At 36.0% G+C, this 72,089-nt stretch overlaps 1 protein-coding gene across 2 annotated transcripts; it reads left to right on the forward strand.

The window, feature by feature from the left end:
- Nucleotides 1–2,403: 2,403 nt before the first annotated feature.
- LOC142340937 (armadillo repeat-containing protein 8-like) lies at nt 2,404–57,850 on the forward strand. Of its 2 annotated transcripts, XM_075391715.1 has the most exons (14): nt 2,404–2,526; nt 3,100–3,171; nt 3,241–3,523; nt 3,642–3,905; nt 3,980–4,058; nt 6,488–6,831; nt 7,344–7,442; nt 17,163–17,345; nt 17,565–17,773; nt 28,004–28,178; nt 28,437–28,523; nt 28,595–28,693; nt 53,014–53,201; nt 57,631–57,850. In XM_075391715.1, the coding sequence occupies exons 1-14, from the start codon at nt 2,417–2,419 to the stop codon at nt 57,659–57,661; spliced, it is 2,223 nt and encodes a 740-aa protein (XP_075247830.1). In that variant the 5' UTR covers nt 2,404–2,416; the 3' UTR covers nt 57,662–57,850. The 2 variants fall into 2 exon arrangements, with proteins under 2 accessions (XP_075247830.1, XP_075247831.1); XM_075391716.1 differs by lacking the exon at nt 28,595–28,693.
- Nucleotides 57,851–72,089: the final 14,239 nt, after the last annotated feature.

Consider the following 72,089-nt stretch of genomic DNA (forward strand, 5'->3'; position numbering starts at 1 on the left):
TTTCTAGTGTCCTCCGAAAGTGTACAATAGAAATCAATAGCCAACTTTTGTTACCTTAACGCAAAATAATGCGGCCGTTCATCAATTTCGGTCTCGGCGCCGTTTACTGTTTCTTTTCTTTGCCACTTTTGAAGTTGTGACAAGAGCTCAAAGTGTGTAACATAACTTTGGAATCATTTGAGTCAGTAAACGGTTCCGGTAACAGCGTTTTTGAGGAGTGCCGCGCCATCCTTATTTTATTTAAAAGCTGTTGTTATTCAAAATTTTTCACTAATTCTGTTCGAAACTCTTTATTCCAACTAGTTAACAGTTATTTATTATTATTGACACTCTAATTCCTTCTTCAATATATGCAAAAAAACTCGAGGTTAATGCTTGAGTTTAAGTCAAATTAAAATACTGATGTTTCGGAACGCTAATTTATTTTAAAAAAACATGTACGCTCTGATTTATGCTATTAGAATTTTTAGGGAGTTATCACTTGAAAGTTCGAAGACGGCAGTTGTTCTTGTCGAATCCCGACAACAGTCCACACTTCAATATTTCGATACCTTTTCATTCGGAAACATAGACGTTTCATCTGTGACACAAGAGGGATACTCAAGGTTAGGGCAAATTTCGAAAAACCCTAGAAATACAAAAACAAGGACAAAATCGAAAAATCCGGAAAAGCATTGTCTTTAAAGAATTGATAACAGATGTAAATATGATTTGTATATAGGCTAAATATTGTATATAGGAAAAAAAATTCAATTTAGTTTCTTAGAATAGCTCCTAGAGTTGTTTTAATGCTGGTTTCAGACAAATGTAAATACATATTCATTTCATCCTTTAACATTTTTTGAAACAGTTTTAACCTGACAATGAACGTAAAGTTCGAAAAGGTTTGTTGTAAATAGTTTTAAGTAATTTTAATTTGACAAATTGGTTTCCTTTATATTAAACAACTTTATTAATATTTTGTTGTTGTTGTTGTTGTTGTTGGGGATTTTCTTTACAGAAGTGATTTCTCTCAGTTATAGAGAATTAGTCCACGTCTCTCTGCAGTGTTGACAGTCACAACAGATCTTCCACGTGCAGACGTTTTCTGGATTGTACCGCATCATGATGTCATTCCACATTTGCTTTAGAATTCTGTGTTTTAGGCCGCGTTGATTTCCGAAGTCAATGCTGTGATATAATACTCATCAAATTGTACTGATTCAATGATAGACCTTAACAAAATCCTGTTTGCTAAAGTATAGCAGCCGCCCGTGCCCAATATTTTTTATCTTTAATAATTGAGCGTGGTGTTTGTTCAAATTAGAAGGATTGAAGTTTAATTAATATGTAGATAAAAGCAGAAGAGAATGGTTTCAAATAAATGAAGATCTAATAGAGTGATAAACTCTGAAGGTAGGTTTGGTGTCCAATGAATGAGTTTTATCCTCAGTTTTGTCCGTACCCAATATCGGTTCTATCACCGTCGTAAATTAACCAAGAACATACTGATATGTCACAATTGTTAATATTGCTTGAAGCCCGAGCTTTGTCTATTTCACTTTCAAGATTGTGTCAGTCATGAATCAGGTAATAAATTAAAATTTAAACTAAATCTTTGACCTTGAAACCCAAGGTTTTTAGTACACCTTTTTTTAAATACGTGGCACTCACAAAAGCTTCTTTTGTTTTCTGACTGTTTTCCTATTTTTGACTATCTGTCCCTTTTGGCAAAAGTTGGGCATCCAATATTTTTTCCAAGAACATGCTTTATGGCTTCAGTGAATTTTTTCCGAGAAATTTGCAGAGTTGATTGCTCATTTTTTATCATTTTTTAGCTTGATTTCAAGGAGTGTGAAAAATGACCGCATAAGTGATTTAGTTCGAAATGTATTGATATCGAACATGAAATCTTGAAAAATTTGTAGGACGCATAAAAAAGTATGAAATAATGATTTGCTTGATCAGCTTTCCAAAATAGTGATTATACCTAAACCTAACTTTACTGTTTATTTTTATTAACAGCGAAATTGAGGTGTGTGAAAAGAGTCTAAGTGATATTGCTCTAATTCGATAGGGCCAACTATGTAGTGGGAGCGAAATTAGACTTAGCAGAGTCGCGAGTAAGGTCAACCGCATCGAGGTTTTAGAGCTCGACTATGTTTTCCTTCTGATTTTCTGATTTAAAATCGGTAAATGAATTCGAGTGGTCCCTTTTTATAAGGAATCCGGGTAAACTGATGACGCCTGCAGTCATTGGCCTTAAGTCTCAGAGCCAATCTCTTAGGCGTTACGATGTATTGCGGCCCCCTCCCCCAACCCAATGCTTGGCTTAAAATTCCTACGCTTAAAATTAGCTACTACATAAGTCAACTCGCCAGTTTGGAAACAATTCTTAGCACGGTATTGTCAGTGCGTTATCTTTTAAGATTATGTAATGATCATGAGCCTGGAGCTGCAACGCTTAGCTTGCAGTAATAAGGAACTTGTTGATAGATTCAAAGCTTCATCATGCGGGGGACACCAGGGAGCACTCATCAGTTTACGGTAACTTTTGCATGAAACTTGGCGAGCACTCTTTCAATTGTTCATTTTCGATCGCGTGTTATCTTAGGTTAGTAATTATACAATAAGGTTCTGTATTCGAGAGTGCTAGGGACAAATGAGTCAAGAGATTTCAAAAGTTTTCAGAAAACGAAATTGAAATTACAATGGAATTTTAGGCTACGATACGGCTAGCTTACTCTGATTGATAGCTTAAAAGAATTTTAGAGTCTTTGCCATTATAGCCCCCCCCCCAGCTTAGTGGTCAGATAACCTATAGCCCCCCCCCCCACCATGGTAATTATACCATAGGGGGGGGGGGGGGGGGGGGCTATAATGGGAAAGAAAGACCCGAATTTTTAGTTTTCGGCTCTCTGTAGCTCACAGAAAGGCAAATATGAATCCGACCACCCGTCCGAACAATTCTCTAAAGAATTTAAAATGTTCTAAATTTAATTGAGCTGGAATTCCGTGTTCATTCGGATCCTTTCTGTTTTTGCATTCTAGCCTATTTTAGTGATTTGGGTTTATGATGTTTTGGGTGATTTTGGGTTACTTATAACAGCTTCTTTTCAGGGAAATAAGAAACCTGACAATTGGAAGTCAGAAACAGAAAAGAGCAATGCTAATTTTGGAGTTGTCGAAACTGTGAGGAAAATTTAAAAAATATATATCTTTTTTTATGATCCTTCACATAACCATATTTTCATATTTTAGGCTTGTTGAAAACATCATTGACGATGGGAAAAGTTTCAACGAGAATGAGCTCCTCCTTACTGAAGCTGTACCTGTAATTAACAGCTTGTTAAAAATTGATACCATATCGCCAAGCATTTACATCGCATTAATGAAAAACGATCAGAACCAACTTGATAAACTGATGCATTATTTAATAAGTTGCCTGGATTCGAAAAATGTGATTTTGGTGAATGCGGTCAGTAAGTGTATCATGTTGTTACTGCAATCACAGCTCATTACTCCGATGGCAATTTTCGACCAGGTAAGTGAGAAAATTTACCGAACCAACTTCTCTCATTAACGAAAATTTTTCTCCAAACAACATAGCTAATTACCGTAATACCTAAATAAAAGCTTGCATACGTTGTCGTTTGCTTTAGATCGATGACCCAATGGATACATCTGATTCTAATTCAAGCTTTCCAGAAACAGAAAATACTTGTATGTCAAAGTTTGTGAATCTGATTATATATCCCTTGTCAAATGAAATAGTGGTTACTGTTCTGAGAATTTGGTCGCTACTGTGCGACGATTACCCAACTAATATACGAATATGGGAACGATCCAAAAGACAGATTTTCATATGCAATTTTTGCGGAGTTACAGGATCAATTCCTCAACTTCTCTCCTCTGCGACATTAAGTGTACGCTAGATTTCGTTCACGAATTTTAGTAAAGATGTGAATTTTGCTGACTAGCAATGCTGCGTTCGTTTCAGGTCTCTGAATCAGCAGTAACTTTTCTTCAGAAGCTTATCGAAGAGAATTTTGAGACAGCTCTACACTTCACAAGAGAAAGTAAGGCTTCAGAGGGTGGTCGTTAATTTCTCTGAAACTAAGAACTTCCAACCAATTATTGGGTCCTGTTGGTCTTTATGCAACTTTTTACTTTGATTGGTTTGCCGTCTGATCGTGTGACTTTTTGCACTCAAATGGATAGATTTTCAAAGCTCGAGGTCATTCAGTCTCTGCAGCTTGCGCAGAATTGTCTTCTGAGGAGGCAGCAATTATGAAATTTTAGGAAGTCAACCCTTCCCAATGAGTCTAGTCTCCCTAAGCTTAAGCTAGCTGATAAAGTGAATACCTCAGTTGTTTGAGAGCTACTTTAGTCAGAGTTGGTCATAAGTAGTCAGATTTAACTCAAAATTGGGATCTGTTCTGTTTTGCCCCCCCCCCCCCCCCACATTGGTGATCTTATATTTTTAAAGCCCCGCCCCCTCACCTTAGTGAGCTTATATTTTTTACGCCCACCCCCCAGGAGCACGTTGTATTTTTTTACATAGTAACTTGCAAATAACAACATATAATTTGTAACTCGGGAGCGTAAAAAACACTGGGGGGAACAGAATAGATCTCAAAGTTGCTTTTGCATGATTTAGTGAAATTTGATAAATTGGATCAGGATTCTGTCAAATCAGTCTCAAAAAGTACTTTAGCCGGGTCTTTTTCAATAATTTCATTAGGATGAATTTGAAACGGAAAATGCCACACGTGGTACAGTTCGTAGTTGTTTATCTGCTGAACAGAATTTGATGAGCTAGCGAAGAGTAAGTGGTTAATTTTTTTCCGGTGTTAGCGAAAGCGAGAAATTGAGGTCCAACAAAATTTCTCAGAGCGAGCTTAAGCTTCAATGAGTTTTTTTCTCGATTTACTCGGCTTGCACTCCACTTAATGAAACATTTAACATCAAATAAGTAAATTTTTTGTTGACCTGATACTTTTCTTAAAAGTTTAAGCAAAGAATTGTAGAAAAGTATCATATTTTGTTAATTTCAATATTTCGGGTAATTTAAGAATACATATCATGAATAGCACTCGTAAGAAGAGAAAGATATTTTGATTGTTCTTGTTGTATTTTATATGAAACAAATGTGGAAATTTTGCCGTTCTTAGTTGAAGTGAGTTTTTCTTTTACTATTTATACTTTTCTCTTTTTAATTGCTCGTGAAAGAAGTTCATAACAATTATTGTAAACGTGTTGGTCTTTTTTTATGCATATTTTTTGCTTGACCATTTTGTGTTTTTCTTCCAGAACATTCTTTGACTTCTCAAGGGTCTTTTTCACGCTTTCGTTCTTCATTTTTGAGTGATCTCTTTTCTCACTCCGATGTAAAGCTTATTGCTAATATAATTTGGTTGCAGCATAGCAAATATAAAACGCTGATGGACCAGTGGGGAGTGCAGTTGGTTAGGGATTGGGAGGTCAATGGTTTGAATCCCGACAGGGTCAAATAATTTTTCTACCCGCCTGTCGTTCGTGAACAACTCTTCCGATATTATTGGGTTTATGTTCTGCCTTTTAACGCACGAGGCTCGCCCCTCATAGCTGAAGTCCGACTCTCGAACGAAGTTTGAAGCAATTATTGCAAACGTTTGTGTTTTGCAAAATATTCGTTTGACTGTTTTGTACTAGAACATTCTTTCGATTTCACTTGAGTGATATTTTTCACTTTTTGATTTTGATGTGACCACAACTTTGACGTAACATGTGGTCTTTTTATGCAATTTTTCGCTTGACTGATTTTTTGTCCCACCCATTTTACTTTTCGACCTCAAAAATGGAATAAACAGCTAAAGCCCTGAGAGCATTAAGGGCTCTTAGAGCCTTTCATTTTACTAGACTACGCCGAAACTGTTTTGGAAAAATAGATTCATGGTGTGTTTTTTGATCCCCCGGCTCCTGCCCCCCCCCCCACACACACACACACGCAAATTTCACCCTCTCCCCGACATCAGCCCCATTCACGCCCCCTCCCTCGATCCCCGCCCCTGCACATCGTTCCACCGGAAACCCAGCGGTCAACTCCCCCACCCCCGCAGCTGGCGCTTCACGACCCTTCAAGCTATCCTCCCTAAACCGAAGCTAGCTACTGAAGAAGCTAACCTCTCGCCAGTCGGCTATGTTCCAGAAACTAGTTCTGTTGCTAAAAAAAAGCGATAGTAAGATATAACAAATGGTTAATGCTTTAGTTTGTCAAGCGTGAAGTCGTGGTTCGGAACCCCTCGTTGTTAGGAAATTTTTGCATCCATAGGAAATTTTCTAGGCTACAGATCGGCTGAATAAAATTGCCACGCCTATCGTTCAAGAGCAAATCGGTTTGTTTTTTTTCTGTAGAAGCACTAATGCAAAAATGTATTCAGAAGGAGACCAAACAGATGATATTTGCAGTATCATAGTAACAGCAAGATGAGTTTTTATTAAACTCATCAGTTGAAAATTGTTTCAGTCCCATTTGATCAGTGCCAGGTCTCGGGTGTAAGCTGTGTTTCTATAATATGTGATAAGCTGCGATGGGACAGGCCAAGAAATTCACAACTCTCTATCTGTCGACTTCTGATTCTGTTTCTTCGCGTTGGGGCTCTCAGCGAATCATGGCCCAAATTCAGCTTCAAGGTTTTGCCAACGTTGGTTAGATTGTCAAAATCCGATTGCAGTTTGAATCAGAGAACACAGGCTGCAGAGTTGATCTATTTGCTGACGGAGACTAGTGTTCAATTGCAGAAATGCGCCGTGAATACCGACCGCTTGATGACACTATTAGTCGACTATCTTACCATCACTGAAGAAACAGTTAGTTGATCTGTTTTTTATCTACTCTGAAACCCACAAGTAATTATGCTCGACCATGTTTAGTGCCGTCGATAACAAATGACTGACTCGATTGATGTTTTTTATTTTTGGCTGTTCTGAATGGACTAGTTGCGTACCTCTCCTGATTTTTGATTCTGGTTCTTGTAAAATAAGCTGCAAATTTGAACCTACATTAGTTGTATTTTGACATGAGTATATTGAAAAATTGTTTTAATCTATTCATATTGAACAATGTAGTGCAGCTATTATAATCGTCATAAATAGAATATTGTCACAACCTTGTATCAGTTTGCTGCGTCGTACTTGCTAAATGGCGCAGAAAGTATTAAGTTCATGAAAATACGGCCAACTTCATATTTTATGTTTTGGAGTATGTACTAAGGATGTTTTGCGGTCCACTGTGTTTTGTGCCAGTATTTTGATGCTGTGAAAAATTTAACTTCTCAGGGCTTTTATGGACCAGGCAGCAAGTAATAAATAAGTTTGTTTAGAAAGGGATGGAAGATGTCAGTGCTCACCAAGCTATGAAGTCTGCTGCATTCAAGGCATTGTCTGGTCTTTGTGCTAACGACACTGAGGCTGCACTCCGCGTAAGAAACATCGAAAATATTTTGTTGCATTGAACGACCTGCAACTTCAAGATTGTTCAGGGATAGATTAAATAGCGTTAAAACTTGAGCAGATTGTGTTAATCATTTCTAATAGAGTTCGAATTGAGTTTTTAGCGGCTTTTCGAATGACTGTTTTACGCTTGCTTCCTTAGCCTGTTATAAATGGCTATCGATATAAATTTTGAGCAGCTCGTTAATGTGTATAGGATTACAGGCACCGGGGAGGGGGAGATACGTAAGTGCTATGCAATCTTAAGTTTCAACGATATTTCTCCATAACGTTAAATTTATAAAAAATTGTAAATTGTGGTTTTAGTAAATATGCGTCTGCCCCTCCCCTGTGCCTCTGAGCCCATATACACATAACTCAGCTCAATTGCGCCTGCTAGCTGCGAGAGTTTACTACTAAAGAAAGTTAAGTCAAAGGTTTGATATTACGGATCTGTTGTACGTGTGAATCTTTGAGGGGACTGCTGTCGCACAATTTTAGAGATAACTATTTTGTCCACAACGAAGATATCTTCACTAATGTACTGATATACACTGAATTTTCTTTCCGCACGCTTCAGTTCCTCTATTAGTCTTGCTACTGGTAACTGGCATCATTCGACTAGGACCGTAGGACCTTTTGAACACCTAGCAAGTGGGTTTTGTTTATTTTTGTGGCTTGGTTAACTACAGTAATACTGCTCATAACCTACTTGAAAACAATTTACTATTATCATAAAATTCTGAGGAAATTATCCTTGATATAATCTACTAAATGACGAACTTTAGTCCGCGTTAGTCTGACAACTGGAATATTTGTTGATCTGTAGCTACGATAGCGTTGTTAGCTGAGCGAGCTATAGTTTGCCTTCTCTTTTTTTTTACAAAATCATTTGTATTTTTTTTTACCAGGTATTAGTTTTTCTGATGATTTTCTAAACTTCGTCATTCTTAATTTGGAGTAGCTGAACTACATTTTGTCGCGCAACTCGACGACAGTTGAGTAGTGCATCAATATTGCGCACACTTTGGTTTCAGTTCTTAGTTTCAATCAGCTTAGTCTTTAATAAACTCGAGAAAGGAGGATCTGGTAATGTTAGTCTTTAATAAACCAGAACGAGGATGATTGGTAATAAATCGGTAATTATTTTATGATAGAGTGTAAAAGCTGCATCTTCAAACACTGAACACCTAGCAATTGATATATGTGATTGAAACAAGTCTTCAGTTAGAATTTGCGCAATAAAAAATAGCGGCTTGATAGTTTGGATTAAGTTTTGGATAAAAGTGAGAAGACCATTTTTGAAGTTATTATTTTTTAGTATCAACTTTATCCAAAAGTTTACAGAATTTTATTAAAGCAGTGAATGATTTTTCGTATCTAGACACTTGGGGTATATTCGAACATTTTCAGCAAAGCTGCACTAGAAAAAAAAACAGCGTACGATTTTCAGAGAATTATTATCAATAGTTGAACTAGACAAAATATTCCTAAGGCATTGAAAGCATCCATTTCTTGCAAAGTAACTTTTTAAAAAATGAAAGTTAGGTTTCATTATAGCACTCACTACAAATGTTGGTGTGAGCCATACGTTGTAAATAGAAGCAGCGTTGACAAATATTCAACAAAACAAAGGCTATAAGGAGACCAGGAGGCTCGGTAATGTGCGTTCGCACATAAAGTTCCGACCCCGCTCATCCGCATTTTTGTCATAAATGTCTACCAAATGAGGAACAGATAGAAAACCCCCCGAAATTCAAGTATTTTTCAAAAAAAAAGTGTGAAAATGATCGCCTCCAACGCAAATAACTCAGTGGAGTAAAAATGCCACATTAGATTGATGAGATCAACCATTAATATGAAACTAAGTCAAGACGAACAACAAAATTAAACATAAATGACAACAAACTTTAATTATATCCAAAACTTTTTAAAAATCCATTTTAAAAAAAATTGTACTTCACCAGAAAAGATATGGGAGCACTCCATGTAAGGCTCGGTAACAATTAGACAAAAAAGAACAAGAAACAGCAAAATTAAAAAATTGGCCTAAATTTTTGAACAATTAATTTCAAAGAAGTGAAAAGCATTAGATAGCAATTGAAAACATCATGTTTATGATCACAAATAACATATAGGAAGGCATTAAGACCTTAATTATGCAATTTTTTATGCGGTTACAAAAAGAACAAGAACAAATATGGTAAACAAACAAAAATTCAATTGAGTTTTGCTAGAAACGCTGTTGACGCTGCATTTTCCCCCTCAAATTATGTTCAATTGAGCCTTCCTCGAACGCCAATAATGGGCCAATAATTAAAAAATACTTTGTTTCGAAAACAATTATTTTTAGAAGTCTTGAAAGCCATTAGTTACGAAATGAAATGAAAAAAAAATTACGTTCATTTTTCTGTCCAGAGGAAGCGCTTGATACCTATAATTATTCAGAATATTCAGAATATGTCTTTACGTCTACAAAGAGAACGTCAAATATTGGCTCAAAAGAGAACGTCAAAATCAGAAAGTTAGTATACTTTTTTGTGAAGCCATTAAACTCACAACGAATTCCTTAAAAGCATTAGATTTTGTACACTTGCTCCTTCCTTCAAACAGAATAAGGCTTATGACCTGTAATTAACGAGACTAGGAATTAAATAGACAAAAAGAAAAATGGGAAGTTAAGTGTGTTTTGTATTTTTGAAAACGATTGTTTTTAAAGTCATGAAAGCCATCAGCTATCAACTCCAATGAGAATATAGGCCTAGTTATTCCTCCATAAACAACCAATAAGACCTGTCATTATCCGGGAAATTCGATACGACTAAAAAGAGTAAAAACGACTGTTATAAACAAATGTAAAAAAACTCAATTAAAAGGGGGTGTCGAAGCCGTTAAAACCTTAATGTACGCCTCCAAAGACTTTTATATGTTAAATTTTGCCGTATTTTGGAACACCAATAATATGTGAACTGTCATAAGTGTGATAATGTGAGAAAAAGAGAAAAGACCGTGAAAAATGGACCGATACCTAAAAAAAATTGAAATCTGGTAGTATCAAAACCAGAAAACCATAAGGTAGCACGTAAAACTGCAAGAAGATTAAATTTCATTTCAGTAGAAAGCAGAGGAAAAAGAAGAATTCTTTTTCTGCTGACTCTAAGCTTCAAGTTGAGCAAATTAAGAGAAAAATAGTTGCAAAGTTAAATGATAGGCCATTGTTTGTTTAAGTCAAATCTACCATAATCCTTTGAGTAAAGAAACTAGATACATTAATTTGGAACTGCTTAGGAAGCCAATCAGACCTATCGTCAGTGAGCTTTGATTTGAATTGTTCTGTTCTTTAATTAAAATAAAAATGATCCAGACCGACTGATTACAATCCGAATTATTTTTGGTTTCTAACAATCAAGATTGGACCGAAACCAACCTTACTATTGCTGTTCTTCCATTCAGAAAGCTCAATTGTTTCAAATGTTGTAGATCTGGATTATTTGTTTGTTAAAAGATCTATAAATGCTGCCTTTTCGATAATCATAGAGTAAAATTAGCAGAAAAATGGCAAAATTGTAATTCCAGTTTTTTCTTACTGGAAGTGGAGGTAGAACAAGCTCACTTTGTAGTTTACAAAGATTATGTTAGTTGTTTTTGGGTGTGACATCCTAAATATTTTCATATTTAATTCCTAAGTATTTTCATATTTAATTAGATGTCAATCTATCATTTAACCTCTAAAGTAATAGACTCGAATTGACTTAATAGCCTTGATTTTCTCGTTCATATTATGCCCTTTACTATGCGAGTGCTTTCGAACAATGTTATTGAATTAGTCTAAATAAACCAATGTAAACTAAATGAACAAATTGCATTGATGCTATTAATCTTAACATTATTTATAATGACCTTACATTCTTAATGAAATGAACCTCTAATCATTGAAAATAGAAAATAGAATTCATAACCCAGAAGATGTGATTCAAAGGAAAGTTACTTTAATTCATATTCAAAAATAGCAGTTTTCAAACTTAGGCTGTCAGTTCCCACCGTTCGAAGACCTTAGACCGCTCTTCAGGAAAATTGAAAACCAAAACATAAATTTGATAGAAGTTTATTCCGAATTAGATTTAAACTAACATAACAGATATACAGAAACTAAGTATATTACATTGGGTGTTAGTTGTTTTCGGCAAATTCAATCAAAGTCGACTAAAGAAGCTTATTTCGGGCATTTTTTGATGAAAGAGGCTGAATAATTTGCCAAAATTTTGGACAGAAAATTCAATCAAAATAGTCAACAATACTTTTTTGCCTTTAACAATAAAATCAGCAGTATTTTTGTTAATTATTTTTACATATTTTATTAAAATTGACAAAATTTTGGGGAAAGATCAAAATTGACGAAATTTTAGGCGAAGATTCCGGAAATTGCGAATGCGGTCAAATGCGGTCTAATATGGCAATGCGGTCTAATGCGGTCTAATATTCATAAAAATCTAAACCACGATAACTCGCTGTAGAAATTGAAATTCGAAAAAATATTTTTAATTCCATATTCTACGCTGGACGGGCCTTTTAGTGGTACCACTCATAACTCTCTACGATGAATATATCGATCGGCCAAAATTGACTGGACAAAAAACCCATTTGAGTATATAGTTCCTCCCCCTAGAGGCGCCGGAACGAAAAGCTCACGTTAAAAGGTATGAAAAAGATAAAAACTGTTGCAATTGTTGGTTGAGACTCTTCAATGTTGATGTAAATTGATGCAAGCAACAAATCGACAAAACCACTACCACATGTATGATTATTAAATTATGCGCAGTTAAAATGGGGAAAAGTAGTTTCAGTTTTAAAATTGACTATTGGCATTAGCTCCGTTTTCATCGTAACTCACAAATATCAACACGGTTTTGATAAACTAAATATGCAAAAATTTCTCATTAAATCTCGGCATATGAAAATAAGCTGTTATTTTAAGTTTTTTATTTTAACCTCTACTTCAGCTCTCGATTATTCATGTTAGTTGTGAAATACATTATTTTTGAACTACCCGAACCGGATGAAAGAACGACACGTATAGGATCACAGTGCTGCCTCTAAAAAGACAGTCAAACTTTTATCTTTTTGAAGATCAGTTTTGCGAAATAAAATTACAGACCAGTCAAAGCAGTGTTATCAGTCTACCTTGTTATCAATCTACATCGTAAAAGTTTTTTGTTTGTTCTTCTTTCGCGAAACTGCGTAACATATCTCTGATGAAATTGACTTGAATAGTATCGATTACGGAAACAATGTCAACATTTTCTTTCGAGAATATGCAGTTTTATGGTATCTTCTTGTCGTCATTAAATCATCATCAACTGACAGACGCTGCAGTTTTGTTGTGACATCTCTTAATGCAAACAAATGGAATATTAGAGTTCGTACGTTTTGTGCTGTTTATACGCAGAGCTACAAGCCGTATTGTTTTCTATTTCATAGCCGCACAGCCCTAGCTGGGGCTATTATTGGCCTTCTGGTTTTTACAATTCAAAGAATTTGAATTATATTGGGACGCTGTCTTTTTTCAAGATCTGTTCACACCTTATAATGATTTTTGAAGTCGAATTGGAGTAGTGATTTTGGTCACGCCGAAACAGGACATGGAGCGGAAGAGAGAGGGGTTTTGTGACGTGAATTTTTTTGCTCTATTTTTAAAGTAGTGTAAAAAAACGGTGTTTGAACAAAAGTTCGCTTTCTCGCTTGTGGTTTTTTCAAATGCGGCAATTTTACTCTGATTTTTACTGTTTTTTCAATTTTTTGAATCGAATTTTTTTTCTAAATGGTTTTCTCAATGCATTCATAGTTCATTCTAGGCCTAGTTTTTTATTTGAACCAAATTTTCACTTCCCGCTGATGGTTTTTTGTTCACAACCTGCATTTTGACATTGATTTTCTGTTTTTTTTTGTCTTTCTTGATCTGATTTTTTATAATTGGTTTTCCCAATTCACTCATAGTCCGTTCTAGGTCTAGTTTCTTAATTAGTCAATGAAAATTCTTTGAATTGTACGTCAGGACTTGTCCTGCTTGGTTTTTTTAATTCGTCGTCTCCATCGATGATTCTTACGACCTGACTTCTTGGAATTTTGTTACGACCATATGACGTCAGAACCACTTAAACTCTGCTTTTTGTTTATTCGTTCATGCAATTTCAACTGAAGAACGTGCGTGACGTCATTTTTCGCTCTTAATGGAGCGAGTTTTTTGTTCATTCGCGTGATGAAATTTTGGTCTTACTTCACTTACCTCACTCTCAAAAATATTTTCATTTTGAAACCGACTTTTAGTTGCTTTAATTCGAAGAGATGAGGTCAAGTGGGTGTGTGTCACTCTAAATGGAGGTTATTTGAGAGCAGTTAATAGAGGCAGCATAAACTTATGCAGATTTTTAATAAAAAAATGACATCAGCCTTTAATGAGAAGACTTATTTTTTGGTCTGTCTTTTTTCTGTTTTTTTTTAGACTTCAGATCTACGAAGCTATTGCGGCTATTTTCTAGCAATTTGCCAGCTATGTTTTTGTGAAACTACTGACAAAACTGCTCATTCACAAAGAAGGTCTATTGATACCACAAAACAAGAGATTGAAATTAGTAAAAAAAATCCTTAGTCGCTTTCCACATATTTTCCTCTTATCAGTAATATTTTTCAATTTTTTTATTGATAAATTTAAGTTTTGTCTATATGGTTGTTGTTTCATCAAACCAAAGTAGGTATTCCTAACGGAGAACTTACAAAGGCCGGAAGAGTTATTAATTAAAAAAATTGAATAATTATTTGATGGATTGAAAATCAGAGAAGTGAAAATTTTGGGCCTGATTTTTTACTCGAGAAAACGAAGAATTAGAGTATTGTCTTCAGTAATGATTCGGTTTTTCAATAATTTTTCAACGAATTAATTAATCTCACTCAATTTTTTGTTGAAATTGAAACCGCTTTTAAATAATCGAGAGGCTATTATTTATGAGCTTTCCGCGTTACAATACATATGATTTTGGTTGTGTTGGTGCTGTACTGTCTTTGTTAGCGAATCGATGAAGAGCAATGGTGATCTTTTTTTAAAAGATGAGAAGAAGTGAGCTGATTGAATCTATTGTGATGCTCTTGGTGTTTTAGAATAAAAAAATCGTCGGAGGTCTTCTGTAAAAGATCTGACCAAACATTTTCATAATTTTTAATGTCAAATTTGATCGAATTTTAGTGAGGCCAAAATACCAAAGGAAGAGGTGTACCGAAGAAGCGAGTGTTGGTTTTTAACAATTCAAAGAATTTGAATTGTATTGGGGCGCTGTCTTTTTTTCAGATCTGTTCGCACATTTTCATGATGTGTGAAGTCAAATTGTAGTAGTGATTTTGGTCACGCCGAAACAGGAAGTGGAGCGGAAGAGCGAGTGGTTTTGCGGCGTAAACTTTTTTTGCTCTAATTTTAGAGTAGAGTGAGGAAACGGTGTTTGAACAAAAGTTCGCTCTCTCGCTTGTGGTTTTTTTTTCAAACGCGGCAATTTCACTTTAATTTTTACCGCTTTTTCGAATTTTCGGATCGGATTTTCTTCTAAATGGTTTTCCCAATCCATTCATAGTTCATTCTAGGCCTAGTTTTCGGTTTGAAACAAAATTCCATTTCTGGCTAGTGGTTTTTCATTCACATGCGGCAATTTCACTTTGATTTTGACTGTTTTTTTTTCATTTTTTGGATCGGATCTTTTTCTAAATGGTTTTTCCAAATCCAGTCATAGCTCATTCTAGGCCTGGTTTTGTTTTTGAACCAAATTTGCATTTGTCGCTAGTGGGTTTTTGTTCACATCCGACATTTTGACCTGGATTTTCTATTTTATATTTTTTATCTGATTTTTTAGACATGGTTTTCCCAATTCACTCATAGTCTGTTGTAGGTCTCGTTTTTCAAATGGTCAATAAAAATTCTTTGAGTTGTACGTCAGGACTTGTCCTGCTTGGTTTTTTTTAATTCGTCGTCTCCATCGATGATTCTTACGACCTGACTTCTTGGAATTGACTTTTTCAATGACTTCAGTGACTTCTACTGCTTTGAAGTTTAAATTTGTGTACGTGACGTCATTTATGCTTTTAGGTCTATTGCGTGACTTACCTCACTCAAAAAAATGGCTGCTGATCTAACTTATGAAACTGCAATTTTTATGAATATCTAGTAGTTAAATCAATAGTGTGTATCTAAGTAGTGCCAAACTTATATGCCTTAATTCTTGAGTATTGGTCTTGAGTTTTTAATTGCTCTTGAACGAATTTCATCGCAATTAGGTTAATCGAGTGTGTCTTTTCTAGGCAAAATTTTCGCTAGAACTTTCTTTGACTTCTCAATTGACTTTTTTACGCTTTCGTTCATCATTTTTGTGTGATCTCTATTGCTCTCACTCCGAGGTAAAGCTTGTTGCTAATATATAATCGGTTGTATAGCTAAAATAAGTGACTCATAGCGCAGTGGTTAGTGCGGGTGGCTATGGATCTGGAGGTCAATAGTTCGAATCCCGGGGCAAGGTTTTTTTGCACCCATAAAAAATTTGTTTAGGCTACAGACCTTGAATTAAATTGCCTCGCCTGTCGTTCAAGAGCATTTCTTCCGACATTTGTCGGTTTATGTTTGATTTCGAATATCAATTCTGAAAAAGCTCTTTTAGGGCTTTTTTATTATAGACCGTATTTGTCATAGAATTGACAGTCCGAATCTAACCCAAAAAGTCTAGTGGTCTATTAAAGGCCTGGTGGTCGATCTTCTGTCTATCTTATTTCTTTAGCTGGTTCAATTCATGGAAGGCCACAAGCGTCTATCGCGGCTATTTTCCGGCAAGCTGCGGGCTATGTTAAATTTTTTTCAGACCGCAAACTTCAAAAGACCGCTTTTGTTCACTCCTCGATGGGGCTTTCACTTTTTTGCTCCTTTTATCTGCGTGGCGTCATATTTTAAACTAATATGGAGTGAATTTGTTCATAAGTTGCGTACTGACCTTTTAAAACTTTTTTAATATAAAAAGGCACGATGAAGCCTCCATTCCGCTACTGTAGGGACGCTCTGGATCGCTCCAGTGGTCACCAATGTTTACAGAGTCTGGTTGAACTGTTATGCCGTTTCAGGTGGGAACAATGTTTGATTAAATCGAAATGTTCTTGCTCAGCGCGAGGCTTTAATCGTATCAGCCAATCTTTTGTTGTCTTTTTGAGTTTTTAAGATTAAGTTTGGAGAATAGCATTTAAGTTAAATAAATAGAATAAAAATCAATTTACATAAATCAGACAAATCAACTTCCTAATACGGATTATTTAATCGAAAGCGGTAATGAAAAGGTCTGACCAGCCCAAAATCTGATAGCAACCAAACTTTCTGTAGTCTCACCCTTGAACTCCAAAAATTGTATGTAGTCCCTAGAATCTAAGTATCGAAGTCAAAAGAACTAAAATTATATAAGCTGTAGAATTAAATATCAAATTACTTAAATTAGAAAAATCAACTTCCTAATACAATGCTAATTGAAGCAGACCCCCAGTGCTTAGGCTAAGCAATAGTTGGACAATGGTTAACTCTAAAGCTCCGCGGTGAAGTTGGAACCCGAGCATAACTAGATTTCAATCAACCACAGTGAGCCATAACCCCTCCCTCCCACACATCTTGCTTGGGAATTAATTAATTTCTCAACTTGTAGATGGTGACTGACTTCTCAATCCTGAAGCATCTTGTGCCCTGCATATCCGAGACCACTCTTGAGTTGAAGTACTCGGCTCTCCTGTTGCTTCTCAGCCTCACGAGATCAATTCCGGTCTTGTTCAACCATCTGTCTTCAAATTCCTCTTCAAGTCAGCAGTCGGTAGCAAGTTCCGTGATTCAGGTAAGCATTCATGCCTTGACGGAAATCTGAGCTATTACCTCGTTAAACAAAATGGCAATGTTTAGAACCGAAATAATTTGAAAATTATATAATACTTGTAACAATAATAGAACAAACGTAAAAGATCCACTAGTATTCAAATTAAACTATTTAGAAGTTATTTCTGAAGATCTTTGCAGAACTTTACGGCTAATTTTAAAAATTCGTTTTCATATTTAGATCCTGAGAGGAGTGTGCACTCAAGATTCAGCAGATATTACCGCTGATTCTACAGTGGACCTAAGGATTAAATTGGTCTCCAGTAGTGTAATGTGCAATTTGTCAATACCACACGCCAATTCCACTCGATTGTATAGAAGTCATTTAGTCGAAGAAGGAATTCTTGATATCTGCAGATCGTTGCTCTTTTCAGACAATGCTAATCTCAGGCTAGTTACTATGATAAATAATTGGATAAGAGATTCTTTCTAAGAACTTGGTACTTGGAATTTTTCATTAATTATACGCTATTGTGGGTAGAATAGAGAAAATTTCGTTAGGATTCAAGCATATGAAATACGTTTAACTCATCTTTGTTCTACGCAACAGTACTTGACCAGAAGAATGCAGTATTTTTTCCGTATGTTTTGGCATTGTCCGATTGAGGGCGTAATTGTTCCTTGGTTTCAATTCTATGATGGAAATAGCTTTCCGAGTTCATCTACCAACTCACATTAAGGAACTTGAGTTTCATGGATCTTGGATTTTAATTGATTACAGCAAATTGAATTTTTCTATACTTGAATTGCTTCAATAAAAGGGCACTTTGTTGATAAAAATATGGATGCTATTTGGAGGGCTGCTCTGCGAGTGCTCTTTTTGGGTTGTTTGGTCAGCTTTCTGCGAACAAGGTTGTTCTATCTACTTTCAAGTAGTAGTTTTGAAAAGGAACTATAAACCTTCAGTAATTTACAGGATCGCATTTTTGCAGGCAGCATAAATTTATCACCCGAATTTACTAAGCTAATAATGTTTTTAATTGCTCCTGAACGAAGGTCGTATCAATTAATGTAAACGTTGGTCTTTTTATGCAAAATTTTTGCTTGACCGTTTTTGCGCTTCTCTTCTAGAACATTTTTTGACTTCTCAAGTGACTTTTTCACGCTTTCGGTCTTCATTTTTGAGTGATCTCTATTGCTCTCACTCTTGTTGCTAATATAAACTTGGTTGCAGAATAGCAAAATTAAGAGCAAAAGAGCACAATTGGTAGTGCATATTGTTTTAAAGCGGGAGGTCAATGGTTCGAATCCCGTAGGGGTCTAATGTTTTTCCACCCGCCTGTCGTTCAAGAGCAATTCTTCCGACATGAGTCTTTTTATGTTTAATTACTCTGGAACGAAGTCTGAAGCAATTATTGTAAAAGTATGTGTCTTTTTTAGGCAACATTTTTGATTGACCGTTTTCTTCTAGAACATTTTTTATTTCACTTCTCGAGTATCTTTTTCATGCTTAGTTTCTCACCTAAACACCCGGACCTAAATTGCTCTTATTCAGAAATTAAGTCATGCAAAATTAAATGCGATTGTGAGATAATCTAAGACCGGGCGCTGATTGCGGAGTCGGTAATGCTTCAGTCCCTCTGAGGTAAATTGCCCCGCCTGTCGTTCGAGAGTAATTTATCCAAAGTTAGTCGGCCTATTTTTAAGGCTCTCGAATGAAGTTTGAAGCAATTATTGTAACTAGATTAGTCTTTCTTATGCAAACGTTTTGCCTGACCGTTTTGACTTTTGGTGTGACTTTTGCACCCTTGACTTCTTCGCGTTGTGTGATTAATTGCTCAAACGAAGGTTTTAGCAATTATGTTAGTCCTGTCAGTCTTTTTTATGCGATTTTTTGAGCGGTTCTTAGAGGTTGAAGACGCCCCCACCCGTTAACCCCCCCCCCCACTATTGCCCTTACCCCCCCACCACGCCCCCCCCCACCGCACTCTTGCCCACCCAGAAGCACCTCCCTCCCTATCAGCCCCTTTGCAGCCCCCCCCCCCCCCCCCCGTGGCTACTGACGAACAACCAACGATCGCTAAAAATGCAATTTTGTAGTAATTTTCACAATTACTTTCGAGCTTTTTCAAAAATTTTGACATTTTCCAGTTTTTCAGCCCTAGTTGTCAAGGAACCTCCTCTAGGATTTTATATTAAGTTTTTGCAGAGTTTCTAATGTTAGTGGAATGAATTCAACGTTTTAACATGACGAATTTAAGCCTTTTTTGACAAAACGTGCAAATTTTTTGTTTTTTTTTTACAATAAAGGTTTTTTTGACATTTATTTTTAATTTTTCACGTCTTTCTAGACGCAGGGGCCGGAAGACGTCCCTAAAGGGTTGACAATAATTACTGGAAAAGTTTTGCTTGCCGTGAAATAGCTTTCATTTTTTTAATATGACAAATTTTCGCAATTTTTTTTTTTTATAAAACTTGCATTTTTTAAAGTTTTTTTTGATTTTTTTTTCGGTTTTTAGGTTTTTTTTGCCATTTATTATTCAAGTTTTTCAGCCTAACAGAAAATCTCTTTTAGGGTTTGAAATTGAGTAACTGGAGAATGTTTTTGGCCATGGATTAGTTTTCGACTTTTATCACAAATTTAAGCAGTTTTTTGTGCAACTTGCAAATTTAAAGTTATTTGAAATTTGTCACTTTTTAGGTTTCTCCAGCCTTAATGGCATTCTAACCTCCTCTAGGGTTCGATTAAAGGTTACTGATTTTCTTCTAGATGTAATGGAATGTTTTTCAACATAATATCCGCAAATTTTTAAAAAAAATTTGCTATTTTTTCTAGTTGTTTTGAATCTCATGACCTTATCATTTTTTCCGCACCAAGCTCCTAGGGACCTCCTCCAAGGTTTGATGATAAGCTTTCTGATAGTTTCTGGAGTTAAATGAATGGTTGTCAGTATTTTAATCACTCCAGCTTTAACAATTTTTGATAAAATTAAGTTTCAAATTTTCAGAAAATTATTCATGTTCCAAGTTTTATGGATCTTTATGAGACAGTGGAACTATTTAAAGCTTGAAATAGGGATACTGGATAGTCTCTTGAGACAATAAAATGGTTTTGAAGATTTTAATATCTTGAACTTTAGCAAGATTTTGTTGATGTTTGCGATTGTTTTCGAATATTTTTGTCTTTTTCTGAGTTTAACAATCATTACTGGCCAACGAAGCTTTTTAAGTCTTGCAGATGGGTTTTTTGACATAACTCCAGAGACAAAAAAATAGTTTTGAACATTTTCACGACGAAATCTGGAAGCTTTTCTTTTAAATTTTGCAAATTTTAAAAATATCAGTTGTTTATTTGATTCAGTTACTAACAAGGCTAGAAAACTCAAATTTGCAGAGTCGAATCTAGCCAAAGCTAGCCTCTCTAAACCGTGGCTATCTACTGACGAAGCCAATCGCTCGCCTCTCGTTTGAGAGCAATTCGCCCTACGTTAGTCGGTTATGTTCTAATTTTCTCTCTTATTTACAAGTTTCAGCAGTTGAACTCAAAGTGGCGGTAGTTTGCTACCAAAAGTCAAATGAAAAGTGCGACAAAATTGGTGTAATTTTTTCACCTAAAATGGTTTTTATAGCTGTATATAATGAGATAGATGCCTAATGAGATAGATGCCACCTCAGTGAATATAGGTACAGCCCCTCCTCCCCCGGCTGAAGCTGACTGTAATAGATTACAGCTCTCAATAGTCGTTTGAGGGCGGGCAGTTCTTCCGACAATAAACATAACATGAAGATTATCGTACTCAAAGACATGTGGATTGATTTACACTAAATTGATCTTAAATTGATCTTTGTTAGGAATTCAGCCTGTTATGTAGCTCTCCGAACTGATCCGGCTGCATTTAAGATTGAAAATGGTGATCATTTCCGGATAAAATAATCCAAGGAAATTAGTCGAAAGAAATCAGACAAACGATCGCGATTATGCTGTTCAGATGGATCCAATAAAAAACGCAGCTTTAACTTTAAAGTTGAAAAACCAATATCACCGTAGTTCAGTGGATGGTGTGAATATTTGATGGTCTATTTGATTGTGTGAATATTTAATGCTATGACTCCACCATTGCAGTTTTAATACTAAACCGCCGCAGGATGCGCCACCAGCCGGTTTCCAGCGCCTAATGTAGTCATAGATTTCAAAAGTAATGCAATTCTGTTTTTTTTTTTGTTGAATTAAATGAGTTATATAGTAACAATTCGTGCTGTTATGGTGCCAAAAATCGTAAGGGACTTTTACATAGAGTCAATTATAAACGTTCATATTGTATTGTCTCCTTTTAGGGCTATTTTATCTGTGACCGTACTGTTTTAAAAGTAGGATTATTTCAATGGGACTGTTTTGCTCGGACTGGCTAAAACGACTAGGGATTGCTACAACTTATTGGAATTAAAATGAGTTAATTGCGTTCAAAAATTAGTTCATCGATAATATAATAAATTTAAATGCCGAATTTCGGAAAGGAGTTAGGTTGTACAATAAATCGAATAAACTTTTAAATGAATTTGGTGGAAAAAAAGTACAATTTTCTCCCCTTTCGAAGGAAGATATGTTGAAACGTGACTTCGATGACAAAACGGATGAGCAGGTGAAGCGAAGCGGGCATTAGATACATAAGAGTCTCGAAGCTGGCTTCTTCAGTTGACTTTCAATTCTTCAGTGTGCAGAATTTGATAGGAAGGACAATAAAAGGTCAAAAGGCCACGTTTCGAGCCCATAATACTGGGAGAAAACGAACGGCATTACTGTTTTTAATGTTATTAGCTCCAATCAAGAAATAAAAATGTTGCATAAAAGGAACTTTGCAGCTTTCTGAAAGATTTTAAGCAGACTTGATGGAATATTTTTGCTTACGTAGTTGCCGGTTATTTTTTCGGTTCCAACTCCATTTTTGAAGGCGGGTTTTCGGGAAACACTATTTGTGTGTTGATCGATTTGTTTTGGGTGGAGAAATAAAGTGGTGTCAACGAACAGCTCTCGGAAATAGAATTAATATGGGAAATACATTTAAAAAAAACTCGCGTAATTTGAAGAAAAATAGGTTTTTTGAAGTTTCATTTGGTTGAATAAACTGACCTATACACGCCAATTATTGTTTGATGACGAAGGCATTACTTTATATGTGGGTCATGTGTGATTACACATGAATTTGTGTGCGGGTGGGTGCACGTGTGTGTTTAGATGTCGCAACGTGTTGTATGTGTTCGTGTTTAATTGCTCTCAAACAAAGTTTTTAGCAATTATATTAGTACTGTTGGTCTTTTTTTATGCGATTTTTCGCTTGACCGATTTTTCGTCTGACCCATTTGAGTTTTCGTCGTTAAAAGAGGGGTAAACAGGTAGCGCCCAGGGGGCATGAAATTTCATTAGAGGCCCTTAGCCGCGTATAAGGCCGTAGTTTAAGGTAAAAAGGTCATTTTTAGGAGTTTTTGAGCCCGAAATGTTGCAATTTTTCATGTTTCTTTGTCATATTTTGAATTTTTTGTTGAACCAGTCTAAAATTGAGGCTGGTTAAAGTTGGTAAAGGTCTTTTTCAAGACATAAGTACTTTTAATGTCCATTTTAAGAGCTATGTTTTGGTAATCCATAAAACACGCAAATTTATAATTTTTAATATTTTTGCCTTTTGAGTTTTTTCAGCGATATGTGTCAAGGAGCCTCCTCTAGGGTTTGATAATAGGTTACTGAATAGTTTCTAGTGCTAATTGAACGGTTTTCCACATTTTAAGATCACGAATTTTAGCATTTTTTTGAGAAGCTTGCAATTTTCATTTTTGTAACATTGTCATTATTCAAGCTTTTCTAGCCCTAGTGGAGGGAAATCCTCCTTGAGGGTTTGGTAAGAAGTTACCAGAAATTTTTGTTTGCCATGGGTTTTAGCAATTTTTTTGATAAAACTTTCCAAGTTTTTTTTTCAAGATTTTAAATTTTGTCATTTCCTTGGTTTCTCCAGCCTCAAAAGCCAAGGATTCTGCATAGTTTCCAGATGTAATGGAATGTTTTTCAAATTCTAATATCACAAATTTAAGCAATCTTTTAAAAATATTTGCAATTTTTTCAAGTTTTGAATATTTTTGAATGTTTCAAGTTTTGAGGTACCAGGGGCCCATGGACCTCCTCCAAGGTTTGACAATAAGCTGCTGCATAAATTCTAGGGTTAATGGAATTGTTATCAATAATTTAATGACTCGAGATTTAGCAACTTTTTGATAAAATTTCAGTATTCGGCAAATTATTATGTTCCAAGTTTATGGATCTTTGAGCCAGTGAAACTATTTAATGCTTGAATTAGGGATACTGGATAGTCTCTTGAGACAATGAAATGCTTCTGAAGATTTTTTTATCGCAAATATAGCAGGATTTTGTTAAAGTTTGCTATTGTTTTTGAAATTTTTGAATGTTTGTCTTTTTCTGAGTTATTCAAGTTTTTCCAGCCCCAAGGGACCGAAAACCTCCTTGAGGGTTTGTTAAGAAGTTACCGAAACTATTTTTTTGATATGGGTTTGTTTTCAACTTTTTAATATTCCAAGTTTCAGCAATTTTTTTGATAAACCTTTCAGTTTTTTTTTGTTTTTTTTTTAATTTATTTTTTGTTTTTTTATTTAATTGCTTTGTTTTCTCCAGCCTCAAAAGTCAAAAATCTTAAAAATTATAGTCATTTTCAGGTTTTTTGAGCCTCAAGGGTCAGAAAACCTGCGTTTGTGTTCGATATTAAGGTACTGGTATTTAATTTTTGGTCATGGATTAATTTTCAACATTTTCATATCACAAGTTTTTAGCAATTTTTTTAAACTGGCATTTTCTAAATTTTTTGAAGTTTTTTGTCATTTCTTAGGTTTCTCTAGCCTAGTGGGCCACGGAACTTCCTCTAGGGTTTGATTATAAGTTACGGCATAGTTAATAGATGCAATGGAATGTTTTTAAAGATTTTAATATCACGAATTTAACCAGTTTTTAAAATAGTTGCATTTTTTTATGTTTAGATTTTTCCGGAACCAGGGGCCCTGGACCTCCTCCAAGCTTTTATAACCTGCTGCATAGTTTCTAGAGCTAATGGAATGTTGATCAGTAATATTAATGAGTCCAGTTTTTGTAATTTTTGTAAGTTTATGTTCCAAATGTATGGATCTCTGAGCCAGTGATTCTATTTCAAGCTTGAAACAGGGATACTGGCTAGTCTATTGAGACAATGAAATGGTTATTAAGGTATTAATATCTTGAATTTTAGCAAAATCTGTTAAAATTTGCAATTCATTCCAATTTTTTTCAGTAATTTTTGTCCTTTTCTGAGTTTAACTACCATTACCGGCCAAAGGAACTTTCTAAGTCTTGCAGATGGGGTACCTGACAGAACTCCAGAGCAAAAAAATGGTATTAAACATTTTTTACGGAATCTGGAAACTTTCTTTTTAATATTTGCTTTTATCAGTTTTTCTCTATGATTTAATTTATAACAAGGCTAGAAAACTAAAAGTTGCGGAGTCGAATCTCATGGAAATTATTCCTAGCTCTCTCTCTCTCTCTCTCTCTCTCTCTCTCTCTCTCTCCCTCTATCGGTTGGGTTTGCTTTTTTTTTCTTGTTCACGTTTTATCTCTCTCTTTCCTTAAATCTTCAGTCGATGCCGCACATCAGCTGCTGTTATGTGGCGTGATGTCAACATCTATTGCCCTCATTAAAGTTGAATTTTAATAGAAATGTTTTATCAGAATTGACTTAGCTTTGGTTTTTAGGAAATCATTATTAATTGCTCACAGACGAAGGTTTTAGCAATTATATTAATCATGTTGGTCTTTTTTATGAGATTTTTTTTACTGATTTTTGGTCTGATCCATTAAACTTTGTCTCTAATTTAGTCTCTATACTTTAGTCTCTAAATATGCAATTCACCGAAACTAATTTTGTGAAAACCTAATTGTGTGAAAGGCGGTTCTTAATTTGACCCCGTGGTCACCCCTTCCGTCGTCACCCCTTCCTTTAGAAGCTTGAGAATAAGACTGCTTGCCGAATATGAGATCAATTTAATGATCAATTTAATATGCGTTCAAATTTTTCCCGAAAATTTATTTTTGTATTCAAAAATGAATCAATCGAATTTTGCTTATTTGTTTTGGATTAGTGATTGGATAATTGTTACTGCTATGTGACGTAAAATTGCTTCTTCTTATTTTCTATTTGATAATAGTTCTTTCGAAGCATGATAGTTCCTACCGCGTTTCTGTCGGCTATGTTTCTTTATCTTCGAGCAAACTATTTAACTTTTGATTCATGGTTTTTTTTACTTTGCGTCAAACATATTTGAATTGTCCTTGCTGTATCATTTTTGCTGATTCTGATCAAATTTTCTGGTACAGCTGCCCTGCAGTGCAGTTTTTATTAAAAGCAGTCAATATCAAAAGCGAGTTAAAAAACGGAAACGGGATAAAAGTAGAGCCTTCTTTGGATTTTTTTTAATAAAAGCCGGTTAGGGCCTATTTTTTTAGTTAGCGTATATAACTGTAATGGGTATTGCTACTAGTATTTTTTATCTTTTTGAGGACGAGGAGACGGCCTAACTAGCGAATCCAATCAAAATCTTTTGCCTTTTTTATGTGTTGTTTTGAAGAATATTGAGTTTCTGTGTATGCTTGTATCATTTCGATCATGGTCATGGATAGCAATTGCGGCTATTTCTCAGCTATATGTTTGATATATTTAATTGCTCTCAAACGTATTTTATATCATAATTACCTTTGTATATGTTTTTGTGCTGCTGGTATTCTTAGCTCATTTTTTTTGTTCTAACGACCTTTCGTCTCATAGTTTTATTTCGTCTCACAGATTGACTTTTCGTCCTAAAAAACGGCATAAAGCGGTAGCGCCCAATGGGCTTTAAGTTCTCTTAGAGCCTTTAAGGTCACTAGTCTCCAAGTATGCGATTCACAGAAACTGTTTTGGAGACTTATACTTGTTGTGTGAAGGGCGGTTCTTAGAAATTGAATCGTGGCTGGCTACTGACGGTGCCAACTGCTCGACCGTCGTTTCGAGAGCAATTCGCATGACGATAGCCGGTTATGTTTGTGTGTGTGTGTGCATGCGTGTGCGTGAGATGTGCGCGTCTATGGCTGTGCGTGCTTGTGTGTGCCAGTGTTTTAGTCTGGCTGCTAATTTGTTTTTGAAGGGGAATTGAAGAGAGTGGTCATTTTGCTCATATCGCTGTTTTCGTGAGACGGAAAAATCGAGGCATAAAAGAACTCTTTTTTTGGCTGTTTAATTTATTTTTTGAAATATAAAAATTTCATCAGTTTACCCCTTTCGTCAATTTGTAAGTTTTCTTCAAAATTTTAGAAGTTTGAGCGTAATATGGCTTGCCGAATATGAGAATAATTTAATATTCAATTTAATAGGCAATCTATAGTTGCCCGAGAGAATTTTTATTGATGTATTGTAAAAAGAATCAATCGAATTTTGCTTTAACTTGAACTAAGTTTTGGATAATTGTTACGGCTATATGAGGTAAGATAGCTCTATACTATTTTCTATTAGATAATAGTTATTTGGAAGAATAAGAGAGTCCCTACGGCGTATCTGTCTGCTATGTTTCTTCTGTGTTCAAGCAAACTATTCAACTTTTGATTCATGGTTTTCTTACTTTCTGCGTCAAATACATTTAAATTGTCCTGGCTGTTTCATTTTTGCTCATTCTGATCAAGCTTTATGGAAGAGTTGCTCTGCAGTGCATTCTTAATTAAAAGCAGTCATTATCAAGAGCGAGTTTAAAGACGGAAACTGGATAAAAGTAAAGCCTTTTTTTGATTTTTTTAGCGAAGCCTATTACGGACTATTTTTTTAGTTAGCGTATATAACGCTAATAGGTTTTGCTACTAGTATCTTTGTCTTATTGAGGTCAAAGAGACGGCCTAACTAGCGAATCCAATCAAAATCACTTGTCTTTCAATTTGTTGTTTTTAAGAACAATGAATTTCTTTGTATGCTTGTATCATTTCGATCATGGTCATGGATGGCAATCATGGCTATTTCTCAGCTATCTGTTTGATATATTTAATTGCTCTCAAACGTATTTTGTATCAGAATTGCCTTTGTATATTTGTTTTTGTGCTGCTGGTATTCTTAGCTCAATTTTTTGTTCTACCGATAGCTTTATTTCGTCTCGCACATTGACTTTTCGTCCTCAAAAACGGGATAAACAATTAATGTCCGGAGGACATTAAGTGACTAGGCAGCTCTCTTAATCTTACTAGTCTCTAAGTTTTCAATTCGAAATTGCTGAGGAGACATAATTTCGTGCTGTGAACGCTGGTTTTTAATGGCTCTCAAACGAAATTTTTCATTTGAACAATTCTTCGCCTGACCCTTTCAACTTTTTGTCCTCAAAAACGGTATAGAGAGGTAAATACCGAGGGCATTAATAGGCTGAGCAGCTCCATTGGCGCCTTATGCGTTACTAGTCCTAAGTATGCGATTCACCAAAACTGATTTGAGGTAATAATGCTAGCTAGCATCCTAAGCCACGAAAACGAAGGCACGCATATGAGCGAACCTGACACTTTGGAAAAGCGTATCATTGGATTTGAATTTCGAACGAATTGTTTTCCACAGATATCACTAGAAAATTTTGCCTGTTATTTAGAATTAACGGTGTGTGGACTCTGATGAATCTGTCTTGCGATAGTACAGCAGAACTAAAACAGCAAATCTGGCATAAGATTTCATTCAAATGTCTCAATAACCTGATGATAGACAGCTGTAGTCAAGTGGCACAGCTGACGAGCAGACTTTTGTTCAACTTGTGCAATGTTCAGAAGGTAATAGATATTTTTTGTGCGTTTCTTCTTTTCGAAAACTGCGTTGATTGTAGTACAAAATAACAGTGGAATTAACAATATTTTCTGCCTAATAGTTGAACGCTCAGGGAACTTTAACGGCTGTCTCGAGGACCGTGTCCGCGAGTAGTGCCATTGCACCAAAGCTAAGTTGGAGTAGCAAATTGTTGTGCGCTTCTGAAATGATCTCTGCAAACGCAGTATTCTTTCCATACTCAAGTTAAGCATTTTTTTTTTCAGGAAGAAGGCGATGTAGCAGTTGACAGAAGTCCGGAAAGTTTGCGATGTATTACAAGTTACATGAGTATTGTAGCCTGTCAGGAATATGTAAGTCGTAATGGTTTTTCACTACACCTAGATTTTGAAGATAAAGTTCTAACTGTGGGTTTTTTTTTCAGCTGATGCTTACATTGATGAAACTTTCGGAGCTCAACGTTTCCTTGATTGATTTAATATTGACTGATGACGAGTTTCTTACTGTGTTACGCAACGTTTTGGTTAGTTACTAAACAGTTATTAGATTATTGTCACGCACCTATTTCGTCCCTCATAGTTTCGTGATGATATTCCTTAAATATCCAAAAATAAGTGCTATAATTTAGTTCATATTCAGTTAGTTTCAAGGCCATATATAGCCAGTATTTCCATCTAAGCCTGTAACCCCTAATTTGTTTATGTTTATGAGAAACAACCGCAGATTGACAGTTTTACTAGCAAACACTTCAAGTGCCTAAAAGCTTCAATATTTACTTTTTTGAGTTTCTTGAAGATAAATTCACATAATCAGTAAATAACTTCATGAGAGATTATGTACTTGGTGAAGTAATTATTCTGATAAAGTAGGTGCTAATACGGAACTTGTATATGTATTTAACAAACATCAAGAGACGTACAAAAGCCGGAAATTGACCAACTTGTAGATCAGCAAATATTTACGAAGGACCAATACAACTCAAGGCACAGCCCTGCGGAACTTACGATCACCAGAACACCGGAGAACCAGCCTGACAATCAGTTGCCTATCATCTTAATAAAACTTGATAAAACTTGAGAAACTTCTTGTTAAAATTATTAAACAATTCTTGCTAAATTAATTAAAGATTGAACTGGAAATTCTCTTGAAACCCTCTATGTTTGATAAACTAAGTTACAGATGAAATAGCGACTAACTTAATACTAAAATGCAAGGCAAACTAGTGGATATATCACGCATCTGAACCGCTCAATAAAAGGCTATTACTAGCTGATTTTATTCAAAATATATCTGCTAAAAATCGCACTGTGAAACACCAAAATAAGTCCTTGTAAAATGCCAATTATTCAAGTTAATTACTTCTAATATAAACCTCAATAACACCACGAGGAACACTATTAAAAATCAGTGCGTAACATGGTGACAGGAGTTATTAACTGTTTTTCAGTTTAACGGACCAATAATTCGATTAATTCCTTGATATTTTCGATATTTCCTTTCTTTATTCTGTTGTTTTCTTTCTTCTCTTCTTCTCCATTACCTTAAGAGCCTCCAATCATCCAGAACCACATCCAGCACTTCTTTTCCGAGCAAGATGATAACACAAAAAGCAGTAACAAAGGAAAGAATGGGTGGAAACTGTGTTTGTGTCTCTGTGGACTAAGTGTAACAGTAATACAAAAGTGTTTGAGTGGACAATAACTGGAACACACTCAACCACAGCCGCCACAACGGACAAAAACAACACAGGGTATTTGCAAACGAGGATATTGTGAGTAAATGAATTTGTAAAATTAATTTTGGTGCTTTATTTATGTCAATTTATAAAGAACAAATTCTCCCCGCTATTAATAATTGTCGCTCTTCCCCCAATTTTGTTGAACATATTGAAGGAAACCACATTAATTATACTCAAAACAACAGTAAAACGCAAGCTCAGATAGTAACCGCTTTTTCCTCTTCATTTTATAAATCCATTGTAATTTATGTGCTAGATAAAGATGATAAACGTGTTGCAATTCATTGGACAGCAAAAAGTCTAAATCAAAAAGTTCGCAAATTTGGCCTTATTCGTAACAAACTTCAATCTGACAGAGATATTAACCTTGATAACATCATCACTGATTATCAGATAACATCAGAATAATAAATTACTGAAACCATCACTTAATTATTAACTAAAAAGAGGGCAAAACAAAGTTTAAACAAAAAAAAATAAAAAACAATTATATTTTATTTCCCCACCCAGCTCCGGAGGTTAATGAATCAAACAGTGACTTCGGTCAATTATGCTGTTGCCTATTTGAGTGCAGCTTCCACAAGGCCTGTGCGGTCGTGGTCCCCACGAATTTTCCTAAACTAAGGGGCACTCTTTAGAGGTGAGACTTCGGCGGCCCATACGGCTTCAACGATATAAGTCTGACGATTCGACCGGAGCTTTAGGAATAGGCTTATAAGCAGCCCTTCTTTATTACTTTCTGAACGAATGGTTTCAGTAGTTTCTTTTCTGATATTCTTGTGCTATTCATTTAACTGTTTTCATCTCTTAAAACCCCTTAATCTCTCCATTAAGTTAAGTTAAGTGTGCTATTTAATACTTTAGAACGAAAGTAAGACTGATTGAACGAAAAGTATATAATCTAATCGGGTAAAAAGCACAATGGCACACGCGCAGATCAACATCACGCCTTTTTCCGGATCCGAAACGGACAATTTTAACGAGTTTGAACAACTAATAACAGGTGCAATCGGAGTTGCAGCAATCGCAAACGCGCAACAAGCGAACTTTCTGCAATTACATTTAAAAGGAGACGCTTTACGATACTTCTTAACCCTACCAGAGGCTACCAGACTAGTCTTCGAAGACAGTATAACAGCCCTAAGAAATAGATTCACGCAGGATGACTTGAGAGAGATCAGAATTATAAAGTTAGAGAATCAAAAGTTTAATCCAAAAACAGACACTGTTAAAAATTTCTTAGTAAAGTTAAGAACTGAAGCCAATAAAGCATATCCAGCACCTGAAATAGTAGTAGCGCCAGCAGGAGCAGGTGACCCAGAAGCTCGTAGATTCGAAAGAGAGACAGCAGCAAGATATTCTGCCCTACAGATGTCAGAAAATCGAAAAAATGAGCAAATAAAGCGCTTCTTTATTAAGTCAATGCCAAACTGGCTTAAGCCTAAGCTCTTAGAAAGGCCAGAAACAGATACCATTGATCAATTATGCACCTTAGCTAGCCAACAAATTGCAATAAGGGAGATGTGTAACAGAGAAGAGTACTTTGACGACGGTTTTAATGAAATAACGGAAACAAATACTGATAAAATGTTAAAAGCAATAGCTACTATTTCAAATAATCAGAAAGAACTTGAGCAGAAACTTGAGCAGAGAACAGCACCTAAAAATGAGCCATCAGAACAAGGCCCAGTAAACACATTCACACCACATTACCCTCAACAATTCTACAAACAAAGTTATAGACAAAATTTCCGCCCTCAATACCAAAATTATCGACCAAATTACCCTCAATATCAGTCTAATTATCGTCCAGTTCAGCAAAACTATCGGCCCCAGCAACAGTACGCCCCTCGTGCTAATAATTACCGAGAGTTTAGACCACAATTTAATGCCCCTAGACCGTTTCATTATAACGAACAGCCACAAACTCGTAATTATTGGACCGAACCTTCAGATAGTCCCCCATTTGTTCATCCAGCTTATGTTAATAGACCAGTTTATCGGTTCCCAACAAAAAAGACCCCCCAAAACCTTCTTAGACAGGGTATAGTTTATGATAGTCCAGCTCCAGGACAAAACCGATATAGCACTCAACAATCAAATCAGTTTAATCGTGCAAGTAACCCTCAAAATAGAAATATGAGAGGTATGAATTTTCCATTTAATCAACAAAAAAACTAATCAAGCCACCCAACTTTAAAAAACCAAATAAAAATTATAAAAACTCAGTTAACCATTATAACGAAAGCACGTCTAGTCCTAGTTTAGATAAAGTAATAGAGCCTGTTTATAACAAAAGTAACAAAAAGCGTAGAAAACGCAAAAGTAATATTAATAAAAGTAAAGTTAATAATTCTGTGCAACTCCCAACACAAGTACCTCAATCCGCACCAAAGCCAACACCACATGTTCAGCAATTATTCAGCATTGTCCCACTTTTAGGCAGAACATTTTCCTATGTTAAAGTTAAATTTAATGGAGAATTAGAAAGACGCGCACTAGTTGATACAGGAGCATTTGCAAATGTGATAAGTCGTGAGTTTTACAAGGAACTAATTAATACAAATATCAATTCAATAACAGAAATAGAAAAGCCAGATCTAGACAAAGTTAAAATGGCAAACGGCAACATAGTTAAAATTGATAAAGCAATTAAAATTGCATTTAAATTGGGCACACAAACATTTACAGAAGATTTCCTTGTTTTAATTGTCACAACTCCTGTAATATTAGGCAACCCATTCTTCGTTAAACACAAAGTTAGCATCTGCCCAGGACAAAGTTACATTAAATTCCCTGATCAAACACTACAAATAAATGAAATAAAGCCAGAAAAGCAACCCAGAAGAGTTGTAAAACGTAAAAAATTCGGAGTTTATACACAGAAAAAGCAAGTCTTACAGCCAAACCAACAAGCAGTATTAGAATACAAGCTTTATGATAAACTAGAATCATTCACTGACCTCTGTGGGGTAATAATTCCAAATGAAATCTTTGAAAAAGACAGCGAAGTAATATTAACGTCTTCATTAAGTAAAGTTGCTGAAAATAATATCCTTTACCTCTATGTCCTGAACATTACTGATCACCCAATTACCATAAATAAAGGCGAAGAAATAGCCAAATTTTCATTCTTAACATCAGATCAAGCTGAAAAGTTGTTAGAAGTAGATCCTCAATTAATTAATGTGGCAAAAATGAGCGAAAATTATTTAACAGAAATAAATCAACTAATTCAAGTTACAGACACACCAAAAAGAAAGGCTCAACCAGCGAAACCAGCACCAGAATATGAAAAACTATGGTTCCGAACGCCTGAAACGTGCCCAGATCCGACAAGCTTGTCGCCCTTGCAGAGAGATATCTTTGAGCAACTGCTAAAACTGCAAGAAATGGAGAAATTAGATCCAAAGGGTAATAACCAGGATAAAATAACATTTTTGAGCAAGTTTCCGTGGGAAAAATCAGCCCTCAATGATGAGCAAAAAGCAGTAGTAGGTGAACTACTAGTTGAATTCAGTGATATCTTTGCGAAACACAGATTTGACGTCGGATATAATACAGATTTAAAAATAAAGTTAACTCCAGAAAGAAGCATACCAATTTACGAACAAGGCCCTCCAACGCCCGTCCACTTGAGAAATGAGCTACAAGTAGAGCTCGCACTAATGCATTATTACGGACTGATAACAACTTTGTCTCAATCAAGATATAGTAGTCCACTTTTCGCACAACGAAAGAATTCAGGAAGACTTAGACTATTAATTGACTTGAGAAAAGTAAACCACTTGCTGAAAAATGACTACGTGAATACCAACTTCCCGATTTCCAACATGAGTGACGCAATAAATTACTTTGCCGGGAAAACATTGTTCACAAAACTTGACTGTTCTCAAGCATATCACTGTGTGCAAATGGCAGATGATGTATCAGTGCAACTGCTAGCATTTAACTTTGCTTCGAGAACTTATGCTTATAAATGTCTTGCACAAGGATTGAATAAGTCAGTAACAGGATTCAGTTCCTTTATTAGACATTACTTGGATCCATGTTTAGCATCAGGAAACTGTACCCAGTTTATGGATGATATTGGAAATGCAGTAACAAATTTTGAACAATTGGTACCCTCTTTACGAGAAATTTTTACGTGTATACGTCAATCCGGACTGAAACTGTCGCCCGAAAAGTGTGAAATAGCAACAGATACGATGAAATTCCTTGGAAATAACATCAGTGCAGAAGGAATATCACCAGAAAAATCAAAAATAACTAAATTTCTTGATAAATTCAAAATGCCAAAAACAACAAAGCAAGTAAAACGACTAATTGGCTTCACGCAATTCTTCCGTAATTACATACCTAATCTAGGTGAAAAACTAATGTCATTTTACAAGCTCCTGAAGAAGGATGCAGTAATAGAAACCACAGAAGAACATGTAAAGGCATTAGAAGTAATAAAGAAAGATTTAATGGAAGCAACGAATGTAACTTTGCGATTGCCAAAACCAGGTCTACAGTATGTAATTCTTTGTGATGCTAGTTACCACGGTGCAGGTTTTGTACTAATGGTGGAAGACTACGTAAACGAAACAGGAAAGAAAGAAAAGAAAACATACGCTCCCGTATCGTTTGGATCGCATTTGTTTAATGCTACGCAATTAAAGTTCTCAATTTATTACAAAGAGTTCCTAGCCTTGTATTATGCACTGGACTACTTTTCACACTACATTTGGGGATCAAGCAAACAAGTAATTATACTCACCGACAACAAAAGCCTCACACAATTCTTTCAGTCAAAAGTAATACCGCCATCTCTTTGGAATTGTTTAGACAGAATACTCGCCTTTAATATAGTAATTGCTCACATTCCTGGACGCGCTAATTACGCAGCGGATTTTCTCTCGCGAATGGAGAATGACAAAACAGCAACAATGTCTTTAAAGTTAACAGATAGAATTCCAGTCAGAGAAATAGAAATAGATACTGAAGCACAAAATCCTGATATTGAACTGAACGTATTATTTGACACTGAAAACTTTATTAATGAAATTAATAACGATGAACTTGATGTACTTATAAAGCTTGGATATTATGAAGATTACAAAAAACGTCAAAGTAACTCACCAATCACAGAAATACAAGGGCTATTTAAACTAAAAAGAAAAACAGAAATAAATTCAATTGAGTACCCAAATCCATTAGATGAGTTTCCAGACCTTACAGACAACTTAATTAGCCTTAACTTAGCAGATGAGCAGCAAAAAGATGCAGACATTAGAACAGTAATAAGCTGGATTCAACAACATAATCAACGACCAGATTTAAAGTATGCTTCAACCAATTTAAAAAAGTATCACAAACATTTAAACAGATTATTTCTTGAAGGGAATGTCTTATACCGGAATTTTTATGATGATACTGGAAAAGTACTTCATAAACTATTCTGCGTACCTAAGCATTTGTGGAAAGAGACTATATACAGGCTCCATAATTCACAAACAGCAGGACATTTAGGCATTAAAGCAACAATTCAGGAATTCAGAAAGCGATTCTATTACCCAGGCTTCACCGAACATTTCATTAGTTTCATCAAAAATTGCCTCACTTGTCTTCAACTTAACAGAGTACCAAAAAGCCACATCACACCCAAGTTACAACCAGTCAGTTCTCTACAATCATACCCAGGAGATATGCTACAAATAGATTTAGTAGGCCCCCTAAAGTCATCACAATATAAGTATGTCTTGAGTGGAATAGATGTATTTGCAAAGTACCTATTTGCAGTTCCGTTAACCAATGGATATGCTGATACAGTAGCCCGAGAACTAGTAAAGGTGTTCTTCCAACACAGCTACATTCCTCAAACAATACTTAGTGACTTAGGAACTAACTTTACTTCTGAATTAATGTCAGAATTAGCAAGCTTACTAGAAGTAAAGTTAAAACATGCCTCACTAAAGCACCCTCAGACTATTGGAGCAGTAGAACGATCTCACGGACCACTGAAACGAATTCTGAAACTTAATACAGAAGAACAATGGAAAGACTGGCATAAATATGTTCCTCTTGCAACCTTTATTCATAATACTTCATATCATTCAGCGACAAATTGTTGTCCTTCAACTTTATTCCATGGCAGAGAACCCATAAAACCCCTTGACATACGGTTCTCCAGAAAAGTAATGGATGCAGTAGCAGTAAATTCTGATTTCGTAAATGAACTGCAAGACGCCATGATGCAAAAGTATGGAGAAAACAAAGAAAAATTAACGACTGCTTACTTGAAGTACAAGAAGTATTATGATCAAAAAGCTTCAGCGAAACCAATTCTGGAGAAATCATTCTGTTTACTTTTAAACCCTAAGCTACTAGAACAATCAACAGTAATAGCTTCCCAAGTACAGAAATGGCTCCCGCTATATAAAGTGGAAAAAGCCCTTACCGATTCTAATTATATCATTGGAAAAGTAAATACGAACTACACCCAATGTGTTCATCGGATCAGACTGAAACCAATCCAACCAAGTGAAACTCCTGAAGATCTCGAAGTTATTAACCCTGTAAACTTTCAATCTGACCCGTCGAGAAGACAACACATGGAACCTGACCTATTTGATAAACATATCCCAGAATTAATCAATGAGCAAGAAACAGAGATACAACAATCCAAGAAAGTGAAACAAGATCCAGTCAGAGTGACCATAAATGTTTCCCTAGGTGGACCATTAGCAGGACCAGCAGTAGCAGCACCTCCAGCAGCCCCACCGGCCCCACCAAGGGTAGTAGCACCAGCAGTTAGACCACGAACTGCCACAGTCCATCTTCCAGTATTTGATTCCTCAAGTTCAGACGAAGCAATCCCAAATTTATTTGATGAAAATAGCAGTTCAGATGAAAATTTAGCTGACCTAAACCTGGACGCAGAACAAATTGCCCGAATACCAGTTAATCCGTTAATTGCTGACGAAATTAGACCTCAAGAACCAGAAGTTCGCGTTCCTCTTGTATCATCCTCATCAGACGATGAAATGTTTTTACCAGCTCAACAGCCACAGCCGTCAATAGTACCACTTGATATTGAATCGCCTCCAGAAACACACGAAGAACAATATGCTCTAACTGATAGAAAAATAAGAGCGCGACCTTATAATCCTAAACGAAAACCAGAGAAAAGTGCATTCAAACCACTAGACTACCAACGGCGAAAAAATGTACGCGGATTTAAATTTGATAGAGAAATAATGTTGCATAAAGAAGATAGAACAAACCCTTACCTAACCAACCGAGTTAGAAGATCAGGCAGTCCTAGACCAAAAAATGCACGTGCCAGACTGGAACAAGAAGAAAAACGCGAAGCAATAAAAGCATCAGCACAAGCAGCACAACAGTCAACTACCCCAAGTAGAGAGACAAAATTAGATCAAGTAAGAGCTAGCATAGCAAAATATTCAGGGAAAAAGCCCAGCAGTTCAGCAAACAGACCAGTAACCAGATCTCAAACAAAAAACTCTTCACCAGGCTCCTCAAATCAAAACTTAAATCACTTTGGTCAAGAAATAAAGTGCAATTAGACTTAGATATCCACCTGATATTAGCTCAGTTTTAATCTACTTCGACCCTATTTCTGAACGTTATATCTTCAGTTTAGTTTCCAAATTCAGATACTACCACAAACCCACTTACGAATCAGTATTAGCAAGTCTCTATGAACTGAGAGAAATAGTAATAGATGCAGGAATTACACACTTAAGTCTTCCAAAACTCGCCAGTGGCTATGATAAATTAGATTTTAACATCATTTTTGAGCTTATATGTCAAGTCTTCGACCCTCTACCCATAACCATCTATATCCATTAGTATGTACAGACCCAGTACAGTCCAGCAGTACCCTTCATCTGCCCCAAAAGCCCAACAAGCCTGAGCAACTTAGCCCTAAAGCCCAAAAATCGCCAAAAAACCGAAAATTTTTGACCTCAAAATCCAGTTATTTTGATATATCTCCAAAACTACTTGTCCGAACCTGGATTAACCTATTGTTCTGAAAAGCCCTTATCCAGCAGAAGCGATTCCAGCCATTATTGACCCCATTCGACCCGTTCTAAGAACCAAAAACTTAGCCTAAATTTGACCCTTCCGAAAATCCTAGGTTCACTTCAGAAAAATAGTCATAAAATTGTGAAAAATGCCCCGATCACCCCAAACTTTTGCGCTGCAGCATTTTTCAAGCCGAGGAACCGACATGCAAATTTTGAAGCGATTTGGAGAATTTTAAAAATCGAGTGACGCTGGAGCCCTCAATTTTTGACACTTTTCGAATCCGCTCGAATTCAATGATAACTCCCACAAAAAACCCCCAATTGATCCCTTTTATAGCCCTAGACCATCCTACTGCTCACGCTTGACATCCCAGTACCCAAAAATCCCGTCAAAAATCATTAAAAGTTGAGTTATGACAAAAATACCGAACCCTACCAAAGTGTGCTAAAATTGATTAAAATGTAGTGTAAATTATACCCCAAAAATATGCCAAAAACTGTCCCAAATGCCTCCAGCAGCTACTCCCAGCTGCCACCCACATGGTACAACCTCAAAAAACCGTTAAAACCCATTATTTCCAAGTATATGTTGAAAAATGATGAAAAAACGAAAATTGCGCTTCTGCTTCAATTCACCGCTTCAAAAATTTTGTCATTTTATTCTCCACCTGACCCGATAAAAGCCACCTATACCCACTACAACACTAGTGTAAACCCCCACTAGCCTTGTAGCACCCTAAAAACCAGTCCCAGCTCACCCTAGTATCAACCATGAAGACTTAAACCCAAATAAGCTCTGAAATTGCCACAAATTTGTCAGGAAAAATCCAGTTATTTCCCACTAGAGTCAAAAAATATTAACTTCTGATAAAAATTGACCATACCATCAGCACTCCCACATCTATATCTCTCAGAATATGCACTCCCAGCCCCCTAGTGCCAATACAAGCTGAGAAAAGACTGCCAAAGTACCGAAAATCACAAAAAATCGAGTGTAATTTCCAGAAAAAGTGATCAAAAATGCATCTTAATACCCGAATATGCCCAATTTTATTGTTAATTCAGTTAGCCCTACTCATGAGCAGTCCAACCATAGCAATATCAATCATTCTGAACAAGTTTTTCATAGCCTCATAGCCAATAACCTATCCCCTATCTGAGCTTTTTCAAAAAACCCAGGTTCACTGCAGCAAAAACGTTATAACTCGTGAAAAAATAGTTGAAACTGCCCAAACTTTTGCGCTGCAGGGTTTTTTGAGCCGATAAAGCGATTCACCAATTTTGAGCTCAATCGAAGCATTTTAAAAATTGAGTGACGCTGGGCCCCTCAATTTTGGAGACTTTTTGAAAATTCACGCACATGTTCATAAAATCCAAAATATTGATCGAAAACCTGATATTATTAGCTTAAAACATCCGCATGCTCAAGCTCGACACGCTCATATCAAAAATATTGAAAATTGTTAAGTAAAATGTTGAAATAATAGTAAAAAACTGAAGCCTACCAAACTCTTCTCAAATTTGCCAAAATAGAGCCAAAATTAGACTATAAAAATAGTATCAAATAGCCGAATTATGAGCGCATATCCAATATTCAGTCTCCCTAGTAGTTGTCGAAGCCTAATAAATCCATACAATCGCATAGAAATTCATAAATGTTGAAAAAAGTGAAAAAATCGAAAATTGCACATATTTCACAAAATTTGTTCCGAAATTCTAAAGTGAAAAACTCAATATATTATAGTCAAATAATGCATTAAATCACACCAATAGCTGCCACCAACATAGTACTCACTAGTATGACCCACAATTACTGTCAAAAATCAATTATCTGCAATCTATGTCAACTTATGCACCAAACATGACGCTTCACAAGTAAAAATTCAGTACATTTCACAGAAAATCTGGCATAAAGCCTAAGTTAAACAACTCTCAACCTACCAAAATGCTACCTCTGATACCCATAGATATCAGCACTAACAGTTAGCACCTGATTTAGACCACTAGAGAATCACCAGACCGACACATGTCTAGAAGAAGCTCAATTAGTGGAAAAATCATGCTTGAAAATTTGCATTTTGGACCCAAAAATCAACGTTATGACCCGATAAATAGCTTCAAACCCTATAATTCAGTAACATACATTAGTACCAAGCACAGACAGTACCATTTTAACCATTCAATATCGATAATGTATGAACAGTGAAGACTTTTTTAGACCGAAATTTGATGATTCAAAAATAGCCAGGTTCAGATCACGAAAACAATCATAACTTTGCGAAAAATGCTTAAATTGCGCCAAATTTTTGCGCTGCAGGGTTTTTTGAGCCCCTGAAACGATCTACCAAATTTGAGCCCAATCGGAGCAATTTAAAAATTGAGTGACGCTGGAGCCCTCAATTTTTCGCATTTTTCGTTTTTTCAGACATCAGTAAAACGTTGACCAAAAAGTGTCCAAAAACCTGAATTTATTGCATAGTTATTCCCCACTGATGTCTACTGAGTGGGCCAAGCCAAAAAATTTGCTCAAAGTTCAATAAAAATTGAAAAATTCACATATTTACCACACCAGCCCTGATGCGGAAAAATCACCAAAATTACGAAAAAATTACATGTGAAAATTAGTACCAAATACTCTTCCAAACCAGTTCAAATTACACACAAGTGCTGCTAACAACCAGATTAAGTATCTAGAACCATTAGAACCAGTCTATGATCAATAATTGACAAGTAAATTAGAGTTAATGCCCAAAAATCAAAAAAGTCGTTATGTCACCAAAATTTCACTTTCACAAATATGTCATTATAAAGTCACACACTGCAATTAAAATGTTACCACACGTTCACACACTTCACAGCTGCTAGTCCCAACAGTCAAAACCAATTAACAAAGCTACAATTGACAAATAATAAGTAAAAACTCACCTACAGATGAAACTAAACTACATGATGAATATAATTGCACCGACACTAGTCAATTCTCATCGGCGCTATCCTCAGCTACGGTACCACCACCACTAGTACACTGACCGGACTGACCCCATGTCCTAGTAGAACGAGTCACGTACCGCTCAGCATCGTCCAACCTGTTTAAATGTCATTATAATAAATAAAAAGCCTCAAAATTATATGAAAAGCACGATAAATATTCACAAAAACAGTTAAATACTCACTTTGGAAAGCCCACAATTGGCTCACAATGGTACCGATACTCATTGTCGATGATCTTCCCGATGCACTGGATCAGTACAGCAGGAGCGGTGGTTTTAGCATTGATAGAATGCCTGTAACACACCCAGCCGCCCCCCATTTCCTCAGTATACTGCCAGTTGACGTTGCATCCGAGGAAATAAACCATACCGACAAACTAAACAGCAAAACATTAAATAGTATCTACCTACACATGCGCGTACTAGAATCACCAAGTATTGAAAGAAACTTTACCCAGAACTCGGCCAACGACCCATTATCTTCACTCTCAGCAATCTCATACTCCGACACAAAGTACCCTAACTGGTCCTTTACAAGCTCAGAGAACCCAGGCGAACGCATCTTGGCCACAATAGCCAAGCGTAGAGCGCGAACATTATGCTTGGGAACCTTCTTGTCTGCAACAAACCAAACAAACGTGAATTAAAGTAACAAAACTTAGTGAAAATTGCGACAAATTACAACAAATACCTGACTTCCGACCAGTTAAAGTGTAGTACAGAGCACTGAGAGCACACAGACCACCAACTTCGGCCCTCACACCAGCCGCACCAAGCAACTTTGGAGTTTTAAATGACACTATGTCCACATGCTCAGCATAAATGTCATTGTAAAACTCGTACCCCAATTCGGCACACACATTTGCACGCAGATTTGCACGGAAAAAAGTGCAATGCACCTCTTTACCGTGCATCTTCTTCACGAAACATGGCACACACTCACGACTAGCTCTAAACAATAAGCATACACCACTCCATAATTAATAATACATGTAACAAACTAAAGAAAAACAAATAAAAATATCAATGAATATTATAAATATATGCAATTACCTCTCAACAGCGGCCTGCAATCCCCCCATCGACCGTGGAAAGAAGAACCCAGCAGCTTTCAGGCGATCGACTTGTGACCTCACACGAGTAATGTGCTTTGCAGAAGCACTAAACCCGACATGAAGCGAAGCCAACTCCTGAGACACCATCTGCTGAGTTGGAATTTCCTTCTCCTGAACTTGCATCTCGCTGCCCACCTTCACTTCCACTTTGTACATCAACACCTCCCGATTTACGGCCAATTCTGATGTTCCCACGTTCTTTGTCACCAGTACCATATGTTCTGCTTTGTCCCGATAAGCTCGTCGCTCCTCAGATGACCGAACAAACGATGGATACATCCATTCAGACTGAGACAACGACTTGCTTCGCAAGAAAGTCAGAAAATCCTCATACTGGGCAACATCCATGATTCACAATAACTATCTGAAAGTTTCAAAATTGAGTCAAACTAGTTATTAAGCGAGCAGAAAACTAAAGTGTTATGTCAAAAATGAACAATCACAGGAATGAAAACACACAAACAGAACAAATTACGCAATAAATGCCAAGGACATTTAAATACCATGCTATAATGACCGCTAATAGTTAATAACACATGCCGCAAAACACACAACAACGCTCTGAACACACAATTACACCCTTCACTAGCATTCACTTATTTACTACGCCTCTCTAATTCTTCCTTTTGTCCCCTACTTATATCCTCAACCCCCCCCCCACAAAAGTCTTGATATATTAATTACTACCATATTACTAGCACCATGTACGAAGTATATTAGTAGCACCAGTCAATATTACATGTAAAACTACAATATTACAGTCAGTCCCAATAGTCCTTACACAGTCATATTAATATTAATATTACAAAATATTACAGCTATTAATATAGTTAAATAAAATAAAAATAAATAATAAGTCACACTGACTCTTCCTCGACAGCCTCCCCTGATCTTCCCACTTCCCTCCTCCTCCTACTTCGATTTGCCCACACTCCCAACAATCCAGATACTACTGATAATAATAAAAAGAATACTAATATAATAATAACCCACCACTCAGTCCCACCACCACTCCCACTATCAATAACTACATTATCTACCGCTGTCACATTACATTTCGGATGAATCAACCTCGACCAGTGAACAGCGTTCCTTCCGACAAACCTGGTCCCATTTGTGCAACATCCAATAATTAAAGAAGAAACAGTGATATTAAAGCACATGATGCAATACTGTGGGCAAAATAATCTGAAAAACTGGAAAAAACATGTAAAGACTGCATAATTCGACCCCCCCAACCACTACCCCCATCATCACACATCCATCATTCAACCAAATAACCACACGTCAACATGTTTAAACACCATATTCAGTAGTAATATCAATAAATACACACATCAGCACACATCACCTAAAAGTAAAGTACACCTGAAATAAATAAGCATCACATAAACAAGTGCCATATTGAGAAAACTAGATCTAGAAGCCCGAGTAAAGTAACTAAATGAGCAAATAAACACCGGAAGACCAAATAGAGCCAGTGGAAACACTCAGAAGAACCACATCAGTAGAAGATTGTCCTGAAACATAGTCGATATTATTGAAATATGAAAATGTTACTCACAATTGTGTTGAATCTCTTACTTTTCGGCCCCACTTTTGAATCTCCGATCAATACAGAAGCAGCTCTGGATAAAGGCATCATCTTCCATAAAGAAGGAAAGATTCTGATTACCGAAAAGTTCATAAATGTGGAATTTTTAGTACCGTTTCCTCGCTATAATTTCACTATCAGACAACAAGTAGAGACTCTACTTAGTGAACTCTCGAAAAAATGGATCACGCAATCGGAATTTTGCAACCTTACCCACAGCACTACTTACCGGAACCAAACAGCTTCCTTCAATGTTGATTGGCTTTACGCAAAAATACTCAATGAAACAATAGAAGCCGAAATTGAAGTCCTTAAATTACGCAACGAGACTGAAAAACTCCTTACCAGAGTCGAAGAAGACTCTCACAATCGACAAAAACGAGCCGCCCCGCTTGCAATCGCAGCCGCAGTCGCTGGAATTGGACTCTTTGGTCCAGGAATTGCAATGAGTAGTGGAGGATGCGGTGGAATTACAGGAATTTTCGGATCTTGTCAGCGAACGTCCCAAAATGCTGAGAACATCGACAGATTAGCCAGCAGTTTCAACAGCCTCAATGACTATGTAATCGAAATCGGTGCACAAACCGATGAGAAATTCTTCCTAGTTGCTGACGAACTTGCAAATGTTTACAAAGTTCAAAACGAAATGCAAGAAAACCAGAAACTGGAAACTAGTAGAGGAACAGTTTGCAATTATAGATCACAATCTGAACGCACTAGCAACCTGCATGGAAATCCAACTATCACAGCAACAATTGAATTTTAACTTTGATACAGCAGCTTCATTACTTCTCACTCTTTATGCAGATATTAAAAGTTACAGAGCAGCCTTATATTCTTTTCGCATTAATGTTATAAATGCCATTCCTACTTTGCTTGACAAACGTCTTCCAATTTCTTTAGTACCTCGTAAATCTTTGATAAAGATCCTCGATTCAGTCCATGATAGCCAAAAGAACGCCCCAGATCGTCTAACTTTGGCAATACCTATGACTGACATCCTTTCGTACTACGATGCGAAATTAGTACAAGAGATTTCGACAGTTGAAGACGGACTTTTACTGACACTAGCCATTCCCCTAGCCTCTAGCCAGACAGTGTTCGAAGTTTATCGTGCAATAGTAATCCCTATGCCTCAGAAGGACTCCGTAGACGCCTTACGATATGTAATAGAGGGAGAGTACTTAGCAATCTCAGAAGGACAGATGGAAACCACAGTATTGACGAAAGCTCAGTATGACAACTGTCTTGGATCGCCACGATACAGAATCTGTCATGAGACAATGGAAACCCACCTAGGATTCTCCTCGTGTCTAGCAACCCTCAAGTTTCACCACACAATCTCAGCATTGAAAGTATGTGATACAGAGAAGGTTGTGTTACCCAAGCCAGAACGAGCACAGAACCTCGGATATGGAATTTGGCTCCTCACATCAGCTTCAAGTGATTATACCCTTAGTGAGATTGGTATGGACGAAAATGGCCGACACATCAATGTTCCTCACAAAGGTTGCAACATCTGTTTAATCACATTAAAATGTGGACATACAATGTTCAGTGACAACATTAAGATTCGAGCTGATTTACAAAGTTGTCAGTACCTTCCAGCAACCAGAATTAATGTTAAATTACCAGATCCACTTGCCCATTTAATTGATTCAGTGCCTAACATACATGAACTTCCGAAATATGACTCTCCCACCGAAGCAAATCTCGATTTATTGAAGAAAGTTAAAACGGAATTTATTTACTCGAACAGAAAATTATCAACAGAGTCACTAGATGCCATAGCAAAACCAATTACCACTGAAATGAAGACATTCAAGCCAGCACTAATTGATAAACTTGAATCTTACGTTCCGATCAAGCTTTCTCTCTCGTTAACAATCATTGTCTTTATCGGAAATCTAGCGATACATATTCTCTTCATGTTCTTATACCATAAAGTAGCTTTTGTACGACGAATGGTACCAAATTTCATGAAGCTTAACGGAACCAATGTACCGCTAAACCCAGTAGTTTCCGTACCCAAACATCTGAAAGCAGATGTAGTCACAACTCTAGCAAAACAACTCAAGCAACCACCAATAGTCATTTCCCCAGAAGAACTTGGAACCCTTAAGCGACAACGACGAAATTCCATGCCTACAACTTCTGCCATATCACTCAATACCATGGATCGATTTAACACAGATGACGAACTGGATCATCAAGCTAAACCCCGAGAGGAGAGTATGCTTTAAGCTCTTGATAGTCTTATATAAGTTTGACAAGTATTATTCTTTTAACAGTTAAAATATCCTTTCATTCATTAAGTTCTATAAATCAGTGCTTTATAAGTTCAAAACTAATACTCCAATCCACAACATAAACCAGTGCTTTAAACCATCCCTCCAGTTTGACCATATGTGTCTCCTCCTCAAAAGTTTAGAGCCATTATTCAAAGAAATAACCATGATTATTTCCAGTGCTAATTTAATGTCTCCTCTTAATCTTAACTTTCAACTTATGTATTCACTCTTTACTCTGAAATTAGCGCATTTTCACCTCTTTAACGTTCCTTCACAGCTCTTAATCTTGTCTTAACTTTCCTCACTTTAATCTTTATCTCAATTTGTCTCAACTTAAACTTTGTTCCTCCTAACTTCATTAATTGTCTTTAACTTAAATGCTTTCGTTCCTAACACTTTTCTAAGAAAACATAAATTGGGTGGCTCCAACAAAAATATGTTTATATCCTCATACTCGTGCAGATTATATGTTTTATAGAAAAATTGTAAAACCCCAGTTCTTTCACTAAAATTTTCATGGAAAATTTTCATAAAGTCGGGTAGTGTCACGCACCTATTTCGTCCCTCATAGTTTCGTGATGATATTCCTTAAATATCCAAAAATAAGTGCTATAATTTAGTTCATATTCAGTTAGTTTCAAGGCCATATATAGCCAGTATTTCCATCTAAGCCTGTAACCCCTAATTTGTTTATGTTTATGAGAAACAACCGCAGATTGACAGTTTTACTAGCAAACACTTCAAGTGCCTAAAAGCTTCAATATTTACTTTTGAGTTTCTTGAAGATAAATTCACATAATCAGTAAATAACTTCATGAGAGATTATGTACTTGGTGAAGTAATTATTCTGATAAAGTAGGTGCTAATACGGAACTTGTATATGTACTTAACAAACATCAAGAGACGTACAAAAGCCGGAAATTGCCCAACTTGTAGATCAGCAAATATTTACGAAGGACCAATACAACTCAAGGCACAGCCCTGCGGAACTTACGATCACCAGAACACCGGAGAACCAGCCTGACAATCAGTTGCCTATCATCTTATTAAAACTTGATAAAACTTGAGAAACTTCTTGTTAAAATTATTAAACAATTCTTGCTAAATTAATTAAAGATTGAACTGGAAATTCTCTTGAAACCCTCTAAGTTTGATAAACTAAGTTACAGATGAAATAGCGACTAACCTAATACTAAAATGCAAGGCAAACTAGTGGATATATCACGCATCTGGACCGCTCAATAAAAGGCTATTACTAGCTGATTTTATTCAAAATATATCTGCTAAAAATCGCACTGTGAAACACCAAAATAAGTCCTTGTAAAATGCCAATTATTCAAGTTAATTACTTCTAATATAAACCTCAATAACACCACGAGGAACACTACTAAAAATCAGTGCGTAACAATTATTTTTCAATTGGAAATTCTTCAGCAGCTCTAAATCGAAGTTTGTTGCGGCATATATTCATCTACAATGTTTTAGCTACAACATTGCTTGATTAGCGCAATTTTCGAGCTAAAACGTTTATTTTTCCGACCCAATTTAGTTGGGGAGGAACTAAGCTCAATCGGGTTTATCTTTGTAGTCAATCTGACGATATATTCATTGAAGATAGTTGTCAGTGGTATCATTAGAAAGCCCACCCAGCAAATACCTAATAAAAAAACAGTTTTTTTGAAGTTCGGTTTTTTCTTTGAGTTATCGTGGTTTAAAATGGTGAAAATTTGACTGATTTGAGTTCTTTCTGTATTTTTGCTCACACGTCTGTCAGTTTTGTGCTGCATTTATTCGCTGTTATTTTGTAGTCTTGTGACTTAGTGCCACCACTGACAGGTACAATTGGATTCCAATGTAGCTACTAGTTAATCTTTTAAGTATTTGTATTTCTTAGTTGAAAGCTGACGGTTGTTATTGCTTTAAGAATAGTTTTTTTTAAATATGTATTTTTGAGCTTTGCATTTTGTCTGTCAACTTGGTGCTTTGTCTGAGCCAAGAGAGGTCATTCTCTTTCTAGTGAATAAGAATTTAATCTTCATTGCAGGTTTATGTTTTAGGTACTGGGTTTTTGCCTTTGATACTATGAGTTTTTGATTTTGCTTTTTTTTGGACATTTGCGAGTTTTTATAGTTTATTTTGTAATTGCTCTCAAACAAAGTTTGTAGCATTTTTTTAAGTTCTCTTGGTCTTTTTTAAGCGATTTTTCGCTTGACTGATTTTTGCGTCTGATCCATTTGACTTTTTGTCCTTAAAAATGGGATAAACAGGTAGCGCTCAACGGGCGTAAGTTTCATTAGAGGCCCTTAGCCGCGTTTTTTAAGTCCTTCAAGTGCTTAGTGTGATGAAGCTACCGGGAAGGCCGTAGTTTCAGGTTAAAAGCATATTTATGGAAGTTTTTGAGACCAAAATGTTGCAATTTTTGTGTTTTTTCGTCATTTTTTGAATTTTGTGTTTGACTTCGTTGAATTTTTTTAATAACCTTTTTAAGAGCTATATGTTTTGGTAATCCAATTAAAAACACACAAAATTATAATAATATTCCCAATTTTTTTCAAGCTTTTTAAAAAATTTCGTCATTTTTGAGTTTTTCAGCCCTAGGTGTGAAGGCACCTTTAGGGTTTGATAATAGATTACTGCACACTTTCTAGTGATAATGGAATGGTTTTCAACATTTTAACATCACGAATTTCAACATTTTTTAAACTTCTTGAAATTTAATGTCGTTATTATAAGGATACTAGATAGTCTCTTGGGACAATTAATTGGTTCCTAAGATTTTAATATCACAAATTTTTGCAAGATTTTGTTAATATTTGCTATTATTAAAATTTTTGAAATTTTTTTGTCCTTTTCTGAGTTTAACGATCAGTTCTGACGAACGAAACTTTTAAGTCTTGCAGATGGTTTACATGACAGAACTCCCGAGACAAAAAATGCTTTTGAACATTTTTTACTGCGAATGTGGAAAGTTTTCTTTCGAATTTTGGACTTTCAGTTTTTTATATGATTGATATCCGCGTCCACAATTCCAACAACAATAACAGATTTTTGTTTTGTCTTTACCTGACTTCTTGGAATTGACTTTTTCAATGACTTCAGTGACTTCTACTGCTTTGCAGTGAAAATTTGTGTTCGTGACGTCATTTCTTCTTTTAGGTCAAGTGCGTGACTTACCTCACTGAAAAATGACTTCTGAATTCACTTATGGAACTTTAATTTTTATGAACATTTACTGGTTAAAGACCAAAAGTGTGCATCTAAGTAGTGCCAAACTTATATGCCCTAATTCCTGAGTAATAGAGTCTGTAGTTTTTTATCGAACTTTCATTTTAAAAAAGGTCCATTATGGCTTTTTCCTTGTAGTGCAAATGTGTCTCAGAAAATGACAGTCCGAATCTAACCCAAAAAGTCTAGTGGTCTATTAAAAAGCTGGTGGTCGATCTGTCAATCTTTTTTCTTTATTTGTTTCAATTCATGGTAGGCCACAAGCGTCCATCCCGGCTATTTTCCGGCAATCTGCCGGCTATGTTTTAATTACTAACAAGGCCGGAAAACTAGAAGTTGCAGAGTCGAGTCTCAATATGAAAAATATTCTTAGCTCTTTCTTTCTCTGTTGGCTGGGGTTTCTTTCCTTCTCTTTCTCGTTTAAGTTTTTCGCTAGCTTACACACACACACTCAATCTCTCCTGGAATTTTTTATTGATGTCAAACTTCAGCTGCTGTTATGTGGCGTGATGTCATCATCTATTACCCTCACCTCACGCCCCTTCAATTAAGCTAAGGCTAACCTCACTAAACCGTGGCTAACTATTGATGAAGTCAACCGCTTAGTCGGTTATTTTTATAGCGGCGAAACTGTAAGCTGAGTGGAGCTATATTGCGGTGCTCTTAGTTTTTTTGTTGTCGTCTGACGCTCTTATTCGTTTTACGTTTGTGCACACGGAAAAGCTGAAAATGGTCCAATTTTCTGAATAACTTCGTGCTTTTACTAACGGCTTTTGCGCGCGTGACGTCATTTCTCACACTCTTTAGCCAACGTTTTTAGCTCATTTGCGTGATTTTAGATTTTGATCATACTTGCCTTACTTACTAAAAAAATGAACTTTGCACTTTAAAACTTGAGTTTAATTTGAATTAGTTTTATTTTTTTTGGTCAAAGGAACTGATATGTGTAATAAAGGTCCCTAAAGAAAAAGCTTCTGTGAAATGAAATTTAACAAGCTTTATTAGTTTATCGCAGAATCTTTCTTCATACCTTTTTGAGCAGCGTCGATAACTTTTTTCAGCAATGTGCCGGCTTTGTTTTGTTGTCGTCTCACATGACAGGTGACATTTCATATTAATGGCGTTAAAGGAAGGCGCAGTTGAACATATTTTGTTTCGAGTTAATTATTGTACTTTTAGCGGCTTCGGCGCCTTTTTCCCGAAAAATTTAATTAACGGGCGCAAAGCAATGGCTGAGGCTATTTTTGGCCTTCCCTTGTTTTTTTTTAATTCGTCAAGGTTTACGACCATATGACGTTACAATCGCTTCAAAAATCTGCTTTTTGTTCATTCGTTCATGCAATTTTAATTGAGTTGGGTTCGTGGCATCATTTAATATGCAAAAATTTTGATTGCCCGTGTTCTTCCGGAACGTTTTGCAAGACAAAGGTCCCTCTTACCTTTGCCCAATTCAAAATTGTTTGCCTCATCAAATCTTTTTGTTCAATCATTCATGCAGTTTCGACTGAATTGTTTGGCTGACGTAATTGTCAGTTTTTGCAGCGAATTTTCTTGTTCATTCGCGTGAATAAGTTTTTTGTCACACATGACCTAAACTCACTCTCGCAAATGACTGTCATTCTGAAATTTACGTTTTGTTCATTTAAAAAAGATGGGCTCGAGTTAGTGTGTGTCACTCTGAATGTTATTTGAGAGCAGTTAGCAGTTATTAGAAGCAGCAATAAATTAAAAAGGTTCTTAATCAGAATATAACATCCCAGGATTTAATAAAAGGAAAGTTTGTCTTTGATCTGTTTCTTTTACTGCCTTTTTGAGACTGCATTTCTGAGAAGCTATTGCGGCTATTTTCTGGCAATCTGCCAGCTTTGTTTAAAATTTTGATGTTCTTTTGTTTTTTTCTTTTTCTAGTCGAATGACATATTGTGGATAGTGACAGCTCTCAATGGCTTCCTAGGGAGGTATAAAAGAACCTCTTTAATGATTTCAGTTAATAGCCAATGGTTTTCAATGACTTTGAAATTAATTGTTTCAAAAAAAATTTAGTTTTTTGATAGCTGCCCTCATCTTCTCAGCCGGCTATTATAGCGCTCCTGATTTTTTTTGCTTCGTCGAACAAAAAAATGTTTTGTTTTACCTCATTTTGCCGCTTTTTCAGCATTTTGCGTAAAATCTTTTTGACTTCTCTAGGCTAGTTTCTCTCTTCTCTCATTCTGCTAAAAGTGATTTTGAACATCAGTTACTCAGCAAAGCAATTCAAAATGAACAGAGTCAGTATAAAAAATTGGAAGTCAGAAATAGAAACGGGATAAACCCATAAGCCCAATTTTAGATGCCCGCTATTTGATCGCCGTTCCTATAAGTCTTAGTTACCATCTCTAATGCTTATTGGTATTGATAGTAGCCCCTGTAGCCTCTCTCTAAGAAACAGAAGTATGTTCAACTACGAAATGCCATCAAAATAAATTGGACTTAAAAATGTTTTTGTACCATTTTTTTTCAATATCTTCTATTCTTTCAATCCCAATCATGCCTATTGGAATCAACGGCGGCTTTTACCGGCATTCTGCCGGGTATGTTTTAGCTTTGACCTTTTTTGTCTACTTGTGACCCAGTCTCATGAAGAATAATTCCCATATTTTTTCTAGTGAAGTACAAGTTATTTTGTTTAATTATAGCTGCGAAGCTGAAAGCTGAGCGTGGCTATATTGCGGTGCTCTTGCTTTTTTGTTTCGTCGTCTGACGCTCTTTTTTCGTTTTACATTTGTTCACACAGCAAAGCTGAAAAAGTCAAATTTTCTGAATGACTACTTCCTCTCACTAACGGCATTTGCGCGCGTGACTTCATTTCTCACTCGCTTTAGCGAAAGTTTTTAGGTTATTTGCGTGATTAGATTTTGATCATACGTGACTTACCTCACTCAATAAAATGACTTCTGCACTTTAAAACTTAAGTTTAATTTGAGTTTGTTTAAGGTCAAAGGAACTCATATGTGCAGTAACCGTCCCTAATAAGAGGCTTCTGTGGGATGAATTTTAACAAACTTTATTAATTTATCGCTGAATGTTTTTTTAGCCTAGTTTTTTGAGCGGCGTCGATTTTTTTTTCAATTTAGATCTGTAACGGTTTCTATCTCTATTATATGGCACGCAGGTCTATTCTTTCGCAGCTATTCCGGCAATCTGCCGGCTATGTTTTTATTATGGTGCTATTTGGACTATTCAGACATTGAGTCGTGGTCGTAATTAATGTTTGTTGTTTATCTGATTTTGTTTTTGTCTTGTCTTGTAGTCTCGTGAGTAACAGGCCCTCGTAAAAGGCCCTGTAATATGTCATCATTTATTTCGTTTTGTGGTTTAGTTTTTAATTTTTTAATTAACCATTTATTTTCAAACAATACGTGATGTTTTGAAAGTTTTCTATCTCGTCCTTATATGGAACGGAACATTATGTGCAAACGCACATTACTGAGCCTCCTTGTTTAGTTGTGGTTGCCCTAAGCTGCTCCCTGAGTGGCTTATTTCAATGTTGTTGTTCGTAGAATATCTACATACACATATCCAAATATTTGCGTTTACACAACATTTCGGAAATGTGTCGCAACTTTGTGTAACCTCCAAATTATTCTGTCGCTGAAGAAGTTGAATTTCTGAAGAAAGAAGGCCGAGGAGCACTTCATTGCTCGAAAAGACTTCTGCTGACCTTAATTTAGTGCAATTGATGTTTTCCTCGAATCTTTAGTTGAACTATTTGGTTAAAGAATTGATACCCAAAATAAATTTATGACTCCGTGCTCTCTAGAAAGTGTTCTAGAAATAATGCCTGAAAATGATAAAATCAGCTACCAAATGTTTAGATTGAGTCGGACGACTTTCAAGTGAGAGTTTCAATATTGAGCTGGATTCGATTTTGTTTTGCGGTCAACGAAGGCTTCACTTCTGCCTCTGCTGTGGAAGCGCTGAAACGTCACAACTACCTCCAGCCTCTCAAATCAATTCAAAGCCAACTAGATGCCAAATGCGTTGATCTCAAAGTTAACAATTGGTAATTATTTCCGTGAAATGCCTTTTAAATTTGGCTGACGTCACCTGGTGTATCGACATAACAAGGCTAATCAAAGTTTAATATTTGAGTTACCGGTATCACGAATTCGGTTATTAAATCCACGTGTATGTTATATTTGCTCTATTATTGCACAGATCATGGTAGAGGGTATTACGACTATCATTATCGACAATAACGTTACTGTGTCAGAAAATAGAAGAATTTTTTAAGCGATGAAAACAGTGAATTGTGTGATTTTATGGTGTTGGCAACGTATAAAGGAACCTACTTCCTTTACAGCCGCTGCAAGGAATTTTGGAGGATTATTTATCACTGTACAATGTGAAGAAACAGGTTAAGAACGTATTGGTAACCACCGCGGAATTGGCTAATGCAGCATTTTTGTTCCGACCCCTCTTGAGGCGGGGGGGGGGGGGGGGGGGGACTATATTCCTGAACTGGCTTTTTCTGTTCAGACAATTTTGACTAATCGATATATTCATTGTAGAGTTGTGAGTGGTGTCATTGAAAAGCCCGTCCAGCGTATAATATTCAATTAAAAAAATTTTTTTGAATTTCCTTTTCTAGAGCGAGTTATCGTTGTTTAAATTTTTGTGAATATTAGACCGATTTGCGTTATTTTTATTAATAGCCGCGAAGCGATAGCTGAGGCTATTATTGGCCTTCTCTTGGTTTTTTTTTTATTTCGTCGTCATGATTTTTGTTACGACCATATGACGTCACAGCCATTTTTTGTTCATTCGTTCATGCAATTTCAACTGAATTGCATGTGTGACGTCATTTTTCGCTCTTAGTGGAGCGAGTTTTTTTGTTCATGCGCGTGATTAAATTTTTGGTCACACTTGACTTACCTCACTCTCAAAAATGACTTCCTCACTTTGAAATTGACTTTTATTTACTTAAATTCAAAGAGATAAGGTCAAATGGGTGTGTGTCACTCTAAATGAAGGTTATTTGAGATCAGTTAATAGAGGCAGCAATAACTTATACAGATTTTTAATCAAAATATAACATATCAGCCTTCAATGAAAAGACGAATTTTTTTGGTCAGTCTTTTTTATTGTTTTTTGAGACCGCAGATCTACGAATCTATTGCGGCTATTTTCTGGCAATCTGCCAGCTATGTTTCACATTTTGGGGAATTTTTGCCTAAAATTTCGTCAATTTTGCTAAAATAAGTAAAAATTGTTAACAATAGCACTGTTGATTTTATTGTTAAAGACAAAAAGTATTGTTGACGATTTTGATTTAATTTTTTGTCGAAAATATTGGCGAAAAATTTCAAAATTCAGCCTTTTTCATAAACAATTGCCCTGCAAACCATTCCGACCCCTCGCGAGGGTTTTTTTTCAGACAATTTGGCCGATCGATATACATTATGACGCAGAGGTATACCCCAAAATTAAATTTACTTAAAAGAACATTCTGAACAAAAAGTAGGTTACAAGTCTTGTAGCGTTTCCGCTCAATTTAGGTATCTATTATTTGCGCGCATTTTCTGCATGCAATAAGCACTTTAATAAAGATTTAATTGAAGCTTTCAAAGCTTTAAAGTGCTTCAAATACATGCAACCACAAAAACTGATTTTTTCCGAAAAATCTCTCGCACATCAAAGGCTTTGTACATCAATGTGGGACTGGCCGATTTTAATAAGTAGTTATAAATAGTACTAATAAGTAGTAATAAAGTACTATAAGTATCAATAAAGTAGTAATAAAGTATTACTAATAGTAATAAGTTAGGCTTAATTATATAAGTAGCAACTAAGTTAGGCTTAATTGCGGTTTATATGCGAAATCGAGCTACATAGCGTGCGAAAAATCGAGTATGACGATTTGGGTATACCTCTGCGTCGTAATGATTCATCGTAGAGAGTTGAGAATGGTATCATTAGAAAGCTCGTCCTATGTAGAATATGGAACTAAAAAGATTTTTCTGATTTTAGTTTCTTACAGGGAGTTATCGAGGTTTAAACTTTTATAGAGACAAAATAGAGTGAATTCTGTTGTTTTTATTCACATTTTCCGTAATTTTTGAACAATATTTTGTTAGTTTTGCTAAAATATGTAAAAATTGTTAACCATGGTATTGTTGATTTTATTTTTATAGGCAAAAATGTATGATTGACCATTTTGATTTAATTTGGCTAAATATTTCAAAATTCAGGCGTTTTTATAAAAATCGCCCGAAATAAGCTTCCTTAGTCCCCTTTGATAAACTTTGCTGGAAGTAAACACCCAAATACTATTAATACATTCTTTGTAAACTAAAAAAAGGAGCCATTCCTACTTCCACGTCCCTTGAGAGGAGTCTGGAATTCAAATTTTACTATTTTTTGCTAACTTTAGGATTATCAAAAAAGCAACATTTATTTTTCATCTTTTAACTAACAAATTATCTAGATATATAATATTTGAAACATTTGAGTGTTCTTTATGGATTAACAGCATTTTGTGAACAAGGCTAGTTGTGATTCAATCTTGGACTGTTACAATCCAAAACCAATTTGGATTGTAATCAGTCGGTCTTTTTTTTAAAAAAATTGGGTTGTTTTAATGTTAATAAAGAAAGCAATACTAATCAAAGCTCACTGATGATAGGTCAATTGGGCTTCCTAAGAAGTTCGAAATCAATATATCTAATTTTGGTTCTCGGAAGATTATGGTCGTTTTGACTTTTAAAAATGTTTGATATTTTAATTAAACAATGGCTTATTGAATTTGCCGCTGTTTTTCTCTTAGTTTGGTCAACTTGTAGCTTAGTGTCATCACAGAAAGAACGCTTCTTCTTCCTCTTTTGTTCCCACTGAATTGAAATTTAATCTTTTTTGCGCGTTAAGTTATGGTTTTCTGGCTTTGATGCTACTAGATTTCACATTTTTTTTATTTTTGGGTATTGGCCCATTTTTCTCGTTTTGTCACATCACAATAGTGGAAGTTCACGTATTACATCATTGTTGTTCAAAATGTGGATAGATTGAACATATAAAGATCTTTGAAGTCATGGATTATGGTTTTAACGGCTTCGACACCCTTTCTTAAAGAATTTAATTGAATTTTTTATACTTGTCTTTAACTGGCGTTTTTACTTTGTCTTTTTGTAATCGTATGAATCTTCCTTGATTTTGACAGGTCTCATTGGATTTTTGAGGAGGAAAGAATGAGCTCATATTCTGATTTCAGTAGATAGCTGATGGCTTTAATGACTTTGAAAACAACTGTTTTCAAAAATAAAAAAACCTTTTTTAACTTCTGTTCTTTGTCTATTTTTCACGTAGTCTCCTTTGTTACAGGTCACTTATGACATTATTGTAGTCGGGTGAAGATGCAGGTGTACAAAATTTCATGTCCTTAAAGATTTCGTTATGAATTTACTGGCTTCGACACAGTTTATCCGCAAAAAAGGTAAACTATTTTTTTTCTAATTTTGACGCTCTTCTTGCAGACGTAAGACATATTCTGAGTAATTGCAGGTCTTCAGCGCTTCCATTTGATGAATAATTGAACCTATTTAATAATGTCCTTTTTAGCTGATGGCTTTCATGACTTTGAAAATGATTGTTTTCGAAAAATAAAAAAGTATTAATTTTGCCCTTTGTTTCTTTATTTTTGTCTACTTATTACCTACTCTCATTGAAGAGAGCTCGCATACCACATTATTGGTGTTCGAGGAAGGCTCATTTGAACCTATTTTGAGGGGCAAAATATGCCTTTACGGCCTTGACATTGTTTTCTCGCAAGTTAATGGAATTTTGGTTTGATGTCTCTATTTGTTGTTCTTTTTGTAAACGCAAAATAAATTGAATGAAAACAAGTAATGGCCACCTATAGAGGCGTATGTAATCATAAACAGGTTGGATTTTTTCAATTGCTATCTAATGGTTTTCATTACTGTGAAATAATTTGTTTTTAAAAACATAACCCATTTTTTTTAATTTTGCTTTTTTGTTTTTGTTACCAAGCTTTTATGGAGTTGTCCTATATGTTTTCTAAAGAAGTACAAGTTGTTTAGTTTCAATTTGTTCTGACGCTTTTTTGACCTTGCTAATAAGTTTTTAAAAAATGGACAAAAAGTTTTGGATTTAATTTTTGTTGTTTGATTTTGTTGTTCGTATTGACTTGTTTATTGAATAATGTCTGATCTCATCAATCTAATGCGGCATTTTTACTCCACTGAGTTTTCTGCGTTGGATGCGATCTTTTTCATACACAATTTTCTGTAAAATACTTGAATTTTTGAGGGGTTTTCTATCTGTTCCTCATTCGGCAGACATTTATGCCAAAAATGCGGATGAGCGGAGTCGGAACTTGATGCGCAAACGCACATTACCGAGCCTCCTTGTTAAGCAATAGCTCAGTTTGCGCCCAAAATTGTCTAGTACTGAGTAATTAATTATTCTGTTTTTAGTGTACAGGAGATCATTTTTGCCCTGACTTGAGTTGCTTGAGATACGGGATCAGTACTGTTGACAAGTGGGCGCTAAAACTCGTGCGACTATGGCTGCAAAAGACGATTCAAAAATGATCGCTTGTTGATGTTTAATGAAGATTCAATGTGTATTGACAGAAATTCTTTTTATTTTGTACCAAATTCTTTACCGTAAGTAAAATAATTTAGTTTAGTTGAATTGCCTTCTTTCTCTGGGTCAAAGAAATGAGCGTTCGAATCGATATGGGACAAAAGATTTTTGCTTTAGCAATCAATTTTTTAAAACAAATTAATTGCCAGCTGGAGTTATAATTTTGAGGTCTGAAAGGATTCAATTTGCGAACTAAGTAAGCAGCTTTTTAATTATGCAAGGCTTGGAGATCTTCATTCGTTTTACCAATGGAACAAGAGAAAATCAATAACAATAGTTGAGATAAGAATAAAGTATGAATCAGCATCAGGTTTTTGGCAAAGTTACCAATAAAGTCAACTCTATTATACTGTTAGGATTCTTCGTGTTTAACTTCTCAAATTGTTCACTACTGATTGCCGAACAGTTTGTGCTCTGTGATTACAAACTTCTCAAAAACCAATTAGTTGAGAGTTCTGTGGTGAGTGTCGCTCACACAGGCATCAACGAATTATCATGTCTGACCAAAATGGCTCTGTTTAAATGGAGTGTTGGTGTATTCTGTAACTCGAGTCAATTTTGTGGACTGGCAATTGACTTTGAGAGCGGATTCAAAGAGATTGACAACAGTTTACCTGGGCTGGAGGTGTGTGGTTTAATTGTACGGCGGGATAAGGAAAGTTGTGAAGGATTCCAGAGCACACTGTTCAAACAGCGCCTAATCCCAAGTACGCTAATAAGAACTATACTTTGGTCGCATAAGTTGTCAGATTTTTTAATAGCGGTTTGGAGTTAATTGAGGTTGTACTTGAAAACTTAGAATCACTCTTATTCTGCCAGTATAATTTTTTAAATAGTTCGCCATCCTTGCCAGAGGATGTTAGATCATTAATTGTCGTTTCGTCCTGAAAAACAGGTAAGCCCGGAGAGGCAGTAAGTGACTGAGCGGCTCTCTTAGAACTTTACGCCTAACTAGTCGCAAAGTATGCTATTCACCGAAACTTGAGACATCAAAGCATTTTGTGAAGGACGGCTCTTAGAAGTTTCACTCCCCATCCTCAGTCAAGTGGCGACTTGGACCCCCTCCTCGTCCAAAGCACCGCACGCTTGTCCACCCTGAGACCGAAGCCCCTAATACTAGCAGCCCTAGCTGCTGCTACTACCGAAGGTAACCGCGAGCCGCTTGTTTGAGAGCAATTCGTTTGACGTTTGTCATATTTAATTGCTCTCGAACGAAGTTTGAAGCAATTATTGTAAACGTGTGTTTTATGCAGGATTTTCTCTTGACCGTTTTTGATTTGCCCCGCCTATCGGAGAGAAATTTGTCATCCTCAAAAATTGGATAAACGGGTAGATCCCGGAGGGCTTTAAGTTCTCTGAGAGCCGTACGGCTTTCTAGGCTCTATGTATACGATTCAACAAACTTGTTTAGGAGGCATAAATTCATGGTGGGAAGTTTTGGTGTCAAGTTCGCATGGTGTGAAGTTCTCAACCCCAATTTCACCCCCGCCCAGCTCACCCGCGCCCACCCCCACCAGTAGTATAAAAAAATGACTAGAACCTCACCGGGGGGGGGGGGGGGGGGGGGAAGGACATTTTTGGAAGCCTGATTTTCTCGGCCCAACAACACCGGGGTGGGACACTTGAAAATTTTGAAAATCTGAATAAAATGTCCCCCCTATTTTGCATATTTACATACATATATATATGTATATGCATGTATATATGTATTGTGTATATGTATATATGTGTATGTATATGTATGTATTATGTATATGTATATGCATGTATATATGTATTGTGTATATGTATATATGAGTATGTATATGTATGTATTATGTATATGTATATGCATGTATATATGTATTGTGTATATGTATATATGTGTATGTATATGTATGTATTATGTATATGTATATGCATGTATATATGTATTGTGTATATGTATATATGTGTATGTATATGTATGTATTATGTATATGTATATGCATGTATATATGTATTGTGTATATGTATATATGAGTATGTATATGTATGTATTATGTATATGTATATGCATGTATATATGTATTGTGTATATGTATATATGTGTATGTATATGTATGTATTATGTATATGTATATGCATGTATATATGTATTGTGTATATGTATATATGTGTATGTATATGTATGTATTATGTATATGTATATGCATGTATATATGTATTGTGTATATGTATATATGTGTATGTATATGTATGTATTATGTATATGTATATGCATGTATATATGTATTGTGTATATGTATATATGTATATGTATATGTATGTACGTATGTATGTATGTATGCATGTATGTATGTATTATGTAAATGTATATATGTATATACATGTATATATGTAACGTGTATATGTATATATGTGTATGTATTCATGTATGTATATATGTTTGTGTGTATTGTTGTATGCATGTATGAATGTATTTATGTATGTAAATGTATGCTTGTATGTGTATGTGAGTATCTATATATGTGTGTATGGATGTATGTATACATACACACACACACACACACACACACACACACACACACACACACACACACACACACACTTTCATACATACATAAATACATACATACATACATACATACATATGTGACCCTGGATCCAGGGTCACATTTTTTTATACATACACAAGTCTTTACCTAAGTATGTACACAATTATGGTCATAATCACCTATGTCCATAAATGCATACATAAATTGGTGAAAACAACAGTAAAACAACTAACCTGTTAGTAGATGTATAAAATCTTTAATGATATATTATTTGGAGAGTCATCAGATCATGCCCAAACATGTTCAGGGTCACAAAACTTTCCAAAATAAATTGACCAATCGGAGTGCTTGATTTATTATTCAAGTTGACAACCAATCAGAATTGAAAGATTTATAAACAAAAACTCTAAACGCTCACGTTCAGTAAACAGTAAATAATGAACACAATAGGAACAAAAGACATCAAGCTCATTCATGAGAAAGTTTTATCACTGAGAGGTAACATAAATTATACACACATATCTTATCGACAATTATATTTCGTAGCTGCTTGTTCTTTGTTAGATCCAGAAGTTGACGGAGAAATAGCACTTAAATTTAGACCCTATGGTGGTTTCATTGGAATTGATAATTCAAGACTAGATCCCTTATTGAAACGGAGCAAAGTGCTACGACTTCATGCTGCATTGCATGACGCCGCTGGATTTATAAAAGATTGCCGAAGCAAAGGCCCTGGATATGTTTACGCTTTCCGTTACTCACCAGTAAACAATTGTCTTTTTGGACACCTGACAGGAATATTATTCATTCTATCAGTGAAAATTTTTCATTCACAATTGTTTCGTGAATTGGAATGCTAGAAAATTTTGGCAGCAAAACCACAAATATTATTATCCTCGATCTCGAAGGTTTCAAACTCAAGTCACTTGGATTCATTATAAAAGAACTCAGTTTGTGTTCCAGTTACAACGATACAATATTTTTCAAACCGCCGCTTAAATTCGCTGATTTACCCGCACACGATAGACAAACTGTTATTTGGCTGACCAATAACCTACACGGTCTTGATTGGGACGAAGGTGATATACCTTACTGTGATTTGAAAACAATCTGTCTGAGTTTCAGTTTCCGATTCACACGAAAAAATTTTTTTGCCAAAGGCATTGAAAAGTGTGAGCTCCTCAGTAAGCTTTTACAAAAAACTGTTTATAATCTGGAGGATCTAAATTGTCCCCGAATCTCAGAGATAATATCAGAAGAACAAGTTCCCTCCTGTTATCATCATTCAAACTTTCGTTCAACAAACGATCAATTATCAAATCACTGCGCGGAACGTAAATCAAGAATATTTTCACAGTGGACACAAAGTGATGCACAGAGAAGACACGGCAACTTTAACAACTTATCTGTCAGACAAATTGAAGATATTCACTTGCTTGACTCCACTTGACGATCAGCCGATTGTAATATTCAACAGAGTTCAGGATCCCTCTCCACCAATACAGAATAATTTTTCAAGTGATCAACAGAACCGAGCGAACTATCTCAACAATAAGCCAAACACAGCACAACAATCGCGTTACAACTCGCTTTATAGTACAGCAGCAAAACGTTATTTTGCAACCATTACTCTTTCTCCCGACGAGCTGGACAGCTTTAGGGCTTTCCTGCCCGTGATAGATAATTTCTATCACTTCCAACTGTACGTAAAAAATAAACAGAGAGCTCGAGAACATCGGAATCAGTTCAATTATGGCTATGAAGAAAACAAATCAGAAGCCTATGCAGTACCCCAAAGAGCAGCGAATCACGCGTTGGAAGCAATGGGCGGACAAAAAAGTTCCTCAATTTAGATTGAAAAAAACACCACCAGAACGTGAGATATCACTTAATGAGATGCCGAATGAGTTGCGGTTATATGTCTTGGAGCACCCCGAAGTTGAAAAAGTCTTCAATCAACCATCGTTCGAGGAAAATGACTCATCAACCGTTTGTTATAAACTAGAGATAAAAAGTCATATTAAAGGTTTCAATTTGTTTGAGTTCTGGTACATGAAACAGTTGCCCAGTAAATAATTCAAAAATTTAACATTTTATATCATCCTTGTTTCAATTCACTTTTCAATTAATAATTTTTCTCCAATGAGTCAAAGAGACGAGGCTGACGCAGGTATCAGTAATTTAGTCTTGGATGTGAACAACAAAGAGAGGCCACCATAGCGTTGTTGTTCAAATTCAACAGTGCCAAGGTCCGAAGTAATATTTTTTGTTCAAGTTAGTATCATTGTCTTAATGATCATTCTTTGCTTCTCTATGCTCTTTCTATTATCAGAAAGCTGTGAAGCGAAATCAATTTGGATTGCTCTCTTATCGAGTTTAGTTGGTTACATTTTACCTAATCCCAAACTATGAACAAAGTTATTCTTACACATGACAGGATATTCATGTCAATTGTAGGACCAAGTGGTTGTGGTAAAACAGAACTCTTATTTCGAATGCTAAAAGGTTCGACCTTTTATCCACGCTTTGAAAAAATTTATTATTTTTACAAAGAGTTCCAACCACTTTTCAAAGATATGCAACGAGTTATACCAGGGATTGAGTTTCTAAAATACTCAGGCTTTGATATAACAAAAAATCTATCACATTGTCTGCTTATCTATGACGATTCATGTGAAGAAATCTTCAACGATAAAGAATTTGTAAAAATAGCTACCTCAGCACGCCATCGCAAATTACATGTTATATACGTCAAGCATAATTTGTTCCATCAAAGCAAATGGTCCAGAACCATTGATCTGAATACAACACACATAATATTATTCAAGTCGCTTCGTGACATTCAACAAATTGAATATCTTGGAAAACAGTTGAATTGTCTCCAACTGATAAAAGAAGCATACAAACTAGCAACTGCGGAGCCCTTTGGACATTTGATGATTGATCTCGACTCAAAAACCAGTCAGGGTTTACGTTTTTCATCGCAACTAATTGGACCGGATCCTTCTATTTTTTACATTTCGTCCCCTGAAGCAGTCATTACAACAATTACAAATGAAAAAGAAACATTTGCTTATGCTCAAGCAATGGGCAAATAAGAGGAATGAGAACACAGCTCAAATAGAAATATTACATCAGGGCGATTTCATTTGGTTCTTGAGTGACTGTGTGATGAACGTGCTCTCTGGAGTTGTACCAATCAATAAAGTTGAATTAAAAAAATTCGAGAAACCACTACGTAAACTTGCAGACAGGCGAGTTGAAAAAAGTGAGAGAATCAAAATTTTTCGATCAGATTCTGGAGTTCGTCTAATTAAACTGATTGCGTTACCTTGTATTGCTTTTCTGGAGCAAAATGCACACTGAAGAGTTTGTGCTAATTCCTCGTCAAATGTATGCGAATGAACAACCTCAAATTGCCCAACTTCTCAACAATAAAAATGTCCGAGAGAAAGCAAAACAAATATCACTGTTGCAAAGAAGCAAGTCTCCACCAGCACCTTCTACCACGCAACAAGACACGCAACAGCAGACCGATATTTTGGAGAATATCAAAGATGAGTTGAATGAGACTAGAGATGACAAAATTGATACAAAAATTTCAACTGAAATCAGGGAGCGAGTTTTGAGAGATATTAAACACCTTGATAGAAAAAAGTTTGAAAAAGCGAGCATAATATTGGAAAAAATAGAAGAGTCAGAATCTCTATCGCTGGATCAGACATCAAGACTAATGGTTAATAAGTCAAGCACGCGAATTCTTGTCGCAGATTTTCTTTACAATCTACAACAAACAACATCTAAGCTTTCACTTGAACATTACAAAGTCCTGACCTTTCTAGATATCAGTTCACAATTAACTTGTAATACATACGCAAAAGAATTTCTTGCCTTATCACTAAACGAAAAGTTACAGTTGTTTGAGGATGAACCAGAAAACGAAGAATCAGGAGTCTCGAGAACAGAAGAATCAAAAGCTTCTGGCGACGATGAAGGAAGCTTTGAAGATGCAAAAGACGAAATCCAACCGTCTAGCTCGTGGATAAATTACTTCCTCTCACGTTAAACAATTGAACAAATTATACACAAAAGGTAGTGCAGCTTTTGGTAGCATTGCTAACTTTAAGAAAGCCAGTGGTTTACCAAGATCCGAAGTGGTTCAATACCTTCAGTCGAAAGCCCCATACACAAAATACAAACAATTCAGAAAAACTTTTCCGAGACTAAAAGCTGTTGCATACAGAATAAACAAAATCTGGTCTGTCGATGTGGCGTATTTGGATAAAATTGCCCAACACAACAATGGAGTCAAGTATTTACTGGTGGCTGTTGATGTTTTATCGCGATACCTACGGGTGCAACCAATGAAAGCTTTATATGCAAAAGATGCTGTTGAAGCATTCAAAAAAATGATCAAACAGAAAAAACCAGAAAGGGTTTGGACAGACAAGGGATCCGAGTTTAAAGGTGAATTCAAAACATTTTGTGAAAAGAAGGAGATTCATTTATATACAACAGAAAACGAAACCAAGTCGGCATTTGCTGAGAGGAATATTCGATCGCTCAAAAACATTATTCACAAATACCTGGAGGAAAATTGGACTTGGACTTATATTAAAGAATTGCCCCAGTTTGTAAATACTATAAACAGTCGTGTTAATCGTGTTACCCAACTTGCACCTAATAAAACTTTTAAAAAACATGAACCGTTTCTAATATCCCTAGCAATTAGCACAAAAAAGTACAAGCCGAAATACGAAGAAGGAGACGTGGTTCGGATTGCAAAGCCAGACGAAATATTTAGGAAAGGTTATAAACAAAATTACACAGACGAAGTCTTCACAGTATTCAAGGTTGCCACCCTCAGTCCACCAACATACAACCTTATAGACGCAAACAACGTTATAATTAAAGGTAAATTTTATGAACCAGAATTAGTCCAAGTGAACGTCATTCCTGTCAAAGACTAAACATGAGTATTAATAAAGAATTTACTATTGATTTGATATCGAATGCATCAATGGGAATTTTTACCAATAATACTATGGCCAAGTTTCGAAATCAACTTGCCCAACCAGAACAGTTAGATGGAGATTGGCAAGTTGCCCTTGCTTCAATATCATTTCCATCAAACATCAATAATGTAAACTCAGCCGAAATAGTTGCGTATGTCAGTTCTGGCGCTGAACTTCATGCTTCACATAACCGCACCGGACAACTTCGAAGAATTCGCAAAGGTATATACAACAGTTCAGAAGAGCTTCTGGAAGAAATTTTTCGAATCGCTCAATTGAAACAGTTTGACTATGATTTTGACACTGTAACGCAAAAGTTAGTTTTGAAATTTGGACCTAACGACGGTTTGTCATTCGAAGATGAAGAAGTACCCAGTATTCTTGGTTTTAAAGGAATAAGAGATATTTCGAATCATGGTTTTATTCATATTGGTTACAAGTCAGAAAATGCAGGCAACTCTTTGAACCGACATGTTGGAGATTTTCCAGTTGATATTACTTGTGGATCACAGCTAATATTTGTATACATTGATATAATTGAACATCAGAACGTTGGTGATGTGAGAGCTCCGGTAATAAAAATCATTGAGTCTGAAAGACGTTTGAGAAAGGGTAGCATAAACACAGTGACACCCATACACCACAAGTCCTACACAAATTTGGATTACAAGCCAATATTATCAAACAACATTCAGAACATCCAGGTAGAGTTGAGAAACGAAACTGGAAAACTAATTCCTTTTACTGGGACCGGAAAAGTTATAGTCAGTTCAAAATTTCAAAAAATTATTTGATATGGAGGCATACTACAGCAATCAAGCATCTCAATCAATGCCGCATTTTTCCGGACACTACAGACAAAGAGGCAGCGGTTTTGGAGCGCTTGTTGCAGGTATTGGAAGAGTTGCTCTGCCATTAGCACGCAAATTTCTCTGGCCCGCAGCGAAAAAGATTGGGCGTGACTTATTGGTTCAGGGAGCACCAGAGTTAGTAGAAGTTGCAACCAAAAGAAAGTCAGCAAAACAAGCACTGAAAAGTACAGTAGCCAAAACAGCTCGCAAACAAATAGGTGGATCTCTTCAATCACGTATTGCATCAGGTCGTAAAATAATTAGACGAAAAAGACGACAATACACGAGACCTCGCTCAAACCAAAAACGAAAAATCTCAACCAGAAGAATCATTTCTCAAAAACCCCGTCCAAAAAGGAGTCGTTTGGATTTTTTCTCGCGAGTGAAAAATGCGAACTAATATTGTAATACCATCTGAAGCTACTCACAGTTCTTTAGACTTATTTGAAAAACCACCTTTGCTGGTAACATTTGATCAATCATTCGAGCAAAAAACAGGACCGCTTTATTCGCCCTCAGGATCATCATTGGAATTTGAAGTTGTTGGTGATCGCAACAATTTTATTGACTTGCAAAAAATTTACCTGGAGATCAAGTGTCGAATACTAGTAGTAATAGGGTGAGCAAGTCTCCCGGGGGGGGGGGGGGTGTAGACCCCATGTATAAAGATAGGGTATAGGAGTAATTTTTGAGAGAGGGTCTACACTAATGTATTAAGATAGGGTATAGGCGTACATGTTTTAAGATTAGTAATAGCGGCCGCCACGTATTAGTAATAGCGGCCGCCACGTATTAAGATTAGCGGCCGCCACGTATTAAGATTAGGAATAGCCTCCGCAATGTATTAAGATTGGGGATAAATGTAGGGGTGTTCCAGGGGGTGAGTAGTAAGGTGGGAGCAGATCAGGGTGATTTTTCGGAGCCACTTGTCACGTGATTTTAGAGGTCATTTAGGGATTAGCAGGGAATTATACATGCAGCGCGCAGGGAATTGCACAGTCAGCGCGTACGTACAGGCGGGGAATTATACATGCAGCGCGCAGGGAATTGTACAGTCAGCGCCTACGTACAGGCGGTGAATTGTACAGGCAGCGCGCATTAACGGATAATTTCCATCGCAGTAAACTTCAACATTTCTTGGTTTAACCACAGCAATGTATTAAGGTTAGGTATAGCCGCCGCAATGTATTAAGATTAGGTATAGCCGCCGCAATGTATTAAGATTAGGTATAGCCGCCGCAATGTATTAAGATTAGGTATAGCCGCCGCAATGTATTAAGATTAGGTATAGCCGCCGCAATGTATTAAGATTAGGTATAGCCGCCGCAATGTATTCAGATTAGGTATAGCCGCCGCAATGTATTAAGATTAGGTATAGCCGCCGCAATGTATTAAGATTAGGTATAGCCGCCGCAATGTATTAAGATTAGGTATAGCCGCCGCAATGTATTAAGGTCAGTTATATCCACTAAAAATGAGAAAATTGAAAATTTTTAGAAGAATGAATTATGAAGGTACAAAAAGACAGACACAGTATTAATCAAGTACATTATAAGTAATTTTAAACACAACAGAGAGCGCTCACAATACAAAAATTGATTCAATAAATTACAAGTTCAGGGGTACAGTATGAATTCCATCAGATAACACTTTTCGTTTAGGATAAAAATATGAGAGTCCTTTCTTTGTTTGTTCATAGGTAGCGACGCAGTGGTTGATTGTCCGAAATCCTCTATTTGTAGATGTTAAATTGATGATTTCTTCCATCACTCGCCGATATTTTTCCAATGGTCCATCTCCGGTCTCTTCCAATGTTCGTTTGTTCAGTCCTTTGCTGCTGAATTTGTACTTATCCGATTTGGCATCGTAGCAACAATATGTTTTGCTACAGAGACAAATCATTTCAGTACATCTAAATTCTTCCTTGAACAGACCTGGTTCTCGCTTATCGTACTTTTTATGTTTATCACAACAAGTTCTAGGGAAGAAATTTTGTACAGCATCAGCTTTGAAAGAATCATCACAATCGTGTTCCCTCAGAGTTTCCCAATCTGCTTTTTTAGATGGACGAATGCAATCGTACAAATTATCGTGCGCTAGAGCTAAGTATAAGGAGTCAGTGTCCATTTCTAACTCTTCGAACGTGTCGACATCGCAAAATTTATCAAAAAAATTGTAATAAAGCTCCAACATACGTAATTTTGCGTACTGAAGTATAAAAAAGCCGACTATTATCGGTTCACGGTGCTCAATTTTTGATTTTACAAGTTCAACTTCGTATAGTTCTTTTGACACACTGTTAAGTCTCTTAAACAATTTCCCGTTGATAGCTTTGTGTGTCTTTTCATCGTTCAAGTATTTTGTCTCTGTATGTCTGCTTCTGTCCATGATTTGGTAACCATAGGAACTATTCCCTAACAATTTCATTGTTTCTGCTACAACGCTTGATTCAGGATTTTCATCTCCAACTCTTCTAGCATCAACAACCGATTGGACAAAATTGTTGAAGCATTTTTTGGGTGTGTACTGAACGAAGCGATAAATTTTGGTGCATTTTAGCCCAAGACTAAGGTAAAAATTGAGTAATGGTGTTATGACTGTTCCATTCTCCAACTTGAAGCTTGAAATTAACATGCGTTGCGGTTGCTTGAGTAAATCGTTATCAATTGCATAATCCCTCTTATAATCACCAATATCTGCTCGACTAACATTATAGTTTTTAAAGATTGGTGGAAAGTTCGAGAATTTGTATTTCAACCCATCTGGAACTTCGAGATCACACTTAACGTAACCAAATAGTTTATCTTCTCTTATCTTTGTAAGTAGAGATTCTTGAGTCAGAGGTAGCTTGAATGGGAAATTGTTTCTCACGTGAATTTTTACAGATTCATCACCTTTGACAGTTTCCCACCAGTTACATTCCCATATCTCAACAACTTTATATCCTTTGTTTCGCAAATAGTCTCGTCTTAGTTCATCGTGTTCCCGTTTCTTTAATCCTTTCTGAGTCTCTTCCTCTGACATGCTTGCTCTTGCTTCCTGACATGCACAAAAGTGAAAGTAACAACCCATTGCTTCAAAAATAGTTTTACAGTGAGCACAAAATCCGTCTACATTAAAACAATCAATCTTTTTCTGAGTTCCAGTTGTGTAGTAGCTTTCAATAGTGCAGTTAGGACGTTGAGATTGTAGGTACGACATAACCATGTTCTCAAATTTCCTCGATTTATTTTGTCTAGCTTTAAACTTCTGAGAGTCTGAATCAAACTCCCATCTAGTGTAAAGCCCAGTGGGCATTTCTTGACACATTGAGAAGGGGTAAAGTTGACTGGCGTCTATACCCACAATTGATTTGCAAATGTTTTCTGTGTTTCGAATGTAGGTTTGATCCACAATTGCTTTTCTAGTAAACACAATAGAGGGACCACCGGTCATATCTTCGCGTATTTTATCATGTAAATCTTTGTCTGCTTCAACGAAAGGATAGAATTTACTATTAGTTGATTTGTGTAGACAAATATTTGCTAAATTAGGTAGTGTGCAACCCAGTTTTAACATATCAATCCCTTTGTTATGATAGAATTCCATCATTTTCTGCATCGCTTCTAGTGTCGGGACAACATCTTTGTTATTATACCACCTGACAAAGTCTTGAAAAGTTGTCATTTGTTCGTGCTCCCACACACTTTCCAGGTAATTGTAGTTGTCGAATCCCGAGGGGGGCACTACCTTCAACCTAAGTTTTTTCAGAGCTTCCTGTTGGGAAAGTTCACTATTCAACAATTTTGTGAAATCCGTAAATTCTTTTTCCAAGGGATTGTGATCTCTCAACTTACTAAAGAAACATTCGTAAGGGGGTAGGAAAGTTACATCCAATTTGTTTGGTGAGTCGAACCATTCATAAGGGAAAAACCCTTCGGTCTCATTTGTCTTGTAAGCTTTGAGGAACGAATCTAGTGATGTTGCTCCACCAAGAAAGTTTAGAATATCGAGAAACTGAACATCGCCAAATATAAAGGATACAAAATGATTAGCTTTTTTAATAACAGTTGGTTGAATATCGCGCTCGTGAATGAGGTAGGGTAGTAAATAAGACTTGATAAGATTCAGATCATATTTCCCGCTGTTGAATCCAAATACAGGTAAAATGCTGACATAACGTTCAAAATGTTGTAGTTCGAGAAGTTGATTTTTCTGAATTTGGAGGAATTGATTCGACATATCAATTTCTTCTTCTTCGATATATTGAAATTCAAACATTGGAGTACTCTCATCTTTCCTTCCATTTAGCTTCTCGAAAATAGAACTTACTCTGTTTTTAATTGCATTTTCAATTGAGGAAAATTTTTGCAACATTTCTGCTTTACTACTGCTAGCTAGTTCTTCTAATGCTTCAACAAAAGATACAATCAGTGTCTTGGGGTCTCTGTTGCAAAGGAAAATAGGTTCTTGTAATAAATTAGAAGAAATTGACACAGATATTGGTTCATGTTTTCCTATCCAAGTAGTTGTATTGGTATCTTTTAGTTCATTAGATGGAACGCAGATTGATTCGAAGTCAAATGCAGCCAAGTTTTTGAACAGTTTTTGTTCTTCCTCATATCCAATTCCAAAACCGTCAAGTTTATCGAACAAAGTTTCTCTCAAAGTGTAAACATTCTTCGGATAAATGTGCTGTATCCTATCTTTACAAGATTTCACGTGACGGTGGAAATTACCAGCACGCTTAATAAAGGTATCACAATTAGGACAGCGGAATCGTTTGAAAAACGTGTTGATATCATCAACATAGCAAATGTGGTTGTTGTAGCGCAGTAGATTAATGTTGTTCTCGTACATCTCAATACTTCTTCTGGCAAGTTCACCTACAAAATCCCCGTCCTCAATGTCAATGTCATAAATGAAAATGTTGTGTTTTATTGCATTTTCAACAAACACAAGGTGATCCATTGACACTCCTCTAAAGTTAATTGCGTCATGACCAGACTCGTGGAGAAAGTCACAGAACAACATAGCTGCGTTTGTTTCCAGCTCAGCTAATCCATACAAGTGAACAGCCACAGCTCTAAACAAGCAAAGGTAGTCCTTGTAGGTTTCTCCGTATCCATTCGTAACAAGACAATTTACATCGTTTCTCCTCAACAACTGTTCAGGTATAACAGCATCTAAACATCCCATTGGGATATTGTTGAGAAGAGCACAGAAAACTGTTACATTCGTAGTTAGTGCATACCGCCATTTTGTGTTTGCCCTTTCTTGAGCACAAGTCTCAATCAAATCCAATTTCTCTACTCTATCCTGAAGTGAGACTAAGTCTCCCTTAGAACAAAGTAAATGAGACTTCTCAAAGAAGGTGTTGTTCTCATGAGCATAAAAGTATCGGTATTCGTCTGTGTCAACATTTCGTAAAATAAATCCCAGGGATAAATTTATTTTTGCAGCACAGTTAAGCTTTTCAAACACTTCCTTCAGTTTTTCATTAATTTCGCTGGGATCAAGTCTCGACAATTTAAAATTGAATACTCTATGTCTCCCATTCTCCATCTCAGTATTGTCAAAGAAGTGTTGACAGGCACTAAGTTCCTGCTGTAACTGTTCGTTGCTCCTATCCAATTCTTCCGATTCTAGTACTTCTTTCAATTTTTTGCTGGATTTGGTTCCAACTTTGGTCGATGTTCCGCGTTTCCGTCTCTTATGTTGTTGAAGAGAATAAAAACTTGGAAATTCCTCCAAGCATATAGTGCACACTGTACTAAGCTTCTTTTCTTGAGGAGCGTGATGCTTAGCAAGGTGGTAGTTCAAGTCCTCTTTCCTCTTTGTGTAGAAATGTGGACACTTGGGACATTTTAAAGTCCCACTATCACACGATTTTTTGTGTCGAGCCATTTGCTGCTTGACAACCATT

Source organism: Convolutriloba macropyga, chromosome 6 (genome assembly GCF_964194025.1).
Source record: "Convolutriloba macropyga chromosome 6, txConMacr16.3, whole genome shotgun sequence".
In the NCBI taxonomy this organism is placed as follows: domain Eukaryota; kingdom Metazoa; phylum Xenacoelomorpha; order Acoela; family Convolutidae; genus Convolutriloba; species Convolutriloba macropyga.

Bases quoted from the DNA above. Each gene is read 5' to 3' on its own strand.
- LOC142340937 (XM_075391715.1), top strand. From the start codon at position 2,417: ATGATCATGAGCCTGGAGCTGCAACGCTTAGCTTGCAGTAATAAGGAA. The intron at 6,832-7,343 runs GTTAGTTGATCT...AAGTTTGTTTAG, and splicing joins TTACCATCACTGAAGAAACA to AAAGGGATGGAAGATGTCAG. The intron at 53,202-57,630 runs GTAATTATTTCC...TTCTGTTTTTAG, and splicing joins GATCTCAAAGTTAACAATTG to TGTACAGGAGATCATTTTTG.